This window comes from Drosophila tropicalis, unplaced genomic scaffold, assembly GCF_018151085.1.
Source record: "Drosophila tropicalis isolate 14030-0801.00 unplaced genomic scaffold, ASM1815108v1 contig_39, whole genome shotgun sequence".
NCBI lineage: Eukaryota > Metazoa > Arthropoda > Insecta > Diptera > Drosophilidae > Drosophila > Drosophila tropicalis.
In genome coordinates this window covers 46,335-118,423 of record NW_027172851.1, presented here as the reverse complement: position 1 = coordinate 118,423, position 72,089 = coordinate 46,335, and the positions used below count along the sequence as shown (strand labels likewise).

General features: G+C 37.4%; 1 long non-coding RNA gene across 1 annotated transcript; it reads left to right on the top strand.

Annotated features, from left to right (window-relative positions):
* The first annotated feature begins 25,455 nt into the window (after window positions 1-25,455).
* Window positions 25,456-49,615, top strand: LOC137572551 (uncharacterized). Its single transcript, XR_011031702.1, has 3 exons — window positions 25,456-25,644; window positions 26,866-27,350; window positions 49,579-49,615. It is a non-coding gene; the product is annotated as an uncharacterized lncRNA (long non-coding RNA).
* Window positions 49,616-72,089: the final 22,474 nt, after the last annotated feature.

The following is a 72,089-nucleotide window of genomic DNA, read 5'->3' as shown; positions in this document are numbered from 1 at the left end:
AATCTGCTTCAGAACGATTTTTAAAGTCACTTGTACACTCTTACCCTTTTGTGAAAGGCTTTGCCGCCTTAATTTAAGGTGTAAAGGAAATTTGACTCAGCGAGATTGGAGCTGCTTTTGCTTAATGTAACTTGGCGCCATAGATATGTGTGTATCTTTATTCGGCAGGATACGTCTTAAAAGCTGTTCAAATGCGGGTTCAGATAAGGATATTCATAACTTAAAACATGCATAAGTTTTTTACTTAAATATTGTTATTAATGTTATAGAAAGGAATAAAATTTCGGTGACCATAATAAAGAGCTTGCAAAACAACATATTATTTTCTATCAGGGGTGTCACAATAACAACCTAAAACAAACCCAAAAGCAAACGTAGGTGTCACAGAAATGTCGTTTTGTCAGTTTTCAAATCGCTCCCAGCTTTTCTTGAAACATTTGGATAATATTGCGGTTGTTGCGACATTGATTTAAAATAAAACATTGCTGAAATAAACTTGTATTAATTTTGCATAGATCTGCTTTGAAGCGCTTAAATTGCTTGTTTTTATATATTATTTATAACTTTCTGAAAACGCCATTGAATAAATTAACCTGCCAACCTGCTGGAAATGGAAAAAAGCACAACGAACTAAGTTGGCATCTCTGTTTCAATTGTAGCGCGCCAAAGACCAATGGAAAAACAGCTGTGGAAATGTTTGTAAATTATATTTAAGTTTTTTATTCATGCTTAATTTCTATCCGGACATAGCCAAGGGATATGTTAAAGGGGATAGAATCCTTGTGGCGAAGGCTTGGGACGCCCTTTGCGCCGGCCTTAATGGCATGGGCTCACAAATAAAAAGCGTTGAAGAGTGGCACCGAGTAAAAGTTACAAAAACGTATATTTTCTTTCTGGTACTATAACAAATTATGACAACTTTTTAATTGTGTTTGGAAAGACTAGAAGGCTGCCAACAGAGTAAAGTTGGCCAAAAATTAGCGGGATTATAGCTAAAAGTAGTTGTTTCCGGCTTAAAAAACTGTCAAGATTTTAGATAGTGTTGCCAGATGCCAAATTAACTCGATACAATATTTCTTATTTGCTGCCAGAGCAGCCGAATTGTCCTCGATCTTATAATTCAGAGTAAAATTTGGCTGCCAGAGCAGTCAAACAACGCGCCAAATAAAACAACAAACTGGCAACACTAAAATCTAGCTTTAGCCGGGTTTTCCACTTTCCAACACTGAAATATCGAGTAAGTCGATTCATCATCGACCTATCGATTTTTTTATCGCTGCTATTTCCAGCTCTACTTTCATGAAAAGTAAAATACTTTACATGTCATTATTCATTTGGTTCCAACAGAAGTCGCAACAACAAGTCAACTTTTTTTCTCATAAATTATTTTATCATACAAATTATTTAGTAGAAATAAAGAACCATATGAAAAAAAAGAACATTCAAAAGTTAAAAATAAATGTAATTGACAAATTTCGTGCTGGTCAAACATAATATGTACACTAAGTTATGTTTAATTTTTTGGTTTTCAAATCACTAACAATCTATTTTTGTTTTATTAATATAATATATATATAATATTAATCAACTATATTCAATGTATTTACCTTTATTTTACCATTACTTTTCCCACCCGGTTAGGCATACTATTAATCAAAGCTTGACAACTATTCGATTTTTTCCATACTTCAGACCTTTTTAATTCTGTCTTTGTTTTTGTGGACTAGTTTTGACCTGTTTTTCCAATAGAGTCTTATCATAGACGGCTGAAGCAGTTCTCTAAGCTTCCAGCTTTACATTTACCAGAGCAGTTATCAATATGTTTATCTATTTTCATCAATATTCCATTAGTAACATTATAAATATTCTCTTTATAAATGGATGCAACCGAAATAAAACCGTGATCCCGTATACTCTCTAGAGAAGTCTGCTGCGATTTGTCGCTTGTCTCGGATATCCAAGCGATATTGACCTTTGAAATAAATCTTCCATGTCTCCTACCTAGTAAAATATTAACAAATTGCGGATGGGCCCTTCTGCTCAATTTGTCGTTGTTGCCTTTTAAGTTGTGGCTCTCAATCATTTGAAGACGGTATATGGATATTAAATTTGAAAAATGTGCCCTTTAAGGCCAGGTATTTGTTGAGACATTCTAAAGACTCAGAGAAGTCTACTAAATATCTGAAAAATTCTTCACAAATAGGTATTGGGTTATTAATGTTAGGTATTGAAGTCGTTATACTATTTTTTGTAATTTTAAATTTGTCCCTTTCCTCCAAATTCAGAAAAGCTACACTTGTTACACTTCGCCAATTTCTCCGCATGTCGCAAAAAGATGTCCTTAATAGATAACTCCGTCCATTCCTTGCGAATGAAATGGCTGCACAAATGTTGTTTTTTTTCTAATTTTCCTAATTTTTTTTTTTTAATTTTAAAAGTTTCCTCATGAATAGCGTGGTCCTCCTTGGTACAAATTTCAAACGCAATATTCTTGAAAACTTTTCTGGCCCATTCGTCGAAGAGTTTTGCCGGATTCTGTACATTCTCGTTTTGTTGGCTAGGATCTATATGCGTGCCTTTTAACTGTGCCACCAATTTCATCGCCCTTGCCATGAGAAGTAGACGTAGCACCCAGTCTTAAAAAAAAAAACTTTTAATGTGTCGTTTGTTTTCTACTAGTTTTGATTTCAACTCCCTGTTAAGCCATGTTGCATTTGTTTCACTTCGTAGTTGTTAAATTGGCTAAAATTTATCCGAGTTCCACATGCAATGGTAGTATGAAGACTTTGTCTGGACCAACCAGTGCTTTTCGTGTTTCCCAAGACAAAGTATTCTCTTTGTGGTCAATCAATGTTTAAGAAAACAAGACAATTTTTAAGGAACAACTCATTTTCCCTTTGTAAGCCTCACTTCTAAAAAATTTGTTTGAGTTTTTTAAATGAAAAGCAAGCATCTTAGATTGGCTTACAGACAAGTTACTCTGACTGATTAGTATTAGAACTTTCTCTTCGTGTTCTACATCATTGCTGCTACTGGAATCCGAACCCCGATGACTCAAAGTTCTATTCTTTTGGTTTTGAATTCTTATGTTGAATTGCTTTCTTTTGGGGCATCTTTCATCTGTAAGTTTAAGTGCTTTGGGATACCTATTAAGACATCTTTCATCTGTAAGATCCCAAGCTGTAGAAGGATAACTTGTTTAATTTTTTGTGACTGCTTGAATTTTTGTTACTTCTGTAACAATTAGTCATATGATGACTCGGAGTTCTATTCCATTGGTCTAAAATTCGAATGTTGAAATGCTTTCGGATGGCTTTTGGGGCATCTTTCATGTGTTGGATGAATCCAACGAGAAGGTTGAAGCTGACATTACTTCCCGCACTGCGGTGTCTTGGAAACATTGTCTCAGGCATAGATAATCAGACTTATGTAGTGATACTTAATGGTGCCACATGCAAGTTTGTTCGCTTGCTACAGCTCAATAATTCCAACATTGTTTAAAAGCTTACTAAGCTCACTTAAAAGAAATCCACCAAAACTTTGTTGGGACATCTAATACTAATACTTTCTAAACCCAATGCAATTGTTGGAGAGACTATCATAATATCGTCCAAATAGACAATTACATAAATCAAAATTGACCGTCTGGCGTTACAAATGCGGTATATTCTATCGAATCTGTATGAATGGGATCTCTCTCCCTAAATTAACTTAATTTTTCACACATTCGTCTTGCACGACATGAGACAATGTTTCCAATACATTACTATTTATGCAATAGTATCAATAGGGCGAGTACACAAATTATGCTTAATTAAATACAACGTTTAGTGTTCAACTTATAACGACTTGATTCTTCAACTTATTTCTACCGACGACTTTCGACTTCTCTCGCTGACAACTTTTCGACGACGACGCACAATTGGGCCTCTGCCGGGATAGCGTTGCAAAAATACGTTTTTTCATGATCGCGTTTGGCAAAAATTATATATGCAATCGATAGGAAATACTTCAGAGATTATGAATCCGAAAAATTTTTTAAATCGGTTGAGATTTATGGGTGCTAGAGGCGCCCAAAGTTGAGACATTTTTAGTGAAAAGGAAAAAATGATAATTTTTAAAAAAAAATCGCAACTTTAAAACTGAATATTGGGCGATTTCAACAATCGATGGATGGAGTATCAATACCGGACTACATACCCTAGGTAGGTGAAATATTTACCTATCAGATGTATATAGTCCCAATATGCGGAGACCTGCGACAGCGATGCGTAAGCCATAAAACTAAGGCAACCTCGCCTAAAAAATGCGCTGCTGGTTTAAGGAAGAAGAAGAGCGCATGCGTATTGGCCTGTAGCTTCTTTGTATTTAAATGATAACATTGCGTAATGCTGTTTTGCAAATACTACCTGTTTACATATATGCCTTTCTACAATGATAAATTGTTAATTACCTGCTTTGGAAAAAATGACAAGACAGGTAAATGTTATTTAAGTTGATGAAAAGTTTGTCCTATTTGTGGGTTGGTCGTTTTTATTTCCGTTTACCTAATTGGATGTAAATATTAAGTTGTTTACCTAATTAATACAAAAAGGGTAATACCGAAACACGAATGATGGAAATACTTCAAGGAGATTTTTTGAAAATGATGAAGTGACATCTTTTATAACAGGTGTTAGTCAAGAGATCATTAAGGCTGTTATCTTGAATGTTATAAATTGCAAGGAAATGGTAAATGGTGAAAAATTTGCCGAATATACTTCAAAGACTGCTCATCTTTTGACTGAATTGTATCCGCAAAAAAAACTTACCCCAACGGTACATAGGATTTTGGCTCACGGAAATGATTTAATAGAATATCAGTGTTTACCACTTGGAGAGCTATCCGAAGAAGCACAGGAATGTAAAAACAAGGACTACAAAAGGTTCAGATACACTAATACATTAAAAACTTCTCGTGTTAGACAAAATGAAGACCTTTTTAACATGCTAGCAGCCTCTTCGGACCCACTTATTGCATCACTGAGACACGTGCGATCACGAAAGGATTTGGAAAATAGCAACTATAGTCCCGAAATGTTGAGTTTATTAGATACTGATGTAAATATTGAAAATTATTTTGAAGAAAATCAGAAATCAATAGCAAATTTTCAAAATTAACCTAAAAAAAAATTACAAAAAAATTTTTTTTTTCTTTTTGTAATTATGTTAAAAAATCAAATTAAAACATTAAAAAATGTTACATAGTCGTCTAAAACAATGAAAAATTCCATTTGTGATTGAAAAAAATCGGGTTTCGATCCATTTTTAAAGGAAAAACATACTTGGAAATATTTTCTGACTTTGACCTTGAATATTACAGCACCACGAACACCCAGCACTTTTGACAAACATTCATTTTGAAGCTTAAGGTATTCTTTATCATATGCTTTTTAAATTTTTGAAATCGATTTATTGGTTTAAACGCTATGATTTTTGCAATGCTAAATGCCAGAAGGCCCCACTGTGCGACGCGACGTCTCGACTCACTCACCTGGTTGTTCCCCAATACTTCATATTGTCTGAGCTAGTAGCTGTGAGCATTGGCCCTTCGATATCTGCTGCTGCTTTCTGAACATCGTATCTTCCACATCGTTTAGCTGCTATGACCTCGTGCGGTCCAAGATATTCACTCGCAAGCTTCCGACCCGCAACTAACTGTACGCATATATAACATATATATGTTATTAATCTTGTGTTTTGAATCATATTGTTTGGTGTATACTTCCTGGGCGTTAGAAATTTCCCGTTTGGCAGAAGTTCTTATTGACGGTCTCTCTTCAGTAAATTTATCGCATACTTTCTCCTGTAACAATTTAAGAATCAGATTCTCTTGTTCATTTGGACACCCAATTTCTTGCTGTAGCAGTTACTAATACATATAGCAATAAGCAATACATGTATAATAAGAAATAGATAATAAGATACAATAAAATACTCATGATCCACATGATACATATGTATATATACATACATAACCCTTCAGTACCGGTCGCCGCAAATTGCTCAGAAAATCCTTAGAAATTTGCGGCGACATTTAACATTGTGTGTCCTAGCGCCTCGGACATTCGGATTTACAATCGACATTGCGGCGACATTGTCTATTGAATATCCCCGCATTTTCCCAAAAATAAATAAAAACTTGACTTGATTTGGTTTTTTAACACGCATTAGTTTTTATTTAATTTGTTTATTTTTATTCTTAAATATATTACATTAAATTTAAATATTTATGTATATTTACATTTTTCTTAAGTTTTTTATTGCTTTCCTTCCTGTGGCTTGTGCCAACCAATGCTCATCCGGAATCGGATTTTGGATGGATTCTAAAAAGAACAAAATTGATTAGGGAATGAAAACTTCATAATATTTTAATAACACTTACCTTTATTACTGTATACACTGAATTTGAAAAAATTATAATTATAATTATAAGCAAGCAAGAACAAAAGAGAATCAATAAGGAACATTCTGAGTTTGACATTGAAAAAGCAAGCATCGTGTGACCACATTGTTTCTCTTCCAGTATTTCAATTTCAAGGTCGCGCTTTGTCGTGACATTTCGGCGGCCGCGCGTTTTTTCTCAGTGTTTTTGCCGGAGTACGCTTCGTTTTTGTCATTACCGCTATTGTTTAACAACAACAACAACAACTCTTTTTAATTTCACAACTCTTCTCGGGAATTTTACAATAGCAACTTACAACTTTAAATGATTTTTAGCAACTTTTCAAAACCATTTTACAACTTAACCACTGATTGTTTTTATGTTAACCGATACAACGACACTTACTTTCGTCGTTTGCCGCATTTTGGCGATCTTGATCAAACTTGGCACAGTCATTAACAGATATACTAAACTAACAAATGTTTAATTTGAAAGCAATCGCGGTAAAAGTAACGAAGTTATTTACAAAAGTCACTGTTTTCGACCGATCGTTCCTATGGGAGCTATATGATATAGTCATCCGATCTTGATCAAATTTGGCACAGTCGTTTATAAGCGTAATAAACTCTCTAAATAACGAAGTTATTGAGAAAAGTCACTGTTCGTGACTTTGGGGTTTGCATGGGAGCTATATGATAGTGGTCCGGCTGAATCCGAGATATACAAGCTTACATGCAAAATTTCAGCTCTGTAGCTCTTAGGGTCTAGGAGTTTACGTTGATCCAGACTGACGGACATGGCTATTTGAACTCGTCTCGTCGTGCTGATCTAGCGTTGCACACTTCTGACCAAAATTAATATACCCTTTTTGGAAGGGTATAAAAATATCGACAGACTAACACATCGATTAATAATTTACTTAGCTTTGCCTTTGTTTATATTAACCCTTAGAAGTGAGCATCTTTCGAGTCATCTCGGAGTAAATCAAACTCCTTACCATCGTAGACACAGTCTTTCTCTCCCCTTCCGACCCAAATCTGAAGTTAGTCAAGTTAGTTTCAGGTTGAATTTTTTTTTTAGCGATTTTTTTACATTGCTCAAGTGTGATTAATAATTTTGAATGGATTCCAAATGTGTGGGGTAGTTAAATGAAAATTACACAATTACATACATAATTTACATTACATAATTTCAAAATAAAAGAAAAGTAATAATGATGATGATGGCTTCCGGTAAATTCTTAATAGAAACGTTTGATCTTCTTCGTCAATTATATTTTGGGGTAAGTAGCCTCACGAACCATGACTGGAATACGCGAGTTCTGATCGTCCTTGGAGTTGCTCGACTTGCCCTTCGCATCAAAGAAATCAAAATCAGTCTTCATTTAGTATAGGTCGGCTTGATTGTGGGATCCGACAGAGTCTCCCATTCGGTGTCGTCCAGCTGCTCCTCCGACTGTGGAGCATCGTTGTGGACGCACATTGAAAAGTGCTTCTCCTTCAATGAGACTGAAGTCTGGGCAGAAATCGTGCTTTGATTTCCGGCCGATACGGCATCCTGGTTCTGGTCAAGTCCCACTACGGACATACGGTTCATCTGGAACCAGAAGCTCCTTTTATTGATTTGCTTCCCTGTCTGCAACAAATAACAAATTTGTGTCATCCCTCTCTGTCTCTCTCTTTGCACTAACCCACTGCTTATATATCTCAAAGACGATCCAGGCAAATACGAATCCGAGTACGAATATGTATCCGAATACGTACCGAGTCGTCTCGCCATCAAAGTGTGCTACTCTTAACCAGCATTTCTCCAGGATATCCTAAGCTTTTTTAATAAAGGACTCCAACCGCGGTTTTGGTTCTGGCTCCACAGCGCTTCGAAAAATTGACAAAAGGTTAAACATTTTAGAAAATATATATTTTAGTTTGTCTTTTGCTGATTTTTCCCTGCTTGACTATGAATTAATTTTTTTCTGGCATGCCTTGCGTACACTTTTTGGTCATAAACCAGCCTACTTGGATGATGTTTGGTTTTTTTTTTCGGTTTTAAAATTGTTTTTCCCTCTAGTCATCCGCCTACTTGAAATCCGAAGGAACAAAATTATACAGAGTTGGTCTTATGATCCATGAGGTGGTCCATGCAGGGAAGGGCAACTCCTGGCCCAATCCTGTCTATTAAGGGTTGAATCCGTATGTACTTATTGGACAAGATCAAAAATATCGACAGACAAACACATCGTTTAATAATTTACTTAGCTTTGCTTTTGTTTATATTATGTATACATATATTTTCATACCCATGCAAAAAGTGAATATTAATTTTGGTCAGAAGTGTGCAACGCATATAAGAAAGCATTTCCGACCATACAAAGTATATATATTCTTGATCAGAGTCACCGTTTTTCGCCGTAATCCTATGGGTGCTATAAGATATAGTCACCCAATCTTGATCAAATTTGGCACAGTCGTTTATAAGCGTAATAACTGTCTAAAATTAAGTTTCACGATAATAACATAGAAAATAACGAACCTATTGAGAAAAGTCACTGTTCGTGACTTTGGGGTTTGTATGGGAGCTATATGATATAGTAGTACGATCCGGCTGAATCCGAGGTATACAACCCCTGCACTATATACAAGCCTACGTGCAAAATTTCAGCTCTGTAGCTCTTACGGTCTAGGAGGAGTTTGCGTTGATCCAGATGGACGGACGGACGGACATGGCTACTTGAACTCGTCTCGTCGTGCTGATCAAGAATATATATACTTTATATTGTCGGAAATGCTTCCTTCTATGCGTTGCACACTTCTGACCAAAATTAATATACTCTTTTTGCAAGGGTATAAAAACGGCTTAATTGTGATTTTTTTTTTAAATCTGTTGCTGAAAATGGCATTTTGGAATATAAAATATTCATAAAATTAACTTATTAAAGCATAAGATGGGTCACATCGTCTCTACTAATGCCAAGGTTCTCAAATATTTCAAAAAGTCTAGAATAAAGCTCTCGTTAGGATATTCTTGTAAAAGTTTTTGCCCAAATCTATGGAATACTAATTCAACTAATCCAATTTTCATCCTCTGAAAAAGAGAATGTAATCAAAGACTGTAAAACTATCATGCAAAATTTTCATCAACGCAGTAATTCCAGCAGAAATAACACACCTTTAACTATGCACGAATTTACAGATTTCTTAGTCCAACAAGTTGGAGTTACAGACCAAGTGCGGCAGAATATAACTTCATTTGCAAATAGAAACATTTCATATTTAATAAATTTTGACATTTTGTTTACAATGCAACTTTGGAACCAAAGGAGTTGAGAACTTCGAATTATCCTAAGACTGATTGTTACAGAAGTAACGAAAATTCAAGCAGTCACAAAAACTGTTCCGAACTACAATGCAAAAATTGAACAAGTTATCCTCCTACAGCTTGGAATCTTACAGATTAAAGATAACCCAAAAGAAAGCAATTCAACATAAGAATTCGAAACCAAAAGAATAGAACTTTGAGTCATCGGGGTTCGGATTCCACTAGCAGCAATGATGTAGAACACGAAGAGAAAGTTCTAATACTAATCAGTCAGAGTGAACTTAATGATTTTTGCCGGGCAAAATTGTCTGTAAGCCAATCTAAGATGCTTGCTTTTCATTAAAAAAATTCAAACAATTTTTTTAGAAGTGAGGCTTACAAAGGGAAAATTAGTTGTTCCTTAAAAATTGTCTTGTTTTCTTAAACATTGATTGACCACAAAGAGAATACTTTGTCTTGGGAAACACGAAAAGCACTGGTTGGTCCAGACAAAGTCTTCATACTACCATTGCATGTGGAACTCGGATAAATTTTAGCCAATTTAACAACTACGAAGTGAAACAAATGCAACATGGCTTAACAGGGAGTTGAAATCAAAACTAGTAGAAAACAAACGACACATTAAAAGTTTTTTTTTTAAGACTGGGTGCTACGTCTACTTCTCATGGCAAGGGCGATGAAATTGGTGGCACAGTTAAAAGGCACGCATATAGATCCTAGCCAACAAAACGAGAATGTACAGAATCCGGCAAAACTCTTCGACGAATGGGCCAGAAAAGTTTTCAAGAATATTGCGTTTGAAATTTGTACCAAGGAGGACCACGCTATTCATGAGGAAACTTTTAAAATTAAAAAAAAAAATTAGGAAAATTAGAAAAAAAACAACATTTGTGCAGCCATTTCATTCGCAAGGAATGGACGGAGTTATCTATTAAGGACATCTTTTTGCGACATGCGGAGAAATTGGCGAAGTGTAACAAGTGTAGCTTTTCTGAATTTGGAGGAAAGGGACAAATTTAAAATTACAAAAAATAGTATAACGACTTCAATACCTAACATTAATAACCCAATAGCTATCATAGATACATACGTTTGTGAAGAATTTTTTAGATAATTAGTAGACTTCGATGAGTCTTTAGAATGTCTCAACAAATACCTGGCCTTAAAGGGCACATTTTTCAAATTTAATATCCATATACCGTCTTCAAATGATTGAGAGCCACAACTTAAAAGGCAACAACGACAAATTGAGCAGAAGGGCCCATCCGCAATTTGTTAATATTTTACTAGGTAGGAGACATGGAAGATTTATTTCAAAGGTCAATATCGCTTGGATATCCGAGACAAGCGACAAATCGCAGCAGACTTCTCTAGAGAGTATACGGGATCACGGTTTTATTTCGGTTGCATCCATTTATAAAGAGAATATTTATAATGTTACTAATGGAATATTGATGAAAATAGATAAACATATTGATAACTGCTCTGGTAAATGTAAAGCTGGAAGCTTAGAGAACTGCTTCAGCCGTCTATGATAAGACTCTATTGGAAAAACAGGTCAAAACTAGTCCACAAAAACAAAGACAGAATTAAAAAGGTCTGAAGTATGGAAAAAATCGAATAGTTGTCAAGCTTTGATTAATAGTATGCCTAACCGGGTGGGAAAAGTAATGGTAAAATAAAGGTAAATACATTGAATATAGTTGATTAATATTATATATATATTATATTAATAAAACAAAAATAGATTGTTAGTGATTTGAAAACCAAAAAATTAAACATAACTTAGTGTACATATTATGTTTGACCAGCACGAAATTTGTCAATTACATTTATTTTTAACTTTTGAATGTTCTTTTTTTTTCATATGGTTCTTTATTTCTACTAAATAATTTGTATGATAAAATAATTTATGAGAAAAAAAGTTGACTTGTTGTTGCGACTTCTGTTGGAACCAAATGAATAATGACATGTAAAGTATTTTAGTTTCCATGGAAGTAGAGCTGGAAATAGCAGCGATAAAAAAAAATCGATAGGTCGATGATGAATCGACTTACTCGATATTTCAGTGTTGGAAAGTGGAAAACTCGGCTAAAGCTAGATTTCAGTGTTGGCAAAGGCTATTTTTAGAGGTTTTTGGTGTTGCCAGTCCGTCGGCTGCTCTGGCAGTCGAACATTGTATTCTTAACTGTATTTATTCCATAAAATCAAAAAATATTATAAACTGAACAATATTTTCGTCTGTTGAGAATAGAGCGAACAAAAGTTTCAAAAAGTCGCGTATATGAGTATCAGAAATTTAACATCTGGAAACACCATCCCAAAATTTGTCAGTTTTTTTTAGCTGGAAACAGCTACTATCAGCGGTAAATGTTTACTATTACTACTCGGGCCCAAAACGCGCTTAAACTACATAATTTTGGTATCAAACGAAAGAGAAAAATTCCACGAGCACGACCTCAGGTGCGCCTTGGCGATTTATTTCGTAGTTTTTGAGTAATTAACAAAAGAAAATTAATATTTTTGGCGGGACTATAGCTAAAAGTAGCTGTTTCCGGCTAAAAAAAGCTGTTCAATTTTGAGATGGTGTTGCCAAATGCCGAATTTTGGATACTCGAATACGCGGGCTTTTTGAATCTTTTGTTCGCACTATTCTCAACAAACGAAAATATTGTTGAGTTTACAATATTTCTTGATTTTATAGAACAAATTGTTCGTGGGGGGGCGGAAGGATCCAAATGAAATACAAGGAGTTGGCGGGTGCCAATTTCTTCAGTTTGTGGTGAGCGAGTGGTGAATTAAAACGCACGAGAAACTTCGGTTAACTAAATGTAGGTTTTATTATTTATATAATATTCACAGGTAAACCGGCACACACGGAAATGGTTCGGGTTGAAAGTGATTAACAAATCGTAAAAAAATGCAAGAGAACGGGTGTTCGGGTGAAAGGCTCGATTCTTAGTCATGGCGGTGCCCATTGGAAAAAATCAAGTCACTCCTCCTGGTGTGACCGTAGACGCCGAGGATCAAAAAACCCTCCTCACTCCTCACCGCTCACTGCTCTTCGCCGCTCACTGCTGTTCACCCGGTGGCGTGAACATACCGCCCCCCCTTGCAACATGTTGCAATTGTCACCCTGGACATATAAAGGATGGGGGACGGCAACGTCCTGGAGCGCCTAGATCCCACAGGAGCCGGAGACGACCCATCCGAACACGGTGCTCTGGGCTGCGGGAGTACCGCTATGACCGGGCACACAGCCTGGTTGGATGACCTCAGGATAGAGGTCTGCCCCGAGCACCACGGATACCGACGCCGGCCGATAGAAGTAGGGGTCGGCCAGGATCAGGGTTGCGAACTTCTCTCGGACCGGCGCCGCCACTTCCCGGATGGGAGTGCGGATGAGCAAGTCCTCTTCGACCCGGAATATAACGTTCCGTCGGAACGTCTTGTCGGACCTCGACTCGAGGACGGCCGTACAGGCTTGGTCGACCCCGACCGTGGTCACAGCTAACCCCAGGGACCGGGCAAAGGAGAGATTGATGCGGCTCTCAGCCGCACACGCATCAAGAAGGACGCGGGTCTCGAAGGATTTCGAGCCATTGCCCAACCGTAGGACTGCGGTGGGCAGGACAGTCGTCGTCCTGGCGTGGAGCAGGGAGGATAACGAAATCTCGGGTGCGCCTTCTGGGGAAGCGGAGCGGTCGGACGATGATCGGGAACGGGGTTGTAGCGGGGGTGCAGCACGACTGGAGGGGGGTGATCGGCTGCGACGCCGGGCGGAGGCACGTCGTCTCGGCGGTTGGTCGGCCATGTGGAGCAGGGTATGGTGCCTTTGCCCGCATCGTCGGCAACCATGGCGAGTCCGACACGCGTCGGATGAATGCTCGTGGGCCAAGCAATTGGGACAATATTTATTGATGAGCACCGCCCGAAGCCGCTTTTCCCCTCGGAGGTTTAGGAAGCGCTGACACTGCCGGAGTGCATGAACCCCCCGACAGACCCGGCATCGGTACACGTTCGTGCCCTGTGGAGCTCGTTTGCTGCGGTGGTGCGGCAGACGCGTGGGGGCCATGTCGCTATGAAAGGGCGAGCTGAATGAACTGTAACGAAAGAAATTACGTATGGGGGAGTGGATTAGTCTATGCACGGGAACGAGAAACATGCACGGAGACGAGGACATTCGGAGGAAACATAGAGGGATTAGGAGTCACGATAAGGTTTTAGACTCAGGACTCCTGCTGTCTTGCAACAGAATGAGCTTCGCTACGGGTCTTCGGATAGACCCACGCGCGGTGGTGACATCAGCCACTCGGACGAGGCCGTCAGCCCCGGGCAGAGTGCGCTCAATTCGCCCTAAGCGCCACTCGTTGGAGGGGAGATGATCTTCGGACACGATCACGAGGTCGCCGGTCTGGATGCTGCGAGTCGGTGATTTCCACTTGTTCCGTTTGTGAAGCTCCTTGAGGTACTCACTCTTCCAGCGGCGGCAGAAAGCCTGCTGGATTGCCTTTAGTCGCTGCCATCGGTTGATCAGCGACATAGGCTCGACCAGAATTTCCGGTTCCGCAATGGCTAAGAGTGGTCCTCCAATCAGGAAATGTCCCGGGCTTAGGGCCAGTAGATCCTCTGGGTCCTCACTCATGGGAGAGATTGGCCTGGAGTTTAGGCACGCTTCGATCCTACACAGGAGAGTGGAAAGTTCCTCGAAGGTGTATTTGACAGTGGACGAGGACTTGTAAAACAGGGTCTTAAAACTTTTGACCCCTGCTTCCCACAGTCCTCCCATGTGGGGCGCGCTTGGCGGAATGAACTGCCAGGATAGGATGTGCTGGGGGAATGCCTTCATTATTTCAAGCTTGGTGGCGTTCAGGAAATCTTTTTCGAGCGCCTTTGAGGCCCCTACGAAGGTTTTGCCGTTGTCGGAGTAAATGCGCTGTGGACATTGTCTCCGTGCGACAAACCGAGAGAAGGCTGCCAGAAATCTTTCAGTGGTGAGGTCGGAGGTAGCCTCGAGATGGATTGCCTTCGTGCTGAAACACACAAAGACGCAGACATAACCCTTAGTTATGAGACACGCACGCCCGGTGTAATTTTTGATCTCGAACGGCCCTGCGAAATCAATGCCCGTGTGGGTGAAGGGCCTGGAATACGTGATGCGTTCTCGAGGGAGATCACCCATCATCTGGGTCTGTAGTCGTCGACGATGAACGATGCAGACCTTGCACCCCTTGATGTGGGACTTTACCATGTTCTTTATCCGTGGGATCCAGAATTTGGTGCGCAAATACCGCACCATCAGTTGATTGCCGCCATGCAACGTGATGCGGTGGGCGAATGCGACAAGCAGGCGAGTGAAATGAGTACTATATGGGAGGAGAATAGGGTGACGTTCATCATATCGGAGGGACTCAGCGGCCCGGAGTCGTCCGCAGGAGCGGAGTAACCCATGCTGGTCGAGAAATGGGTTCAGATTGAGTAGAGTGCTGGATGATGGCAGGGGTCGCCCTTCGCCCAGGGCCCGTATCTCCGCGAGGTATTCCCGCCGCTGAGAGGTCCGAATCAAGGCGCGCTCGGCGGAAAGAAGTTCGTCATTGGTGAGGCGAACCGTGGAAGGCGTCGAAATCCTCTTGGTGGCGAAGCGTAGGATGTACGCGATGACTCGTAGAGCCCTACCATAATTCGAGAACCGTTCGCTGACGTCCTCGAGTAGCGTGGTCGCGGTGGTGTGGCACTGGACCCGTTGCTCCAGCTGGGTGTCTGGGAGTTCGTTATGGGGAGTTGGCCAATACTCGGGGGCTCTCTGGAGCCAGTCCGGCCCATGCCACCAGAGGCTGCTGGCCGATAGCTCGGCCGCGGAGACTCCACGGCTCGCCAGATCCGCGGGGTTGTCCTCGGAGCGCACATGTGACCAGCTTTGGCCACTAGTGCTTTCGGAGATCCTGGATACGCGATTGGCCACGAAGGTGGACCAACTGCACGGAGGTTTATTGAGCCAAGCCAACACGATGGTAGAGTCGGTCCAAAACTGGGAGGTTGCAGGTCGGATTGGAAGTTCAGGAACGATCGACGCCCAGAGATCGGCTAGCAGAACCGCTCCGCACAACTCTAGCCGAGGCAGCGAGACTGTTTTGACTGGAGCTACACGGGTCTTAGCCGTTAATAAATGGACGTCTACTTGATTGCCGTACCGAACCCGCACATATAGGGCCGCTCCATACGCTTTCTGTGACGCGTCACAGAAGCCATGAAGCTCCCACGAGAGCTTATCGCTGGTGTTTAGCCAACGGGGAATGCGGAGTCGACTGAGGCCTGGGTAATCCTGCAGGAATTCATGCCATTGCTGCAGCAGGAGAGGCGGCAGAGCATCATCCCAGCCCAGTTCGGTAAGCCAGATTTGCTGCATGAATATCTTCGCTCGGATGACAAATGGGGCTAGCCACCCAGCGGGGTCGAAGAGCTTAGCGATATGAGACAGAACCTGCCTCTTGGAGATCGACTCCTTCAAGGGGGGTCCGCTGTGGTGAAGAAGAAGACGTCCTCAGCAGCTTGCCATCGAATACCCAAGGTTTTTGCGGTGCTCGCGTCTTCCAGCTCGAGAAAGTCCTCTCGCAGCAGGTGCTCTCTCGGAATGGCTTGAAGTACTTCCTTCTTATTGGAAGTCCACTTCCGAAGCGGGAATCCCGCAGATTGGAGGACCGCTTGAAGCTCTCGTATGGCGAGACGAGCGTCGGCTTCAGTGTGAGCGCCGGCAAGGACATCATCAACATACATGTAGTTCCGAAGGATTTCGCTCGCCTGAGGATACATCGTTTGCACGTCTTGTGCCAGTTGTAAAAGGACTCGGATCGCCAAGAATGGCGCGCAGTTAACCCCAAACGTGACAGTTTGTAACTCGTAATCCTGAATATTGCCGCAGCGGTCTCGGTAGAGGATCCGCTGAAAGGGGGTATGCCTGGGATCGACTCGGATTTGTCGATACATCTGCGTTATGTCGGCATTGAAAACGAATTGAAAGAACCGCCATTTCAGTACCTGAAGCGTGAGGTCGGCCTGAAGAGTAGGACCGGTGTGCAAGACATCGTTGAGGCTGACGCCTTGTGTGGAGGGGCTCGACGCGTTAAATACCACGCGTACCTTAGTGGTGGTGCTATCGGGCTTAAACACCGCATGATGGGGGAGATAGAAGTTTTTCCCATCTTGAGGCGGCGTCACCCGAATCATATGACCCAATTCCTCATATTCTTGAATAATGGCATCGTACTGCGTTTTTAGAACCGGATCCTTGAGAAGGCGTGCCTCATTCCGCAGGAATTGAGCCAGCGCGATCGGTCTTGAGTGGCCCAAGTCAACGCTATTCGGACCTTTGAACGGTAGGGACACAACATATCGGCCGTCCTTTCCCCTTTGGGTGGTCTCCTGGAAGTTCCGCTCGCAGAATGCGTCATCCTCCTTTTCCGGCTTTGCGGGAAGGTCTTCCACCTCCCAAAACTTGGTGAGGAGTACATCAAGCTTTGCTTCGGGACTAACTCGCGTCTGTGCCGCGAAAACGGATCTAGACACCGGGGGGTCAGGAGTGATAGCCCCACACAGAACCCATCCAAAGATGGTTTCTAGCCCGACAAAATCACCAATATCCTTTTTGATCCGTTCTCCGAGGATGTGGGGAAACAGGTCTACACCGATGATCATGTCAATAGGCGCGGGCTTGTTGTAGTACGGGTCAGCCAGGGGGCGATCGAGGCACTGCGTCGGAACCGTATTAAGGAATGGAGCTGTTGGAATGGCCCCTGACAATTTGGATACGACCAGGGCGGAGACCTCAATCTTGTTCAATCTGTCACACGGGGGAGACAGCATTAGCAGACACACCTTGTCGGCGCAGCCTCCATCACTCTGGCCCATGCCAGTAACCGCGGCGTCTACTGGGTAGAAGGGGGGCTGGACCATGCTGAAGACGCGTTCGGAGAGAAAAGTTGAATCGGCTCCCGAGTCGATCAACGCCCGAATATGATGATCCACACCACGATGGTGCAGAGTGACAATCGCAGTGCCTAAAAGGCCTCTGCCTGGGGTAGATGCAAAATAACTTTGAGCATTTGTGAGCTGGTCGCTCGCGGACGGGCGCTCTGTGACGCTGGATGGTGGGACTTGCGCAGCGGATGGCGAGGGCACGGACACATCACTAGGATGCAACAGCGTATGATGACGTTCCTTGCAGGTATGGCAATTATGCGCACTGGAGCAGCCCTTCACTTGATGACCGCGGGCAAAACAGTTCAGACAAAGTCCCTGCTGTCTAATGGTTTCCAGCCGCCTCTGAACAGGCATATCAAGGAAACTAGGGCAGAGCCGTATTGGGTGATTTTCCCGATGGCACAGCTTGCAAGACGCCGATTTGAGCTGAGCTTTCGCTGGAAACGCTTGGACTTTCATCGTTGCAGAGGATTTGCGGGGGCCAATGGGGATGGCTTGGACACTTGGGGCCGACTTATGTTCGTCGGTGGCATCCAGGACCCGATACCGATCGGTAAGAAATTGGTTCAAATCGGACCACGTTGAGACGACAGTCTTATTGGGCACTGATTGCTCCCACAGGAGGATTGTGGCCTTCGGCAATTTACTAGTGCAGATGGCGATAAGTAGGACATCCCAATTCTCAGTACTAACACCCGAACGCTCAAGTGCGGTAAGACACCCTTGAAACGCGGTCTGCAGCTCTCGCAAGGATTTGCCCGACTCTTGTGCCACCGCGGGAATCTGAAGGAGTTGTCTGGCTTGAGTCATGACCAGCAGACGGCTGTTTTCGTACCGTGCGGTGAGGTTCTCCCACGCGGCCTGGAAACCCTCATTCGTCAGGGGGGACTTAGCCACGATGGTTCTCGCTTCCCCTCGCGTCTTGGCGTTCAAGTGATAGAGCTTCTCCACTTGTGACAAATACGGATTGGCGATATAAATGGCGGCGAACAAATCGCGGAATGTGGGCCATGCTAGGCTGTCGCCATCAAATGTCTCTACCTCACACGGAGGAACTCTATGCCCCGGTGGCCCCGACGGAGCGGTTGGCTGACGCCTAAGAGTCGTCATCTGTACCGAGAGCTGTTCGATGCGTTCTCCGAACAACGTCCCGCATCGCACATATGCCGCGTAAGCGGATTCGTGCTTCGCCTTGATGTGGCTTATGTTTGCCAAGCTTTCCTCGTCGGCTTGGATTGTCAAGGCCTTGTGACAACGGGAGTATTCCATCTCGACAGTTGACCAAAGGGATTTGAGCTGCTCTAAGTGCATTTTAATGGAAAACAAGGGCACTTCAGAAGTTAGAGCTTCACTCTCGCGAGCTTCAAACAGAGTCAATGCGTCGCACGCTATAACGAAATCGGAAAGGGACATTCTGGAGTGTTCTCTACGCTGTTGTGATACGGATCGGGTGACGGGAGCGTCAGAACAGTGCGTCACAACAACGTGCGGAATCTGGGTCTGAGTTGAAAGCTTGGAACGACCTTGGTGTTCCCTCGAGTCTTTAACCGAGAATCTGCGACCCTCAGGTAAGCTGGACGAAGACGGACGGGACCTTGGGGATTCGCTGCGGCTGCGAACTGACGAGAACTTGCGCGAAATATCCGTACGCTTCACGGTCACCGGAGTTGTCGGAGGCCGAACCTTCTCCGGAGTTGCAGAGGGAGACGAAAGACTGTTGGACTTCGGCGCAGTCTTGGACGGCTCCGTGGACATACTCAGGGGACGAGCTTACCGACGAACACCGCGTTTGTGCGCGTCCCTTTTTTTTGTTTTGGAAGTGAGAAGTGGACTGTATGGGGACGCAAGAACTTCCTCACTGTGCACCGCAGGATTGCGGGAGAATTTTCTCGCGTGTGGCTCGGAAACGAAGCCTCTTTAATGGGGATAGATGCGGAATAATATACGAACGCACGAATGCGGATTGAAAATTACCGATGGGAGTACGTATAAAACAAAACACGGATGAAATATATAAACAAAGATGTATAGGATAAAAGGAAAATACGTTTTTATATAAATCTGGATCTGGATATATATGTGTGCGCAGAATAATGGCCGGAAAAAATTGTATATATAATTTATAAATATGGACGGAGATATAAATATGGGCCCGATAGTGCTGGAAAAAATATATATATATGTATTTATTTAGAAATATGGGCGGATATATATATGAGCGCAAAAGGCTGGCCGGAAAAAATATATATATAGTTTTTAAAGCTGAACGGATATATAAATATGGGCCCGATAGTGCTGGAAAAAATTTATATGTGTTTATTTATAAATATGGGCGGATATATATTGAGCGCAAAATACTGGCCGGAAAAAATATATATATAGTTTTTAAATATGAACGGATATATAAATATGGGCCCGATAGTGCTGGAAAAAATTTATATGTGTTTATTTATAAATATGGGCGGATATATATATGAGCGCAAAATACTGGCCGAAAAAATTATATATATAATTTATAAATATGGACGGATATATAAATATGGGCCCGATAGTGCTGGAAAAAATATATATGTATTTATTTATAAATATGGGCGGATATATATATGAGCGCAAAATACTGGCCGAAAAAATTATATATATAATTTATAAATATGGACGGATATATATATGTGAGCGCAAAAAGTTGGCCGGAAAAATTATATAAATGATTTATAAATATGGACGGATATATAAATGTGGGCACGATAATGCTGGAAAAATATATATGTATTGTTTTATAAATATGGGCGGATATATAATTAGGCGAAAAAAGAGAATCGGAAATAATGTGATTTAAATTTGGCGCGCTTGAGCCGCCTATCGATATCACGACTCGACTCACGTGTCACCACTACTCCGAAAACAGCTGTCGGCCGCTGTTTATATATTTGGTTTTTGATTTTGTTGTTTAATTATGTATGTGAATAATTTTTTTTTTGTGGTTGTGCGGAAAAACCAAGAACAAGTGTTGTGCGGAAAAACAAGCGAGTGTTGTGCGCAAATAAAACAACCGATCAATGCATATGGACAGATGCTTTGATCTATGTGTGTACGTACATGCATAAGTACACAGGTGAGTATAGATATGTATGCACACGCGTTGTTCACAACAACAAAAAAAACGTAAGTAATTGTAATTTAATTGGATGTGGGGTTGTGTTAAATCAATGCGCGACACCGAAATGTATTATGCGTTGTGGATATGTACATATGTATGTGCAATGTATGACTATGTAAGCATATACATATGTATGTATGTACGTATGTAAGCAAGTGCACCGGTATCCAAAGACGCGCGTGAGGAAATTAATTTCGCACCTAATTCGAACGCGCAAGAAATCGCGGTGCATACGTGAAGTGCTATTTAAAAAAAAAAATATTTTTTTTGCCTTTTGTGTCGTGGTAAATGTGCGAAGGGATTGTATGTATATGGATATGTATGTACATATGCGCGTACATCAACAGGTGACGATGTATGTATGTACGTAGATACGCGCGTGTGGAAATAAGTTCGGCATTAAAGATTATTATTCCAACACATAAGAAAACGCGGTGAACACTTTGATTTTTATTTTTCCCTATTTTTTATAACACTTTAATAATTTTTTTTTTTTTTTTTTAAACTTTTACGCGGATTTGGCAAACAGCTGTGGAAATTACATGTACATGTGAATGCATATGTAAAAAAGGTGGATTTGGACAAGTGCGAGGAAAAAAAAACATAAATGAAAATGGATAATCGTGGAATGTAAAATGAGAACGTTGGACAATCACGCTAAGGATTAGGAACTACCATGAAACCTTGGAACAGGTCAGGTATGTACATACAATATGTAAAAGTGTGTAGGTCGCTATGGAGAAGCGGGAAAACCTCACACTTTTAGTAGTATGTAAATGAAATGAATAATGAAATTTTGTACTTATCAGGAATTCCGCCGATGCAAGCTGGAGGAGCGGAAGGATATCCGGCTCGAAGGACCAATGTTCGTGGGGGGCGGAAGGATCCAAATGAAATACAAGGAGTTGGCGGGTGCCAATTTCTTCAGTTTGTGGTGAGCGAGTGGTGAATTAAAACGCACGAGAAACTTCGGTTAACTAAATGTAGGTTTTATTATTTATATAATATTCACAGGTAAACCGGCACACACGGAAATGGTTCGGGTTGAAAGTGATTAACAAATCGTAAAAAAATGCAAGAGAACGGGTGTTCGGGTGAAAGGCTCGATTCTTAGTCATGGCGGTGCCCATTGGAAAAAATCAAGTCACTCCTCCTGGTGTGACCGTAGACGCCGAGGATCAAAAAACCCTCCTCACTCCTCACCGCTCACTGCTCTTCGCCGCTCACTGCTGTTCACCCGGTGGCGTGAACACAAATATAGTTTAGAATACAATATTCGGCTGCCAGAGCAGCCGAATATTCCTCGACTTTTGAGTTTAGATTAAAATATTTGGCTACCAGGGCAGTCAAACAGCGCGCCAAATAAAAAATAGCGTTTGACAACACTGAAATCTAGCTTTACCCGATTTTTCCACTTTTCAACACTGAAATCTCGAGTAGTAATAGTAAACATTTACCCTATCAGCTATAGTCCCGCTAAAAACATACATTTTCTTTTGTTAATTACACAAAAACTACGAAATAAAAAAATATCGAAATAAACCACCTAAGGTTGCGCCCGTGGAATTTTTCTCTTTCATTTGAAACAAAATGTATGTAGTTTAAGAGCGTTTGGGCCCGAGTAGCTTAAGTATATATTTACCAGAATTATTTACATACAAACATCTGACTCTACAAGGGTATTATAAAAGTGTTACCATGTCGAAAATTTTCGACCAAATCTATAAACCTAGGAAAACTTTTATAGTTTTAATTTTTAATATTTTTCATTTTAAGCCCTACAGCAGTTACAAGATATTGATGATCTTATGCTGTGAGTCCTCGTTAAAATAATTTCCTTCAACTTAAATTTTTTTTTTTTTGTGGTGAATATGGGAAAGTCTTATGTAGAGAAAGAGATTGAAGATAGTGTTGGGCATCATGACATCTTGGGCTTTTCTTTTTCCGGCAAATTCTAAATTCTTAAAGTTTTTTGCGATTGCTTGAAAGCAATTCGATTTAAAAATAATCAAGGTTTATTTCAACAATAATTCATTCCATTGATAATTCGATAAAAGTGCAATATTATCCACACTGGTCCAGGTGGCTAAAATTTTGGCAAAAGCACCAGTAATTGGAATTCGTAGAAAAATGTAAAATTTATTCTAATCGCATACTTTTAGCCTTTTCTTTAATTGTTCAACAAGTCATTTTATATTACCATTATAATTCCGATGGACTAAATGGATGATCCAAAATTGATTTATTTTAACTTAAACTTTATACTATGGTCTAAAGTCTTAAATTTCGGTAGAAATTGAAAAAATTCCATCCAAAACTCGAGCATTTTGGCATGTTTTTATTCTATTTTTCTAGAATAAAGTGGATTTTCACAAAATTGTGCAAAAAAAAGTGAAACCTTCGCATAATATACTTATTGACAAATAAGACTAAGAAAGTCCCTAGATTTAAAGTCTGCCTTAACCAATAGCTAATGTTAAAGGCCTGGGTAAATTTCAAGGGACATGAAAAAAAAATTTTTAATTTGATTTCTAGATGCCCCTGACAATAGTCTATTAGAAAAATATATTGTTTTTTGGCGAAGTCTTTTAAACATCTGGACCGGTGTGCGTTGGATAATCTCGGCGAGATTTAAGAATAATTTTAACAAAAAAAACCGCCAAAAGTATACGATGCAGATTGAAAGTTTAAATTTGGCGGCACCGAGCATCAAATAAAATCGTAAGTAGAACTTGACCTTCACTCTTATTTCTTATTTATGGGTAGGTTTTCTGTAAGCGTCGCTTTAAAATGAGTAAACCTCGAACGCGTTTTGAAGCGAAATTCTCATTGGCCGAGTGAGTTGAGCTTAATTTTTACGGCGAATGTGCAAAAAATTACGGCGAAGAGGCAAATTTGGAAGGCTCGGGCGAATTCGTGCGGCGAAGTGTTGTTTTTCTTTTTGTAATCGAAGCGAATATACTCTCTTTACAGCAAATAGTCTCTCTAAAGAGAGTAAATAGTGCGAACATGTTGCAGTTGGCATCATCGGTTGGAGTTGGCATTAGAGCTGGAGAAACATCAATATTTGCGACCATCGGTATTTTCAACAACACATCGACATCGATGAAATATCGATGTTTGCGCGGTACTTTTAAAATTATTCATGTATTTCGCAAAATTTTCAAAATCATTCATTAATATCAATGTTTTTAAATTCTTCGTTCATATGCAACGCTGGAATAAAGCGAAATAGCATAAATAGTTAAAGCAATATTCAATAAAAACAAAGCGACTAAGCTAAATTGTGTTTATATATTTATTATATACTTTGATTTAGTATAAAATAACCATTTATTTTTATAACTAATTGAAATTAATGGTAATACATTCTTTGAAAGCTTTTCTCAGGACGACGCAGGCACGCATAGAAATTTTTTGGCCAATTTTTTTAAGACTTTTGTGTCCGATGAACAAGCCTAAAGAAATTTTGTAAATAAGATAATAATAACTGTCAAACTGTCGAAATTTACTTTCGTTCCTTACAATATTCTAGCCGATTGCATTCCTCTGATGCAATTGCATTCTCCAAGTGCTGTCGCAAAACAATTATGGCTCTTCTTTTAGATGTCGAGACCTTGGATTGCATTTTTTCCTTCATATAAGATTTCAATAGACATTTAAGGCTGACAAAAAGCCACCTTCTTTTAATCAAGGATCGATAATGGTGGCAATTCTAGTTATCGGACGTGTCTCATTTTGAAAAAGGCGCGTAGGCAGGCGTTCCTTAACGTTCCTTCCTTAAAACAAAAAATTAAAACTTACTTGCTTTTCCCTCGAACACTTATAAGAGAAAGAAAAAACATCGATAGTGCTGGCCAAGCATCCATGTTTTATAAAAATACTACACCATCGATGTTTTTTCCAGCTCTAGTTGCCATCAATTGTTCGATGTTTGAAGTTTTTGCTGCATTTTTTACTCTTTTGTTGAATTCTGCTGCTCTTTTGTTCGAGTTCGACTCCTTTGTTTGACTCTTTTGATCAAGTTCGACTCCTTTGCTCGATGTGGTTCGATGTGATTTTGTCTTTCATTTAGAGCTGGGAATCCATCGATAGTCTCCCCCCTCGATGGTTTTTTAAGCGATGGAAAAAAAATCGATAGTATCGATAGTTTGGTCTTTTTTCATCGATGGATAAAACCATCTATATTATCGATGGTTCCATCGGAAATTTAAAATGGTTATTCGAATTATTATTCAAATAAAATACAAAATTGTTATTTATGTTTTTAAATTTATTTAATTAACATTTGAAACAAAAAAGAAAAAACTTCAAACAAAAACTTCATATTCAAACAAAAACAAAATTCATTAAGATCTTCAGTCTCAACTGGATAACTTAAAACTATATAAGTCTTTTACAGATACTTATTGTGCTAAAAAGCAAAAACACTTAATGGTACGTACGCACAAATCAAGTTCGATAGATCGCCATCGAAAAATTTCCATCGATCTATCGCACTTTTTAATTTCCATCGATACTATCGATGGAGCCATCGATGGATTTCCCAGCTCTATTAAAATTATTGTTGTTTTTGATTTCAAATTGTGCGGTTGTGCGGCGGCGTTTTTCGACGCGTCGCGCGTGTTTTTGTGTAAATAAATAAATAAATAAATGAAATGAAATGAAGTGAAGTGAAATGAATGCAATTGAAAAGGCAAAATAATATGCAGTGATCGGTAGAAATAAATTGTTATATTCGGTGGAGGAAAAAGGCAGACGAGCGCCTTAAGTAAGTGAACAAAGCATAAACAAAAAAAAAAAGAAAAAAGTTAACAGCAAAGCGGGTTTGTCGGTGGTGAAGAAGAGAAAATGTGTAAAGTTTTCAAAAGTGATACTTTTTAGTATAAACGTATAAAGTAACTAACTAAAACCGCAAAAATGTTATTTAGTTATGTGTGTTTATGTTTATTTGTTTGTCTGCATTCAACAATATGAAATTTAAATGCATTTTATTGCGTCTGCGCTTTGTTCTTATGCTTGCTCTTTCTCTCTCTCTCTGTCTCTCGGTTTCTCTCAATCACTCTCTCATTGGGTGCGCTTGCGGTAAACTCCGTGCGAGCAAGTGAGATAGGAAACACTTGCTTATTAGCTGCACTTACAGAGCGACAGAGAGAGAGAGAGAGGCAATTGACATGTTTTATTTTCTTTTATTTTTGTTTATGTTGTTTTTTTTTATTTTATAAATAATTAAGATTAAAAACGTGTATCGTTAAAAATATGTACAAATTATGTATGTTTTTTTCCACGTAAACGAAGCAGCATAAAAATCAAAACGCACACACACATACATACATACATACAAGCAACAGCTGCTGTTGCTGCTGCCTACAGTGACTCAAAACAGAAACACGAGAACAATGATGCGGCGAAGAATAGGAGGATTAGGGATAAAGATGCCAACATAAGGGAACTCAAGCTGAAGATGTTGGGAATGAAGGAATTCGAAAATTGAAATAAGTGACAATTTACAGTGAACATTTACTAAAAGGGAAATTTGCGAAGTGAAGAACAAAAAAAAAAAAAAAAATATTGCGATTTAAACTAACGCAGAAAAATCAAAAATGTCCAATATCAACTGAGTCAGTGAAGTTGTAAATCAAAACAAAATACATATTGAAAAGTGAAGCAAGACAAAATAATATAAATTTTAATTGAATAATTCAAAATCTATTAAACCCATAAATAACTTGCAATATTTTTGTAATGTAAAATAGTGTTTTAATGTGTAGTCTGACTTGCATTTGGTTGAATGTTTTGATTAAGAATTGCATTTAAAATACTGCTTAAATCTTAATTGACAGTTCCGGCGTTTCGAATCTAGCTAAAAACAATTTCCAAATCAAATTTATACACCCCTAAATGCGGTCCTGTTGGTCCTGATGGAATCAAAGAACTACATCATTTAGAAAAAAATAATTACTAAGAATTTTCCCCTTTCCTTTCATTTCAGCATAAATAACAAGAACTCAAAAAAAAAAAAAAATCATAATTTTAATATTCGTTTAAAATTCAGAAAAGAAAAAAAATTGTATTAATTTTTGTTTATTTTTATTTTTACAAAAAAGTGTTGTTTTTTTCAAAATATAAAGAGAAAAAGAGCCAAAATATAAATTACAAAAAAAAAAGGTGCTGTGTGTGTGTGTGTACATGTTGTGTATTGGTGCGTGTTTCACTGTGTGTGCTAATTGTTTAATTGCCATGGCACAGGCAACAAATTTTTAATCAAGATAGTTGCAAAAAGTCGAATTCGAAACTTATTGCCAAATCAATATCGAAACGAAGAAATCGAAATTGAAGATTACATAGCTTAAAGGCTAAAGAAGGGATTCCCCATCTGATTTATTCGACACGTTGGATACCATTCCCATATAATGTCATCAAAATGTGGATTAAATATGGTTTTCATGTCGATCATTTTCATCATCATCGTAAATGGTAAGTTCTGAGAAAAGTTTACATTTACATTTAGATGTATGCATGTGTTATATAAATTATAGAATTTTTAAGTTTACTTTATGAAATCGATCTGGTTTGTTAAATTTGAACCTAGTTGATCGAAGTTAACTAAAAAATCGATCGATTTCAAATCGCGACATACAGCTGTGTTTACGAAAATAGCAGTGCAGTACTTGCTAACAAAGATTCAAACATTTTTCTGACTTTGGTTTTGTTAAATAGTATATACATAGGCGAAAAAAGCAAGTAAAAAGTGTACTTTTCAACCAGTATTAAGCTTAATTTATTAGATAATTATGTTCTACTACTGTTGGTTTACTACCAACTAACGCTAAAATGTTCATGGTGGTAGGAAGAGGAACGCATAGCTATGCTGAGAAGACGTAGTGGATCCAAAACCTTGAAAAACAAGGTAAAACTTAAAAAAAAATCAAAATTTTAGTTATATGTTCTGCAAAGATGGTGTCTGCTGCCCTAGACTAAAACCAACCAACGTACCAACCGGAGTCCACTTCATCTAAGTTTGTATTGTGACCAACCAATCACTCATCGAACTTTAGTCGCTACTTATTAATTATAACACATTCGTCGTGAATTTGAAAATATTTTGTGTGTATGACACATCTGTTAAGCATCTAAATTTTATATTTGAGGACAAAATTTAATGTGAATGTTACTTTTGGTTTTTCGAGTTTCTCCAATAAATTTATGATTTATAATTTTCTTTTTTTACTAAATATTGACTAAATGTTTCGATTTTGGGGTTGCATTTCATGCTTTAAATTAATTCAATCTTCCCTTCGTTTGTCGAATAACATTGAAATAAATGCTCAATCATGCAGAAATTAAGTTAACAACAAAAATAATTACATACACAATGAATGAAGGAGACAGAAAACAAGTACTCTAGAACAGACAATGGCGAGAGAGAGAGAGAGAGGGGAGGGAGAGAGGGACGCACAAGGCCTAGCATTCGATGTGGTGGTATGTAGGGGTTGTGGGGGGAATTTAGTACTCTTATAATTTTAGTACCCACTTTGATAATTATTTCACATTGTTCGTCTTCTGTTTCTGTTTCGTTCTTTCTTTGGTTATTGTCCTTGTTGTGCATTTAATCGCCTGTGCTTTGGATGGAGATGGAGGACGATGAGAATCAAAGAGGGTTGAGAAGATTGATGGGAAGATTCCCTTTTCGATATGGCGATTTAATTTCACTCAAGTGTGAAATATATGAAATTGCATTAGGGCAACGTTTTTATTATTTCTTGAGACAATAAAATTACGAACTCTTCAAGAATCTAAACACAATAAAGTACAAAGAAGGGACACATATGATAATATTAAAAATCCTAAACACATACTATGTACATACATATGTATGTATATATGTATGTACTTGTATCTTTATTCTATAATAACCAGTGAGCTGTCTCGCTTCCTCTTTTAAACACACAAACTTTGCCAATTTGGCACTCCTAACTTCGTTAATTTGGTAGGCCGACAAAAATTACTAAGGCATTTTAGTATAACCAATTTGATTAAGATTCTTCATATTACGAACTCAAAACGGAAAGTAACAAAAATTTAGTGTGCTCAAATACTGAATGAGGATACAAATCAAATTATAGTTCTAGTTGGAAACGAATTCTTTTGTCTTTTTTTCATATATTTAGATGATTTTAGTCCAACATTACAACAAAAAGTTGAAAAATTAACTTTAATATACAAATTCGTATGCTCCATAGACTTTTTGTTAGATAAAATTAAACGATTTTTCTCTTTGGTTGTCCTCCTCATTTGCAAGTTCTTGTGAAATTCAACGTAGTTGAGGGTCAACTTGCTTGACTTAGTTTCGGATTAAATTTAAATGCGCCAAAGAAACTTTTATTTTTATATTTTTATTTTCGGTTGACAGGAAGTAAACAAAGATTTTACAATGATTCATTTCTGAGTTAAGGAGAATCACTAAAATTGACTTGAAAAGTGTTATACAACACCATTAACCATTTCACTTTTGAACTCTCTTCGAGAACTCTCTTGCAAATATGAATATTTCTTAAATTGTATTGTATTGCATTTAATATAAAATAAAGAAAATATTCAATATGTTTGGATACAGAACTCCATTTGGATGTAAAGACGTTTTATCTTCCATTCAACACAACCTTAGAATGGATAGATTTTTCTATGGTCTTTAATTATTTATTCGTAAGCATTGTGATTTTACAATTATTCAAACGAAACGCAATTTGACCTATAAAAAACGACAATTACTCACGTAGACCCCTCCCAGTCCACTTCCACTGCCGCTTTCAACAAAGATGGCCCATTGTAGAAATATTCATCGAACTGCCCATCTTGATGATTCATTCCAGTTTACCCAGAAAGATTTTTCTCCCCCTCAAACTCGACAAATAAAAGACGAGCTGAGCTGCGAAATGGAACCAGAAAATGAAGCGAGACCTGATAAATAAATATCTGTATCTGCGTCTTGAGTATCTTTATTTGTATCTGCAACTGTTGCTCTATCGAGTACTTTCAATTCCTTCCCTTCTCTCTCTCTCTCTCTTCGTTTCCGCTTCGATACAAGAGAGAAAAAAGTCGCCCATGTTGCTTATTGTTCTTAATTTTGACCAAAGAATATGCCGAGACATTGACCTTTTTATTTAATTTGAAAATAAAATTTATTTTTTATATGAAAACAAAAAATCAACACCAAAGCAAACACAGAAAAAAACAAACAAACATACATAAAAACTAAAAACTCTTTTAGACCATGCGAATTTTTTCTTTTTCTTCTTTGGGCCAAGTGGATAAACTGGTTTTTGTTTTTCTCTCCTTCTCTTTAGCTGCTTATTCTTCTGCCGCCTCTCTCACATTTTATTTCTTATGCTCTTTGGCTAATTAGCTGCGAGTTAATTTTTTTTTTTTTTTTTGCCTTTTGTGTTATGTTATGTTGGCTTTTGTTTGTGTTTTGTAATGTTCGACTACAAATTAGTCAGAGTGGATTTTAATTGGCAACGAGAAAAAAGGTAAGGAAAAACAAGAGTCTAGAAATTACAACTTTAAGGGAAACCCAAAGAACAGATCCAAGTTTAGACCCGCCAAAGTTTGAATACTCTTCTAAAATTCGACTGGAAGTTTGATCAAATTTATGCAAATTCATTAAATAAGGTCGAATGTAAGAGGATAAAAATATAATAAAACAACTACAGTAGAATCTAGCTAGCTATCTAGCTAACCAAGTCATTACTTGGTTGGTCCTCATTGAAACTTGTATGACATGGTCAGGTCTTTGGACCTGACAACAATACCTTGACTTCTACAGCCTGTCAAGGCGCAGGATGTGTGACAAGACCCTTTATCTTGTGACCCGTGTTCGATAACTTGGCGTTTAAAGCCACGAAAGCTGCTGGAAGTTTTTTCCTTCTGTTGCTTCTTTCAGTTAGAGCATCTTACGAGTTCCTTGACCGTATTCCAGATTCTACTATATATATGTAATTTTAATGACACAAATGTTTATTTAGTTTAATTTGATTTTCTTTTTATGTTTTTGCGGTAGTTGTTTACTTTTTAAACAGACACAAGCACTTCATAAGTCTTATAAATAAACAATAAATTATTTATGAAGTATTCCTATTAATTGACAATACCAAATAAGAATTAAAGTATCAATTTCCAAACCACATGTCTTAAATTCGGAGAATTATTTCATAATTTAATCTTCTTTTGAAATTGATAGTTGATGAATCCGATATTGCCAAAAGTGAGTGAAAAAGAGTTGTTCATTAAAGTGAGCAGCTGATCATGTTCTCCTCCAATTACTCTTTTTTGCTCACTTTTTCTGTTAGGTTTCCTAAATAAAAATCATAAATTTTAATGAATAATATTAAAAAACTAAATGTAATTTTTAAAACAGATAGGAAATGAACAAAATGAGTGAGTGGACTCATTTAAAAAAAAAGAGTAAGTGAACATGCTCAGCAAATTGAGAGATTTGCACACATATAAATCCATGTTCTTGGCGGGATTATAGCTAAAAGTAGCTGGTTCCGTATAAAACAACAGACTGGCAACACTATAAATCACATAAAAATAGCCTTTGCCAACACTGAAATCTAGGTTTAGGCAATTTTTCCAGTTTTCAACAATAAAATCTCGAGTAGCTTAAGTACCTAAATATTTACAAAAGTAACTTTCCGACAACATTTTGACGAAATCTACTGAATCTTTTAACAGTTTTGAAATTTCTTAATGGTAGTCCCAAAATAAACAAAGTGTACTTTTAGTGTACAAAGATAAATAGCTGTCAGACCATTGTAACTGGGGTGAAGGGCCAATCTGAACACAAGGGTTTAAATTTTTTGAAATGATATACATTTATATTTATTAAAACGTTTTTTGATTGCCTCTTTATTGTCAGTTTCCTCAATTACTTTTCATTTTTTTTTTTTGTTTCTTCCATTTCTTTGTATGTCACTTATTCTTTTTTGCCTCTCTTTGTGTTAAGTTTTGTTTCTTATATGATATAATCAAAGTAAGCCACCTTGTGGCCGTGGCATGATTCTTAACGACCAAAAACAATATAAAAAAAAACAAAAGAGGAAGAAAGAAAGAAGATATCACATTTCACATTTGGTTTTCGGTATTTTCTTCCTCTTCTGTCAATGTTAACCGAAAATTGCAATGGGAGTTCCACCTGCCAGGCTTAACGATGTGCACACGTGTTCGTCCACCTTCAACCCTAATGCGAAGCTCGAGCCCCAACCTCCAGCATATATATCCTTCTATCCTAGAAGCAATTTACAACAAGTCACGCCCTTTTATTAAAGCTACTCATCAATTTTAAGTGCCATGCGCTTGACATATTCACGGCAAACAAGCAAAGGCTTAAAGGATTTATTCTGTAACTGTGGTAAGAGTTTCGTTCCTGCTGCTACTTCAACTTCTTCATCGTTATGTATTTAGCCATAAAGCTATAGAATGTATATATACATATGTATGTATATATATGTATTTGTACACATGTGTAGGGGTCGCCTTCTTGTTTTTTTTTTTTTTTTTTTGGCCCTCTAGACAAACAATAAATGTCAGTGGCATGCATTTTGTCGAGTGTTGACTGTAAATGTAGTGACAGATCGAGAGAAAGAGATACAAATAAACGCGAAATGTACCTTTTAGGAACCGAAAAGCAAATGAAAATAGAAACGGAAAGGCAAGGACATTGCCGCTGACGTGGACATGAACACGGACATAAAAGTCAATCATATGCGAAAATATCAAATGAGTGGCAACGTCACATGCCAAGATGACAGTTTTCTTGCAGACAAATGCACACACTGAAATAGAATGCAAAATTGGAAATTGTCAAAGCGCCAGTTCCTCGAAAATTCTGCAGTAACAAATGGAAAAACTATAACAAATACCGAATTGCTTCAACGTCTTTGAAGTTTTTGCAAATATGGAACTGAAAGAACTGAACATGTTTTTATTAATATTGAAAAAGCAATGCCAAATGGAAAAATTTTGATTAGCTGGAAACAAATTCGGAACTAATTCCATGTCGAAAAACTAAATCACTTTTGATCTTGTTATTTATTTTTGTTTAAAATAAAACTTAATGCTAACAATGGTAACGTTTTCAACTGGAGTCTATCGACAAGTCACTGTCACCTAGCTGCTGAACAGTTGGACCCCGATTATCCGGCCTCCCATTAACCAGACACCCCTATTATCCGGAATGAAATGTTAGTTCCATTTTCACTGTTAGCCGTGATTACCTTTATTATCCGTGAATTCAAACAATCTTATGATGGAAAATTTAAAGGCTAAACAGTTGGAACAAACTACAATACAAATATATTTCTAGCTTTTGTAACTTTCAAGTATAAAATACGTGGAAATTTTGATCGATTCGATTTACCGACTCTCCCAGATAATCGGGGTCCAGCTGTATTAATTTTATACTTTAATATATGTATATCCTTCATTATTCCACAACTTATGTAAATGGTGTTTATTGATACGTAAAACAATTACCACTTTTGGAAGATATTTCCCCAACTGAAAGTTATTCAAAATTAATTGGAGAACATCAAAGCTCAATCCAGTGCCAAATTCGAATTCCGACTGATCAACAATAGCAACCCATAAGCTCATATTCCTTATCGTTTAAAATAAAATAATGTTTTGAAATATAGGATGAAGACAAAAAAATGAATTAAATATTTAAGAAACGCAATCGAATTCCAGTTTCTACCTTAAATAAATTTCAATAATTAATATAAATAATAATATTTAATATTCTGAGAAACAGTTTGGCATAATCTCAAAAATATAATAGTCAACGGGTATACAATAAGCGGAATAACATTAAATTAGCTGTGTTGAGATTATTTGTTGTAGTATGTATTGTATTTAAAAAATGTTCAATATATTTTTGCGATTTTCATTTGTATTTCCCAGAAGTCAGATAGTTTATTTTACATTGCGTGTCACGGTGTCATCTCAAAAGTTTATTGCATGGTTTTGCTTATTTGCTTTCTGCTGTTTACGTTTCTTGCACTTGGGGCACGTACGACAAATAAAGTAAATGAAGAAAATTGTATAAATGATTCGGGCAAGAAGAAAAGAGCCCCAGCCCTTTGTTTCCAGACCTCTCACTCACTATCTCCCTGCGTCCCCTTCTGTCTGTCTATGTTCCTTCCGTTCCAACTGCCTCTGTTGTCCGCTACCAAAGTGACATGGATGCGTGTGTGATCTATGGCAAACTCTAATATATTTTCAAAATAAACTAAATAACAAATATTTCTAGTAACGTCTTTTCGAGCAAATGCTTATCAATGAATGAAATTAACAAAAAACGGAAATGCATACCAAAAACCATGAGCAAAGCTGATGAAAACAAAGAAATTCTTTAATAAAATTCGAACCGTAACAAGAGAAATGTGTTATCTCTGTAAAGTTTCGAACATTGAACATTTTGGGGCTGCATATCTTAAATACCGAAATACCGTCATGGGCATATGACTAGTCGCCTAATCTTATACTTTTAAATGCAATTAAAATAAGGAGTACTTCTTGTTATTTAAAAAAAAAAAACGGAATATTGTTATTCGATTTTTAGATTTATCAGAATTAATAAGATATGGACAGTTCCGAAGGGAAAAAATGAAATATACTTTTCACAAATATGTCTAGTTTTAATCTTTTCAGAGATAAGAGATTTAGATATAATATTTATTGAAACACTCTTCTTTTCCAAAATATTTCCTTTCCGTCCAGTTTGTGAAAAAGGATTCTTCTAAGTCACTTACGCGACATATTTTCCACTGTAGTTTTGTTTGCAGTTACATGTGAAATTTAGTGATTACATTATCATTTAATCTAAGAATGCCAGCCAAATTTGTAAAGAGATTTTCAAAAGATATAATTAACTAATTTAAACAAAGAAAAAGACTAGAGACTCTCTTAATACGTAGAAAAATAATACCTTGGTCCATTTTTTTTTTTTTTTTTTTGCAATTTTTCTGTGTATTTTAGTATGAGTCAATCTTTTTATAGTCTGATCGGATTACTCATAAAGAATATATTGTCGACTGTGTGTGTGTGTGTGGGGAGGGTCTTTTGTAATTCAATCTGGAGAAAACGGAGAGTAACTAGAAATTGTGCCTAAATTAGATTTTATGTGTGAATTATGCCGCCTCATTATGCGAAATGGCCTAAATAACAATCATATGGGGACTGAGAAGAAAAAAGAGGGAAACAAATTTAATTAAATTATTAAAGTAGCGCGGTAAGCCACACACTCGCACACACACACACACACACACACACACACACACACACACACATACAGATAGAGAGATGCAGAAAATGAGCATTAGTGAGCAATAAAGGGAGTGAGGGGCAGGAATAAGGAGACACAAACAAACAAACAAACAGAACAACAAAAACAAAAATAACAGACACAAAAGGCATAAAACTTTTTTCGCTTTTTTGCTTCTCTTTCACCCCGTCTAAGAGTCAACTTGCGAAGCATAAACAAACAGAAAAGCCAAGCAGAAATGCCAAGGCAAGATACAAAGATACATTATGCACAGACGCACAGATACAGATACAGATACACAAACCCAAAATGGGTGGAATAAGAAAAGAAAAAAGACAAGACAAGGCAAGAAGTAAAAGGGCCAAGGAACGGTGCGAGCCACGAGCTAAAGCACATTTTCGTGTTGGCATTCATTTAGTATCTTTCCCGTCTGAAATTATGTGCATATTTTCGCTTCAAGATACATCTACGAAAGTGAAGGAAACCGAAAATACAAACCAACAAAAAAAGGTAAAACATTAATAAATGTATTTCACTCTGGCGCCAAATAGTTTCACGTGCAGTCAGCATAAACTTTGCCTCCTTTCAAATAAAATAGAAAGCGAAAGAACTTTTCAATGTGTAATAATCTCGAAAATGTATCTTTTCCCAAGAATTGTTTATATATCACACTGGTTTATAATGGAATGGGATTAAATTGGCAAATGAATTATAGGGATGATCCTGGGGGGAGGTTGGAGGGTCGCAATTCAACCCCTAAATAAACGAATTCGTTTCAAGTGATCGAAAAAGTTGCAGATAAAGAGACCTACTTAAATTTTACTTGAAAGACTTTCTTGTTACAAATGTGGGCTCTATTAGGTGACCATTTCCTAATGGTCCAGTTCTCACTTGGCATCAAAGGACTCCCTCTAATTTCAAATACAAAATTAACTTCAAGTCTAATACCATGACAGTTGATAATTTTCTTTGGAGATCAAATGTATCCTTCATTTACACCTGGGAATCGTTAAGACCTCCTCTAAAAATCCTTCTAGAATTAATTTTTGATGACGAATTTGTCGATTTTGTTAACTTGCACATTATTTTGGGCCAGGATTTGATAACTTTAACATAAACTATTTGATTGATATTTGAATTAGGAGTGGTGGGCGTACTTGAACTTTTACATTTCTGGCTTCTACAGATATTTTTGCACGCAATTTTATGTATGTTTCTTTGCAGTTACAGGATGTTGAGAGAAGCTAAAGATGTTTCCCCACCGACATCCCGATCTCTATGCAGAGATTTTTTCACCATTTTCCATCCCCGAAAGCCAGTCTCAGCCACTTCATTGTTCTTTTGCCTTTCGCCTTTATGCGTTTTTCCACTTTGTCTGTCTCGCAATTTTCTTATTGTTGTTTTGGGGTTATACGAATGGTGAATGCTTGTGGAAATGAATGGCGGACGGGTAGATGGGTGAAGTGGAAATTTTCCTTTTATTTTTATTGTGTCTGCTCTGCTCTGGCTCTACACTGGCTCGACATTTTGTGTTGCGCGCTTTTTGGGGCCAAACTTCTCCGCTTCCTTCTACGAACGAATGTATGTATGTGTGTATATGTATACATTTCGGTCTATGCCATTGTGTGGCTTTGTGCGTGTGCGTGTAGCAAAGTTTATTTTCATTAGTTTTAATGCTGCTCATTATGCTCATCGTCGGCTTGAAGGAGGCTGTCTAGCAATGTGCGTAACTACATACATACCTATCCGTAACAGAATCTCTGTTTGTGTCTCTCTCTGCTTGCCTAAAGGCTGGCACACACATACCACACTGATTGCTGCTAATAATTGTTATCGAGACGATAGCAACAGCCACCGAAAGGGGTAAACAGTCATTCCAAGTACCGTCTAATAGGTGTGAAAGATGATACTTTTGGGAAAATTTACCGTAGATTTAGTTACTATAGGAATGACTGATGAGAATTTCCATTTTGGAAATTATAGACGCAAACACAGCTGAAGCAGAAGCCTTAGAATTGGCAATCTGTTGAAAAAATGAATTCATTGAGAAATGCGAATAACATCAAATCAACGAAATTTTAAACAATGGACTCTAAACTGTTATAGTAAGGTTAACAAGTTGTTTGTGGTGATATTTTGTGTGTGTATTTGGAAGACAACCTGAAAAGTAAAAATTGCCAGGATAGTTTAGTTTTTCGTTGTGTTTCAACGTTGCCCATTAAGAATGCATACCGAGTCTCTGACGTATTTGCAGTAGATAACAAAACTTTATCGTACTTAATACTGAAGCAATATTTACAAAACACCTTTGCTGGCTACCTGCTGGAGGTCTGGGGGGCATAAGGCCCATAACCAGTTTAATTGCCATACTAACAATATAAAAATAATGTTTTTTTTACGATGTGGCCATTGGGAGTTTTATTGTCGGAAGTGTTTTTTAACTACAAACAGTTTTAGTTGAGTTAAATAGCTCCCAATATAAACTAAATCTGTATTGGATAAGGCTTAAAGCATTCAAAATTTCTGTTTTGCTTATTAAGCTACGGTCTCTTCCTGTTAAGTCCAGTCTATGCAGTCCAGAGTCTCATTTCGCCCTCTGTCTCATTTCCATAAATATCTCAATATCCATTTATAACCGTTTTTCGCGGACTCTTTTAATACGCTTAATGGCCTTCGATATTTATTTTACTGTCATATTTCTGTTTATTTACGGCTACTCGGAAAAATGCTATAGATTGGAATACATAAACCAAACATTTTTTGTTTTTCTGTGAGAGGTTTCCTACTTTTTTTTAACCGTTTTCAAAATGCAATGCATGCAGCAAACAAATAGCCGAATATCAACAAATACGGCAAATGAAAATAAAAATTTATTAAAAGACATAAACAAATAAGTCTGTCAATTTATATGAAAAACTAGGAGGGGCGCTGCTCTATCTCAACCTCTCTTGAAAATATATATTTTTAAATTGAAACGAAATTCAAATACAACAAATAAAAACCCATCCAATTGATGAGGCACGAAGATAGATGGAGCAGGAGTAGAAATCAATGTGGGAAAAATCGCCCAGAGGATGGCTTTATACAAAAATCAACAAATTGAAATGCATACCAAAGCGAATGAAAGAGGGTTGATTGAAATGTTTCGACTCAAAAAAACGTCAATAAGACAAATTCCTTACTCTAGTACTGGGTCATCCCACAAGATGGAGAAAGGGTTTACTATTTGACTTGAACTACTATTGATGGTCGTTAAGATGTATTACCCCCAAGCAATGGTTAACTCTTCAATCAACCCTCTTTAAATGGATTTCTTCACACTGAGGCGTTTTTCGCTGCTAATTGCCACAGTGTTGAGCTCTGTCATTGACTTGGATTTTCCAACGAAAAAACAACAAAGATTATGAAAAAGAATATGAAAACCGGAAATTCAAAACCACACAGCCGAACGCAAACAACAACAACAATACTGAGGAGAAGAAGGTCGTTCTATGGAGGGTAGCGAAATGTTGAAAATGTTGAGGCCATGTCCTCGCCCTCATCATCGTCATGCTTCTTCTTCTCGTCCTCGTCCTCTGGTTTTTCCCATCCGACCGACAAAAATTTTCTCCAACCTTGTAGCATGTGTGACCGCTGTGTGCAAAGCGTTTTAGTCACACACAAGAGCATAGAGACACATGAGACTCGACTCGCATTTCAACATACATACATACATACATACATATAAACAGAGAATACACCACAGTGCATACATATCGGTCTAATACTCGACACCAGAGAAATTTATAACTTGGTCAAAGTGCCAAGCGTAAGCAAATTTCATCAAAATGAAATTGTAGCTGCGGCGCTTTCGATGTCTCGCCTCTCTGTCTCTGTCTGTGTTTAATTTGCTGGAACACAGCTGATTTAATCAGTTAGAAATTCTATGAAATTTCGTTTATAAATAAAATTTCATAATAAATTTCACTCTCTTTAACCCTTTTCCCTTTTTTTTCCTTCTCCTTCTTCTTACTTCTTCTTTATGGGTGGTTTGGTTCGTGGTCGTTAATCAATTTTATGCAAATCAAATGAACATTCTTAAGGAAAGGAAAAAGGATAGAGGAACCTTGATTATTAGGTTAATGAGAGGTCTCTCCGATGCTAATAGCAAAAGCCTACTAAATTCAGGAGTGTTTGAAGATAACTCTCGAGACGTAATTTTCCAGGCATCAAAATAAAGGAGAAAGGAAGAGGGTAAACTTGATTTTAGGAGAAGCTGACGTCTGATTTATTTAAATTGGTTTAATTACTAAAATTTGCAAAACTTTACTGAGGAGTTTTCTAATGACTCGAAATTATATTGAACTTTCGGAACAAAAAGCAAAGGCTATAGATAATTGTAAATATTAACAACAATAAAATATTGGATCTGCCTGAATTACGAACTTTTATGTTTCTAAACATTTCACTATGAACAATCTAATACCTCGCGTGTTAGACACTTGCAGGTCACTGTAAAGCCAAAACTCCGAAGTTTTGGTCCGGCGAAATCATTATCAAGAATTAAACTTTTTTCTGACAAGCACGAGGCGAAAAGTCGTTGCCGAACCTACACGAGCGTTTACAGTGTATATTAGACGGCAGCGCTGCGGCAGAGCTAGACCACGGTACGGGACATGGCCGTGCCGACCACTGTATTAAAATGACTTTAGAAAATGAAATGAGACTTTAGAAAGTATATCATATTCAATTTCTCTTCAAAATTAATTTATGTTTATCTTTTTTGGCGATTTAGGAACTTTGTTGGTTAAAAGCTGTTCTAATCAGAAATCATCTATGGGAAATATAAATAAATTCCACAAAATTTGGTGCGAAATTATTCAATACTCTATTCTAATTCGAAAAAATCATAACTTTAGGAAAGGCTGAATTTGAGGAATGTTCTTTGGAATATTATCAGTATAGCCTAATTGACTTATTGTTAGAAAACTCATCTACCGAGGACTGCTTTTTGGAATAACTTTTTAACATTTCTTAGTGCTCTAATAACTGATAACTGTCAAAAGTTATATTTCCAGTTAAAGCTTAACATTAAATTCATTTGGCTACATATAAATTTTTTACAATAACTTTTTTCGTTATTTGTAAAACGAAAATGCAGCCACACCAATTTCTTTTTGTTCCATTCATTTGTTCAATGACTCAATTATTTAAAAGCTTCCAAAATTACACAGCATATAGAAAAGTTCTCTGACGTATTGTAAAAATATTTTCAATCCTATTGATAACAACTGATGGAAAAAAAAGAACTGAAGAAGTGAACCAGTGAACAATTGAACAAGTGAGTGATGGGGTGAACTGGTTCATAATCTTTTTTGTTCAAATATAATAATTACAGCTTCTTAACCATTTGATGAACCTCTGAAATCTCTTTATTTCCACTATAAAGTATTTAGTCACATTATTTCTATTTAATTGACCCTTTGGGATAATTTTCTTAAAAATTTATTGTTTATCTTTAAACAATTCCATGTCTATACGAACATACATAGCTTTGGGGTTGCAAACATCATGTGTATCTCCTTTTCTCCCTTGGCCTGAAGACCACATTTAGATTGTGTGAGATTGTATGAGATGTAGATGTAGATGTGTGTGTATTTGTGTTATTATACGTATTTGTATGTATTGTTGGCCTAAGGGCGTTTTTTCCCTCATGGTTTCGATTGTTGTGCAATTTGCTGTGATGTGATTTTTCAAGTACAGATCTCGAAATGTTGCCCTGACCAAAGCAATTTGCATGTGAAACGAGGCTGACGATGACGATGACGATGACGATGGTGATGGTGATATGAACTCTACGCACTTTCGCAGGAAATGTCAGTTAGTCGGTCGGTGAGAGAGAGTAAATGTATGTGTGAGAGAACCGAGACCACTCTCCTTCTTCTCCATGGTACATAAATCACATTTAAATGAACTGAAGCGTGCCATTTGCCTTTGGCCCCCCTGACTTTATGGCTCTCTGACTAACTTCCAGTCCGACAGTCAAACAGACAGACAGACAGCCGGCCAGCCAGTCGGCAATTGTTTGGTAATCGTTTTGGCCAAATATATTTCATATAATAACACGAGCAGCAAAACGTACGATGGGGAAAAAGTGAAATGGGTTCCTACCGACTGCAATTGCCATTGTTCGTGTGGAAATTTTAATTTCTTTACTTTTTCTCTTTGCTGTCGAGACAATTTAATTCAATTTCTACGTTTTTCTTTTGCACTTCTGCGGACCACTGACTTAACGCATTGTCCGCACTCACAGGGGGTAAAAGCGATATACGGTGGCCGATTCCAATTTGTTTCAAGATTTATGCTTTTTGGCCAAATTACATTTAATTTAAACTAAATGAAAGGGAGTGAATATATATTATGGTTATTATTAAATATTTTGAAATTCGATAACCATCAATGCGAGTCTGATAATTAGGCAGAGCAGCAGTGTGGAAGGGGTAGAGTGCGGTCACACTGAGAAGAGTGACAGGCAGTTTTTCTCTATATTGCCATGCACTAAGATCGAGAATTTCCATTTGCGTTATTCAAATTCCACTTTTTTTTCCAACCCGAAGTATTGGGTTCCAAATGTGTGATCTAGGTGAATCTAGGTATATTTAAAACGGAGAACCCCGAAATCTCACACCCATAGGACTCACTCCATCCCACATAAACGATCAGAAGATATAGGCAACAGCCAACTGCTGATGCTGCCCAAGTTTCCCGCTAACTTCGGCTCCAAAGTTTTTTTTGTTATTTTTCCCTCAACGCTAACAAAAGATCTTAACTGAAAGGTCTAAAGTTCTCGGAAGAGCTGCCTGCATTTCATTCTAAGTTTATATGACAGCTATATCTTATATATGTATATCCGATTTTGATAATGTGGTCTAGGAGTCGTTTGTGCTGATCCAGACGGACGGACAGACCTAGCTATATGAACTCGCCATTCTGATCAAAAATATACATATATATATACTTAATCAAAGACTATAACATTCCTAAAGTTTCAAAAATACCGGGATATTGTTACGCATCAGCGTTTTATGGGTTTTTTATTTAAAATTGTTGGATCCATCTCTAGTCTATTAATGTCAACGATTCACGAATAGTCCTAGAACTAGTTCCTATCAAAGTGTGTAAAAATCTGTTATTTTGGTTTAATGCTCTTAAATTTCTTTCTTTCATATCGTTTCCGGTGTGTTGTTGATATGTAAATGAAAATTTACTTACTAAAATACAAAGTTATTGATATTGTATTTAGTTTGAAAGTTTATTTAATATTTAATATATTTTTCACCTATTTTTCCATTAACAATAACGACTGCTGTCCTGTTTGTTTAAGGCTTTTATTAGAACTGGGAATTTCATCGTTCGAATGGAAACTAGATATATGACATTGTATTCTGACATATCAATAAAATGGTTATACCGACTTTTATTCAAATATAGTTATGATTCTGATACCTTACCTTGTTTTTATTTCAAACTGAAGATTCTAAAATTGTGTGAAGTAATTGGAATCAACGAATTAAGCACGATAAGCTAATGCATTTCGGAAACTAATTAACAAAACCCACCAAAATGAGATCTTGAGATCATTTATCTCTATCTGGATCGTTCCTTATATACATTGTGAAAACTCAACAGCTCAAAGTAGCCCAACCTTTCCATACTTTGGTGACACTTTGATCACACTTTGCTTAAGTAAATGAACTAGACTTTTCCTACTTCTCCATGTTTTCCATTGAAAAAAATATTCATGTTGTTACTCCAAGTAAGTGGAAGTTGTTGATTTCGTCAAATAAATAAATTATCATATATTATCAATCAATTTTTATGTTGTTCAATCATAAATAATTTTGGTCAAACATTTCGACTGTCTCGCTTTTGTTTTCACTGCGTTGGGGAGTTTTCCTTTTCGTTTTCGGGTTTCTTTTATCGCTGTTGTTGTAGTTCATGACCCAAAATGTTAGTCAAGCTTGAAAATTATGATGTACAATAATACAATATTTTGTGATGTGTGTGTGTTTGTTGTTGATGTTGTTGTTGGGGCTATGATTTTCATTTTCCTTTTGTTTCACTCTGCTTGAGTGCGTATCTATGATTGGCGAATAAAAAACAAACGAAAACCCCTAACCAAACATCAAAAAAAAGCAAAAAAAAAAAAAAAGGGGGAGGAAAAAAGTAAAAACATTTATTTTGTCAGTATATTTTGTGTCTCATCTCGTCTCCGTTTCACTTGTCTCGTTCTCTGTCATTTTTGCATTATGTGGTAATTATGTGTGTCTGTCTGGGGGGGATTTTTTTTTGTATTTTTTTGTATGGACATCATGAAAATTTAATTGAATTATGTGAGTTTTTGGTTTTGGTTGTTTTCGGGTTGTCTGCTCTCTTGAAACTGTTACACTGGAACGAGTCATGCTTATGCGGCTTTTTACGTTTTTTTTTTTTGTGTGTGGATCCAAGTGCCTGAAATTAATACATTGGCCTTTTAAGGGTTAATTCATGGGGTAGGTTGCTGTCGACCACAATCCGGGGGTTGCAATTGATTTATAATCCGTTTAGTCGTCGTCGCTTTGCGGTTTCAAATTTCTGTGAAATTGGCGAAAGACCAAATATCAATCGATTTAAATACGTACGGATAATAAATATAAGCCTTTATAAAATCAATCCGGATTATGGAAAACTAAACAATCATTAGCACCATCCACAACAGAAAATATCATAAATTTTCAATTTAAACTTTGTGGGCATTCTGAAATTATAGACGCTTTGAATCATTAAGAGCATTATAGTTCTAGCTTTGAGGTTGCAAGATAATTTTGTTGTTTCTGTGGTAACTCTTGAATAATTACTCATGCAGAGGGTCCTTAAAGGTCTTTTGGGAACAGCAAGGACATCTGCAACTATGACAAAGACAAAAGCAGGTCTTCGATCGCTAATCCTTAGTGTTATAACTTGCTCCGATACCAAAATCTTGGTTAATGATTCTTTCTCACAGTTGGGATGAGCATTTATCTTCTTCGGTCATGCACATTTTAGCTCATACGATCCGGGGAATGGTTACATACATTGGCTATTTACAAGTCCTAGGCCCAATGTCAAAAAAAAACTCGTGGCATAAATTTGTGTGATATTGAGTTAAATGGGAACTAGTTTTGGCCTAAACGATTAATTTTGATGAACAAGTTCACTAATTGACTTTTTAATGAGTGAACGAGTTCATTTACTCATTACCCACTCACTGACTCACTTGTGTATTAACGATTAATGAAAGTTTGCTTTTCAACGAAAGCTAAGTTTAGATTCAGTTATTATAAAATGAAGGAACAAATCAACTAGATGTTGGCAGTTGGATTTAAAACTATTTTTTTATTCCAGTGTGAGAAAAATCAAAGAAGTGAGTGAACGAGTAAGTCGTAACTATTCAATAGGGAACATGTTTACTAACTCACTGAAAGGAGGTCGATTAATTTTGTTCAGTCGCTAACCCATATAAGTCAACGTTGCGTATAAGTAATTTTAAAGATGCATTGGACCATTTTTGAATACGTTCAAGTTAAAGTTGAACTTTAAAATTATAAGCAATTGTTTATACACGTGTTCTTTGTAAGGTTAGCAAATTAAATATTAGTTTATAAAGGTTTTTCTTTTTAATAATTGTGACTTACATAACAAAAAACAACTTTGACTTTACCATTTAACATCTCGTGGACTTTCATACTCGTTTTTTACAATTCCTCATCAACTACAGCAAATTTTTGAATATAAAATATTTTGTTTGTAATATTTTTTTTACTGATATTGAATTAACTATTCACTATTAAAGTTTTCTTTTTTGTACGCATACAATGAAATTCAATGAACTCCGTCATCCTCTCATTCAAATAAACATTTGTATATGTAACAGAGTTTCAGCATTTTAATAGTCTCATGTTTTTACATTTTCAACTTTTCTTTGATCTTTGTACACACCTCTCACATGGGCCTCACCTCGCCTAAGCTTTAACAACTGCCAACAGTCATAAAATCTGTAGCCAAGGAAAAAAAACTAATTCTGTTCAGATTTTAATTCATTAGATGTTTTTTTTTTTTATTTTGTTCAATGGCTCCCTGGCAACGTCAGCATAAGCCACAGTAGGAGATGGAGGCAGAAGGAGCAAAAGCATCCAAGGCGACACTTCTTTTGTCTCTTCCTGTCAGAGTGGAATTTTTAGCTGCAGGCACATTAACCCCGCCAACCGACAAACTGCATACAAAAGCTGCAGTAAAATGTCAAAGCGGTATGCAAAAAGTTGCCATGGTATTAGTCTCTGTAAAAGGACTGTAAGTGAGTGTGTGTTCTTGTGTGTGTGTGTGTGTGTCTGTCTCTCTGGTTGTGTGTGAGAGCAGTAAATTACTAGTAAATCCTGCGTGTGCACTCGAGCCGCCATTAATTTTAACTGCTGCCTTCAAGTGAATGTCGCTAAGTAATTGAATAAAGTTTTCTTTTTTTTTCCCCCTTACCCATGCCATTTTAATTTTTCAAGAGAAAAATATGTGCAAAAAGTAATAGCTAGTCATAGATATATTCAAAGGAATTGTATGTATTCTCTCACAACATATAAAAGAAGGATCTCAATGCAACTTTGAGCATATTGTGCAAGGAAAATTCTGACTGTCTTGAAAGAAATTATTTTATTTGTTAATGACGTTAATTGCTTGAAACGGAGTATCCCTAATTAGTTTTTGCCTCTCAGTTAATGGCGTAAATTATAGTTCCGTAGAAGTATTTTACTCCATCGAAACCAATTGGCGCCCTCTGATGGATACCAACTGGACTTTTCACGTGAAATGGCAAAAGGTTGAACCTTTCAATTATAATTAACGAGGGAAATAAACGTTGATGTTGATGTGGTGCAAAAGGAATACAATGTGGAACATAACTTCAATAATTATAATTGCTTAAAATTCATAATTATTACATTTGGTGGCCAGTAAGCGACAGGAGGCGCCAGTGGGTTGGCCAAGCCATAAAAATGGCTGCTCATGGTAACAATCTACAATAATGTAAAACGTGTATGTAATGCAAAAAAAGACAAAAAAAAATTATAAAACAAAAAGTTGTCAACAAGCAGTGAACGAGCGAATGAACGTACATTTTCCCCTTAGCTGGACGATGTCGTTTTTGTGGTCATCTCCTCTTGGGGCGTCTGCCCCTCCTCTTCTTTTTCATTTCCCTTCATCACTCACCACCCACACCCGCTAGGGCAAAGCCGCAACAATGGGAATAGCCACACACACACACACACACACACAATGCGCAAATGGTGTGGAAAATAAAATTGTATTAAGTAATAAATGTTTAAAAAGCATTGTGCATTGTGCAATAATGTAAGCCCCAACAGGAGGGCGTCAGCCATGCCCATAGAAATGTGTCTGACTCGAATAAATTTCGCTTAGCTAAAATGCATTCATTGTGTGTTTAGAAACTGGTAGAAAGGCTTTTATGAGCATTTTCTAAATATGTATTCACTTGCAACTTTCCAATTGCTTAATAATTAATAGACAAACACGACTCTTAAATGGCATTTAAAAAAAAACATTATTCATTTTAATTGATTTTGCCATAATCAACAAGTAGAAATGTCAATCACCTTGAACTTTGGCTGATGTCCTTGATTCTAATACCAGAAGGCATCTTAAATAAATTTTTCAATTGTTTATTAGGCGCTTATAAAATTACCAATAGAGTAATTAGTCACTAAGCCTTAGTCTTCGTTTATTTTAAATTCAGATGACTAAAGTACTTATTTTTGACTTCAGGCATTGAACGGAAACTGTGGAAAGAGTGTTTAAAATTTGCCAATACGAAAATAAAGCCAACTTCATAAGTTCTTTTTGTTGTTCGTTTACATTGAACATCAAATACAGACAAAATCCAGCAATGGCTCATTAAAATTCCTATGCACATTTAAATATTTTGTTGATAGTTTTATCCTTGGCATCCCCCCACCCCTAACCCATCCTCTGCGTTTTCATGCCGAAATAAATGTATTTTGTTTAAATGTTGTGTAACCTGGCTTAGTTTTTGTTGTTATGTTGTTTTACATTTTCAGATGCTTGCACACGTCTAATTAACGGTACAAATTTGAATTTGCGCACACAACGCCCACACCACGCCCACACACACACACACACATACAGTTTTACAAATATCATAATAGAATTTTACTCGAATTGCAAAAAGCCAAAACATTTGAAACTTTTTTTTGGAATTAAACTATTGTTACGCCCCGAAATCGGTTGATGCCCATTTTTCGCACAATTTCTGCATTGGCAAAATAAACATTAAATAATATAATTATTGGTTATTATTTCTCCAACTGACTAGGGGCGTGTCTCTTTTCCACTCCGCCCCATCCCCTCTCACTGTCCCCCACTATGGGGAAGTTGCGGACTGTAAATTGACTACAAATGTTTATCAGGTGAACCAGCAATAGGGGGTTGGCGGGAGGAATTTGTTATTGTACATTTATTGTTGCATGTTTTCAGTTTTGTACAGAATTTTCAATTGCAAACTACAAAAATGATTGTTTGCTCTATGAAAAGATCTATGAAAAGATTTCGTTTTATACTAAACTGTTAATAAAAGGCGTTCAATCAAAATATATGTATTTGTGGTTAATGGAGTGAAGTTGTTAGTTGCCATAAATGACATTTAGTTTGATATCAGTTAAAAAGGCACTGCAATTGGTTATAGATTCCTCCCATTAGATGGCTCTGACTGTTTGATATAGTCGAGTCTCTATGATATCATTGCATTTCTTACAATCTTAACCTTTCCGGTACGAAGAAATGCTGAACACACTTGAAAATCCTTAAAACGTTATTTCATTTAGGAATATATAGTCTAAGTCTAAGTCTAGGAATATATAGCTAATATGCCTTATTAGCTCTTAGTTTGATTAAGAAATATTGTTCTCTAGACGTGTTTTCTTATCATGTTTTTGAAATCGAAATAGCGAAGATTGTAATATTTATCATCAATTTCTATATAGATGCTGATCTTTGCCAATATACTTTCCCATACTGTTGAAAATTCCACTACGTTTGCTCATAATAATTGTTTTTAAAATAATAATTTTAACGTTAATGATCTGTGAACGTAATCTAGGTTGCCTTTGACTTTATATAACATAAAAATGAATCATAGTGAAACACAGAAACCTTGAGATTGATTCTTATTAGTTAATCGATTCGTTTAGCTTAGCAAAAAATAGATTTAACTAGTTAAGGCTGTCTTCAAGATAATCTAGAGGTGGCTTCAAATTGGTTTAAACTCAGTTTTATATAGTCCCAATAAACTGACGATATGTATATCGCCATATGTGCTAACTGAAGCGAGCAAGTTTATTCAGCTTGGATATTTTATGAAGATAGATGTTATCTCTAATTTTTATGCAAATATTAAATGGAACTTTATATTCTCATTCTCTTGCCTCTGGTTTTGTTTTTGAACAACTTTAAAATTACATTTTGAGGCGAATGGTTAAACTTTTATTTAATTTCATGGTTGCCAGACCAAAAATTGCATTCTTAGTTTTGATTTGCCTTCGTTTTGTATGCAATTCTAAATTTTATTTCCCTTTCAAGTGCATAATACTCACTCCCTTTATTTTTGGTATACATTTCCCTCCCTTTCCCCTTTTTCTTTATTTAGAAGTAGAAGACTTTTCATAATATTTGCCCAACGCAGCGAGTTACCTAGGTAAAAAAAAGCAAAAATAAATAAAATGAAAATAGGAGAGAGAAAGAGAGAGAGAGAGAGGGAGAGAGAGAGAGAGAAAAAAAGATAGAAATGTTTTTCGACATTTGCAGCTCTTGAGAATGACAGAGTGAAACACCGTTGAGACGGACGGGCCATAGCTTTGTGTATGGCCATAGAAAAAAGGAAGGAAAAAGCAAAAAGGGCTACGAATCTCGCTTGTGCATTTTGTGGACCCAAACCCAAAAAAATATATAAAAATGCCAGTTCACCCACAAGTTTTCTTTCACCAGAGGAAAGCAACATTTCCTACCCCTCATCGTCTGCACTTTGCCCACTGAAGTGGTTTTTAATTTGAATACTTTGCGTGTACTACGGATGCCGTCCTGTCGTCCTTTTCTTTCCCCCCTCTCTGAAATCAAAATAAAAAAAAAAACCCTCTTCAGTCTCAAGCAATGAAGTTGGGGCCTTTGCCCTTTACTTTACTTTTTTCTTTTCGCTTTTCTGTTTTTTGATTTGCATATTTAAGAAAATTATGAAATTATTGTAAAACTTTTGATATTAAGACAACTTTTAAATAATATTTTCTTGTTGTTTTTATTTACTTGCAGGTTACGCAAAAGATATTTCTGGAGTTAAAAGAGGTAAGTCAAAGCAAAGCCAAAAAAAAGGGAGAAAGGCTTTTTAAACTTGAAGAAGTTTCGATTACTCCTTCGTATTTGGAAATATAAAAGAATTTTCCGTCGAACTTTATCTGAAATTAATTCTAATTCGGGGATTGTCCAGACCCGGGCTTAATCTTGGAATTGTCGGTGATCGTCTGACTTTTAACATTTTATTGAATGTGTTAATTTTACAAATGTTATTAAAGATTGAAATGAAGTTTTGCAATTTTTCTTCACTCTCTATGTGAACATTTTATTCTGGCTCTTTGTGGTCAGCAAACCAATCAACAGATGGCCCACTTGCCTTATATGGTTAAAGTGTAATCCTCTCAGTGTCATAAACAAAAGAAAACCATTGCTAAACGCCCATCCCTCTACAGTGCTAGCCAACTAAACTGAATTTTTTGTCGCTTCTGGCCCATTCACACGCTGGCACTTCTCGGAGCTTGGCATACACGATGACGGCCCTCTACAGAGCAATTTATAATACGAAAGAACAAAAAAACGAAATGAAAAGCGGGGAAAAATTGTCGCGTTTCTTTCGGCTTTTTCTGGGCTCGACGGTTGAAGTGGCGCGTTGACTAGCCAGAGCAGGTTGCGCCTTGTTGACGGAAATAACCGCAAAAGTTTTACTTTATGCAAATGTTACTGCTGCATACGGCAAGGCGTATTGGGCGTGGCAAGCAACATGGTGTGTCATATGCATCATTCGGTGTGTCTGTATGAGTGTATGTTGTTTTTCTCTTATGAATCGAATTCGATTTTATGCTTGTCGCGGCCTCCATCAACACGCCCGTCCAGCCAACTAACCACCCACCCATACAGCCAGCCAGCCAGCTAGCCTTGTCCGCACAATGGCATAAAATCAATGAACAAAAGCCAAGCCAAGCAACAAAATGGCCGCCATTTGCAAACACCCCCGTCACCCCTCCCTTTTGGCCTTTTGGCTCACCCCTCGCTGCAGTCGCCGGTTGTCATTATTTATTGAAAATATAGTTTGATGAGTTTTTACTTGGCTCGTACGCGGCTTCCTCCTCTTCCATTCATCCGCCCCGCCACGCCTTTTCCTTCGCTTTTGGCCATTACTGCTGTTGTTTCTCTTTTTGCGGTCAATGAATTGGGAGGAAGAGGGTAAAAGTTTCATCTTTTTTATTTCTCTCTCTTGTTTTTGTGTGTGTCTGGTTTTAAAATTGGTTAAATCAGTAAAGTTTGCCCAGACGCTTGTTTTTTTTATATTTTTTTTGGATCCTCCTCTAAGGCTTTAAATTTGAAACTGTGCGGGTGTTGCTGTTGTTGGCCCAAAATAAAGAAAAAGCCATGAAAGGCGGCCAACTAAAACCCAGCAAGTTATCGCAAATTGGCTGCATTTCATCCGTAAGTTGGCTTATTGTGTGGGCTCTTGTGGCCAGAGGTGGTTGATGTATGAGTGTTTAGAATTAGGTTTAGAGTTGCTCCTGGTTTGGGGAAGAAGTTAATTTTAATAGATAGTTGGTAGATTCTTTAAAAGGGAGAAGAACCTTCACATTCTGCCACTGAAACTTTTCATTATTCACTTGGGTTATAAAGGCAAATTGAAATGAATGCCACTGGTGTGAATATGAAAATAAATAGACTCTAAACTAATTTTTAAAGGCTAAATAATCATGTGAATGAAATGAAAATGTGTGCCATAATTCTGATACTGCAACATATGAAAAATATATCTAATAAGTGAGTACTTTAATTTAGGGTTCTTTATTATTAAATTTGAAACACAAATAAAGACTAAAAAGGTTGTACGAAGACAAAAATGAAAGCACAACACATCTGCGGTTAAAACAAGAAATGTTGAAAATAAATTGGGAACTGGAATTATAGACAATATCGGTTATTACGTAGGAATATAGCAGGTCTTTTTAGTATCTATATAGTACATACCTATGTATTCTAGCAGTAGAGGGTAACGATAGTACTTTCTGTATAAATCCTACCAATTTCGGATCTGTTTATTTCCTGATTTTCTCTGTCTTAAATTTGATTTATTCTATAAACTTTGAACTTTCTTTGAATTGTATTACAGCGGTTTTTTCTTGGATTAATATTTCTTTTGACATTGCTTTTATGAAACTAAAGTTGTATTGTTATTTGTCAGCCAAAATTTCTCCATTTCAAGACTCAATGGATTACTGTGAAATTAGTTTGATAAAAAAAAGAGTTATTCTAAGTATTTGTCTGACGAATTTCTCCTGCAAAATGTAATTGTAAATGGTGAATAGTCTTTTCAAGTTCAACAGAAAGGAAGATAACATTCTTAAAGAGAACCCAACATATATCAATAAATTTGGGGCATGATGAAATGAATAATAATTATATTTATGTGTTATTTTAATTGTGCCGCAGTGACTTGAAATATGAAGAAATGCGCTTATTCATAGCAGAAATGGCTATTAATAATTGTTATTGGAATGGAGAATGATAATAACAATTACTTATTGAATGTCAGCTTAAGAGAATATAAATATAATATTTAAGCAGCTGTAAAGAAAATTCGTAATAAATTCTAAAATGTTGCACTTGAGTGTACTTAAAAAATAATTAGTTAATTACATCACCTTGCCGCTTCTCATCCTACAAAAACCGAATGAAGTACATTGGCAGTGATCTCATGGCACATCAAGCAGCCAACTGTAAAACCGTCTCTATTCGCGCCAACTCATAGTTGCAACCCTTTTAGCCAAAAGTTGGCTATATATTGTTGGATTTTTTTTCTCTGGATACCCTTACCGCACACCCTCCGAATGCATAAAAAACTGCATAACCCAAAGTCTGGCCCGGGGAAAAAGAAAAACGCCAACTTGAACATTATGTCGATTGCGTGGGCGTAGCTGGGAAATGCTATTAACTTGTCGGTCATATGGCAAATGTTTTTTGTTTTTTTTTGCTGTTCATACACCAACTGGCAGTAGCACATGGAGTCGTCTGTCTCCCTTTTCGCCCCTCTCGTCCTCTTATATGTCGGAGTAGCTTGGAGTCTCGTTCGCCGCCACATAATCGTATCAGCTGAAGATTTGTAATATGAAGCGGAAGAAATGGCCGTTGGTTCGCTTCTTTTTTTTGTTTTTGCCTTTTTTGCCTCTCTAGTTTTCTGCTTTTTGCCTGATAAATGTAAAGTCATTGTTGGCATACTCGATTGCCATGACGATTTATTGAAACTTGGACAAGATGTTCGAGCTGCTAAAGAGGAAAACGGAAGCCTCACTCGGAAAGTCGGAGTCAGTAGAGCAAAATTGTTTTGGCTATGCCCTGTCAATTGGATACCTCGCTAATAAGACATATCGATGTCAGAGCAGAAAATAAAACTAGAAATATGTAAAGCATTCTAATCGAATTTTAATTTCTTGCATTTATGGGAAAAATTAGATAGTTGTCTCTAGTTCTCTCATTAACACTTCTAGCTACTCTAGAATTCCAGGGCCAGCCAACTGATTTGACACAGTATTTTCGGGAAACCTTCAAGATTCCAAGGATAACTACTGGTTACTGGTTCTACAGAAGTGAGAAAACCTAGAAAAACGCAAGATATTTGACAGACAATGTTAATAATTCAAATACTTTCAAGCCTGAAAATCTAAATCAAAATGGTCTTTGGAAGTGCTAGGAACAATATATCGATCGACTTTCTTTCACTGCTCTAGAACAAGAATGCTTCGGTTGCATGAGCTCTTTATTCTGGTCTCTGGCAGTCTAATCCAACTCTTTTAGTGGTTTGTCCAGCAATTTCCCTAAAGTCCTGTTAAAGTTTCAACTTCCGTTTGGTCGGAACTGCCTAAGCATTAGGCATCACCACCATCCTCATCATCATCAACATCATCATCATCGTCTTCATCTTTCGTACTCGCTTATTTCATTATAATGCAACAGCCGAAATCCTCCGCTCAGCCCCAAACCCGATTCGATTCTCGTTCTAGCTAAAAGCGCTGCAAACATTGCGCTTGCTAAACTTTCCTGTTGCTGTGTTTTGTACTTTACATTTCGTTTTCGTTTTGTTTCGTTTCTTTGGCTGCTGCTTCTTTTTTCAAACAGATTTGCCCGTATCAGAGACAGAGCAACAGCAGCAGCAGCCATAGAGACGAACTGAAGTTGGAGTCCTTTGCTTGCTCTCCCTGTAACTCATCCCAATCCTGCCATTTAGCCACGTTCTGTTTGTTTTTGTGCTTTACTGCAGTTTGTGTGTTTGCCAGAGAAAACCTGCTGCTCTTTCTATACCCTCCTCCTCCAAATTTCCCTTTGCTATCGTTTTTTCCTTTGCCAATTGCTTTGTTTCTGCGTTATATTTTTTGCCTTTTCCCCCTTTGTGTATGTGTGTGTATGTGTGTGACTTTGCAGCAATTTTTATCTTCAATACACGCTCATTTACGCTGTCTGATAGCTTTAGGGTATATTCATATCCGTTGTCATTTGTTTTTTTGTTGTTCGCCTTTTTCACTAGCTATAAGGACTTTGCATTTGATGGTGGTGAGGTGGGACCGTGCTGCATTATGCATTTTGTTTGCTGATGAAGTAAACACTGAACAGCAAAACGTGAAAATATTTTACGGAAATAGTGCCATGAAGAAAAGCTGCGTTACTCTGCCCTTTCCAATACCCTAACTCAATTTCCTTGCCGCTTTCGCAAAGGTGTTTTAAAACGATCTTTGTGTAATACTATTTATGCTCGATCAGGATAACGAACCCTTAGCGGCTGTTTTCTGAGCTCTGTTGGCAAATTATTAAAGAGTTTTTTAAAAGTTGGGCAACAAATTCACAAAAGTTTGGTCAAGTCTTAACCATTTGGACCATATTTTGAAAAGTTTTAACAGTTTGTGTAGTTTCTTTCAATTTTACAATTCTTGAAAGTTGTCCTTTGGAATAGGATCCTGCTTTTGTAATTGAATTTTGATGTTTAGTGTAATGTTTCCTTTTAATATGCTTGTAAAGAGGCTTGTGTCTGGATTTTTGGCATTACGGTTGTCGTCGCCATTGTCGGGAAATGTTTTGGGTATTCTCTCTTTCGTTTTCCTTTTTTTGCGAATGTTGTTTAGCTCTTTTTGGCAAAAGACGAGGGATTATCCTCTATCTTGTCCCAATACTTTTGCCAAACATTTCTCGCTCATAAACAAGAAGAAGAAGAAGCTTGCCATTGTTGTTGCTGTCGCCCTGTCGTCCTTGTGGTGGGAATTTAATCAACTTTATTTTATTGCCGATTCTAACATGCTCGCTAGGTCCTCCGCTATCTACAAAATCAGTCTATATAACCCCTTTTGTTGGCCAGAGGATTTTCATTTCATTTTGTATTGAATGTCATTTTTGGCATTGAGAGAGAAAGCATTGATTACCAAATACATAACATGCTGCTTCTGCTGCTGCTCCTGCTCCTACTCGAATCCTTGTTCGTTCATCGTATCCTGGTGTGTGTTGTATAGGCTTGTTAAAAGGCTCTTAAATTGGTTTTTATTACATGGGCCGATGTACATATAGTATGTATGTATGTATGTATGCATGTATATATGTATGCATGTTTTGTTGCTTGGCTTTTTATGAGCCTGTTTCTGTCTGGCATGGCCTGGCCCTGTGTTATTTCGTTTTTATAGCAGTTCATTGTTATCACCCCACAGGAAAGACAACAAGGAGCATAGAGCGGTAAGGATAACAAGAGAAAATGTGAAGAGCTTTTCTAATGTTTACTAATTGCTCAACATTCGGTTGCTGTCGAACATTTTTGCATTAGCCATGGGTCAAGTGGGTTTCCCCCTTCCTCAAATCGATTGTCACAATTGTTTTTCCAAATTAATTGGAATCGGCCAAAGGCTTTGACTACTTTGACTAATAATGCTGCATATGAATACTTAACATGATATCTTAATAGTTCATTAGTTCAGACTATGTATTTAAAAAATTAATTGACAAGTCCTTAACTAACTAATTGCTTACTAAACTAACTACTAAAATGGCTTTATACAATCAAACACTTGTTTAATAGATCTATGAATCGATAAGTTCTTTAATTTATTCAGCCAAGCGAGTGTGCAAAGATTGAAAGATATTTTAATAGGAGAAGTGAAAGACAAACAGAACTTATCACTTAATCAGGATATAAAAAGATAATCCCTATTACAGTCCAAGTAGAACGCTATTCTTTGTAGTCATTTTAATGATCTTGCGAAAGTCTTTTTTGTTCTCTACATTTTTTGTCAGCTGTTATTTATGCTCCCGCGACTATCCAGTTTTGTTATATTTTCATGATCTCATCTGTCCAAGCAATCTTTGAATAAACATACTTATGTCTGTATGAGAGACTCTGCGTGCTGTTCGCTAATCAAACTGACGCCTTCTCTTTAGCCCACGCACGCAGAGCAAAGCAAAGGTCTTAATGCCGGGTAATTACATATGTTGGAGGAATGCTGTGTTGGGGATCGGGGGGACAGACAGACAGCTCTCTTATCAGACAAGTTTGCTAATATAAACATAACGCGCCTTCCACCAGCAACAAACAGAAGCAGCCACGCCCCGAAGCGCTCACGCAGCGCCGAGTCTAATGAAACACGCAAGCAAAACTAATGTATACAACTTAATTATCAAAAGCAAAAATCCCAGACGAAAAATATTGGACCAAGCTCAATATAAATAATGGCCACCAGACAAGAGATGCAGGTTCTCTCCTCCAGGGTATGAGATGTTAGGAGACAAAAGGCGGATTTCTCTGGATATATATATGTAGCTGAAAAGTTTCGCCTTCTGAATTGTTCTCCAACGTTTTCTGTATGTGTGTGTGTGACGTCTGGGTTTTGTTACTCTTGATGATGACACATGCCTTGCAGTGTTCCAGGGTTGTCATCCTCCTTTTCTCTTTGGCCCACCCTCTGATGTTTTGGTCAAATTATCCCTGTTGCGTTTTTAGTTGTTGCGTGTTTTGGTACATATAATTTTAAATATACAATGCACATTTATTGTAATACAAACTCGTGTTTAGTATTTAGTCTTTCATGCACTTTTTGTTTGCATTTTGTACTCTAATGTACTTTGTTGTGTTCCGTTTTTTGTAAATTTTGTTTGTTGTCTTTTCGGTGGATGGGTTAGTATCAGTAGTTACCACACTAAAAACACCGAATGGCAACCCATATGTAAAAACAAAAAAAATATTTTAAATAAGCCCGACGACTCCTTAGTAGATTATTATATTATTAAAAAGGTATAAAATAGTAAGGAGTATCTGAAAATAAGACAATAATAATGACAATTCCAAGGGATTAACAACTAAGAATAAGAGAGAGTTTAGATGTACATACATGAGAATCTTTTAGTGTTTTCTCTAAGTTTATTCGAGACCTGAACATAAATACTAAATATCTTTTGGTTTAGTTAAGATTTAATATTTCAGAAACTAGAGATGAGATAAATGAAACGATTCTTTTTCTATTATGTCTATGCAGTTATTAGATTAGAGAGAATCCCTTAAGAAATTTGTGTGTGTGTGTACATGGAGGTCAATGCTTGAAATGTACTTCAGCCATTGTGAAACTTGGCAACTCTTCCAATAGGAAGACAGAGAGAAAGACAAAGAAAAATGTTTTACCCCAACTCAATTCTCAATTGACTACCAATCCTTGTTCCTCAGTGTTCTCCCTTTTACTTTTCTCAGAATGCACTGTGACTCGACATCTTCGACACTCGCTTCATCTTTATTTCATGTTTCAGTCTTAATTTCGTCATTTTTTCATTCTTTTTCCCCGCTCAGTTGTTCCCGTTCTTTTCTTTTTTTCCAATTTCAGTTGTTGTCACAACTGGCAAACGGTTCTTCGTCGCTACTCGCCTGACAAAAAACAAAAACAAAAAAGAAAGTTGACAAAAAAGAATTGTGCACAAAATCCTTGACTCCTACACTTTGGGTATTTGTGAGTCGTTTTCCTGTTGCCCTCTCCGCCCAACTGGGATGCGCTTCAATACTTTTTCGTTTGCCCTGTTTTGCCCAGTTTTTCCAATTTTTTTTACTGCCTGAATAAACAATACGCGACCGTCTTGAATAATAGATTTTTAGCTTTTGATTGTATTGACGGCGGGTGACAGACTAAAAATCGTTGGACCGCGGGCGTAAAGTTGGCGGCATAAAAATTAAATTGTACAAAACACAAATTGAAATTGCCGAGGCATTAACGTGACTCTTTGTGGGCGGACCAGAGGGCAATGGGCGGGCATAGAAGTAGAAGTTCATTTTGACTTTATTTTATTCATTTCCCCTTTGTTTTATTGGCTGTAGGTTGGCTAAATTGAAATGGATTTTTGCCACGAGAGTGGGAGAAGTCGAGGGCACGAGTAAAGTAAGGGCTTGAAATATATACATATATATATTTATTTTAAAACACACAAATTGACTCTAGATAAAAAAGAATTGATTAAAAATAGACAAGAAATAAAAAAATTCATGAATAGAACAGTCAAAGGGAGCGTTTATATGTATACATACATATATTTTTTAATTTAACCAACAATAATCAATAAAATATCAAATAAATAAATACTCTAATAAAAAAAAACTTAAAAAAAAGAAAAGTTAACGAAAAAGCCAATTACGGACACAGTAAATATTAGAATAAAAATTTAATGACGCTGAAAATATCAAAAAAAAGACTGAATATAAGAAAAGGTCTAAAATAATAAAAGTCATTCAAAGTAAAGATTATATAAATTTTTTACATCCATAAATAATATACAACGTAAACCGGTAAAAATGTAGAAAGGAATATACATATATGTATTGTCAGATTTTTAATGTCACTTCTCTGATGTGAGTCTCAAAAACTTTGAAAACATTGGCAGGAATGGCAGAATCTAACGATTGTCAACATCGACGTTTTGTCCCTTCGCCTTGACAACTACCGAACGACATTGCCTGCGACTGATATCAATCATTTCATATACTTATTTCCTTTGTGTATAAATAATGGCCGACTTTGAACCCGCAGAAGTACATAGCTACTCTGCAGCGCCACCTGGTGGCGAGCACATACTTACATATGTATAACAATTTTGATAACAATCGGTAAAGTAGTTTATCCGTTTTTGTATATGTATAGGTTTAAAAGAAGAAAGCCTAAGTGATATTTGAGAACAACAATTAAATGTTTTTTATATATGTATATGTGTTAACAAATTATGCGTTGATATGGCAACACAATTTGTGTTTTTTTTTGTTGTTGTTTTGTTTAGCTCTGTGTATCAATTTCCTGAGACTTTGTTGCCCTTAATGTAAAGGTTACATTTAATATTGTGTATCCATTCGTGGAAACATCTGGCACCTCTTGATTTCTGCTTATCCTTTGTTCTCTTGGTGAGTCTCTGTGTCTACCTGGTGGGCTGCTGTCCATGTCCTGCTTATCCGTATTGACTGACTATTTGTCTCCTTCAATTTGTAATCATTTAAATTGATTTTTCTTGTCAATTTCTTTAACGACGTCATTTGAAGAGTATGTCTCCCAGTCTCTCGAACTCAACTCAACTCGAATGTTTTTAATTGACATTTTCCCAGACAAACATTTCTTTTCAACTTGACCAGGAAAGATATTGCCAGATTGACTTTGCAGTACTTCGCTTTGGTCATTGAACCTTTGACTTGTCCAGATGGTTGTGTGTATAGATTTATGAGCCCACTTCCTCCTCAGTCACCTCCCTCTTGACGTCAACATACTGCCATCGCCCACCTGTACAAAAAATAACGAACGAGAAAAAAAAACGAACGAAGCAACTTCCTGAAGTTTGTTCAGATTGAAAGCAATTACCTAAATAAAAATCCTTAATTAATATTGCATGTCGCACACACACGCACACAGTCATACACACACACACACAGAGAGAGACGCAAGAAGATGGTCGGGTTGAGGTTCCCTCAAGCACAATATAATTGAGATTGATGCAATTGCATATAAAATTCATATAAATTACTTGAAACTAACTTCAACGAACAAACGAACGAACCAGTTTGCCTTTGCCCAAATGACTCATAAACACTCCACTCACAACGAACGGAGGGCCAAGCGGACCAGCGGAGTGAGTGGAAGACGATCCAAGTAGGAGGCCAAAAGCGAGTGTCAAATAGAAATAGGGTGAACCATGTTATGTCAGAAGAAAAGAAAAAGAAAACACAGATGCAAGTCTCAAAGTCATATCACCTCACTTCATCTCCGACTTAGACATTTGAACTTGAAAAATGATTTCGTAAAGTACTCGTACAACTTTTTCCACACACACAAATTATGTGCTTTTGTTTTTGGGAAAGTTCTATGTATCTTCAGTAAGTAAATCAACTTTTGTGCATGTCACTATGCAGATATTTCAACTATTTGTGTATTAAACTAGACTGCGAGAAGCAGTTAACAAAGAGCTTAGAGTTTTGGCCCGACTTTCATCTCGGTGTGCTCAAGTTTCAAATGCATCAACGATTCAGAAGTTTGTTTCACAGCTATTCACTAGCTACATACTAAATATTTTTTTTCCCACCTGGAAAATAATGCAAAAATCAGTAATGAAAATCTACAACGAATTAAATTCGAAGTAGACATTTGGCAAGTTCATGAAGTTTAATTTTACATTCAAGGCTTAGGTTCATACCTTCACTATACATTCTAAATTTCCATATAAATATCGTTATTTGGTATTGCACAATTAAATAAATGCAATATGTGGTACTTGATTTAAAATATTTAACTACATATTTAACTGTCAAATCCTGACTCGTTTTCGCTTCAACCAATTATTACAATCGTGTTACTAATAGTAAATTAATTTATCCGAGCGTTTTTCTTTTGAATCTTTAACCAATGTATATAAAATTAAGAACGATTGAAGAATTTATTTCCGCTCTAATCAATTCGAAAACAAAATTGAAAATATTAAGTTCGGAAACAGATTGACATCACTCAAAATTTGTGTTGAAAATAAACACTGCTTTTATTTTGATATTCTTTTAAAAACAATTCGAAAACGAAAAAAAGTGAATGAATTTAGTTTGTTAAGGGCGAAGCTCTTACACCAATTCTTCATAGCGCCTAAGGGTAGGGTATGCACAAAAAGATGGTCTTCGGTATTGTAGGTTTCGCCAACTTTTTATACCCTTGCAGAGGGTATTATAAAATTGGTCAGATGTTTGTAACGCACAGAAGGAGACGTTTCCGACCCCATAAAGTATATATATTCTTGATCAGGATGAGAAGCTAAGTCGATATAGCCATGTCCGTCTGTCCGTCTGTCCGTCGGTGCGTACGCGTTTTACTCAGCCATCTTAAGAGCTATCGGGATGAAATTTTTTTTGGGAGCTTTTTTTTACCCGGGTGAGATAAAGTATGAAAATCTTTGGGATCGGACTACTATATCATATAGCTCTGGAACAAAAATTTTTGCAAAAATTGGAGTATCCCCATGAAATTCACCAATATAATAGAATTTGATATAAAATCTCAGATCCCAAAATTTGACCCTGATCGGATAAATAGAACACAAGTTACAGTCTATATAAATCGGTTCAATCGCTGCCGGCAGCTCTGCTTGCTGCCTACTACGTCATCATCAAATCAACAGAGCACATGCATACACACACAGACGCAACGCTACATAAACTGTATGTGTATGCGTGCGTTGCTTTGCTTAGGGAATGAGGGAAGAAGAAGAACAAATTGTACATAGTATGAAGAGTAAAATTGTTTTGTTTGTATATTAATGAATTGAGTTGCAGAAAACAAATTTTGAACATGTGAAATTATTATTGTCAAGGACTGCAAGGGTATATAAACTTCGGCATAGCCGAATTTAACTTCTTTGATATTTTCGCTTCAATTAGTTGCAATTCCCAACTAGTTTTAGAGTTGAAGACATGGTATGGCTATTGCAATTCTGGAGTTCTTTAGCAAAGTCTGCTGATGATAGATTTTGGAAGATTGATATTGATCAGCCTAAATTGCAAGGTTTGATTTATTTATTAGAATCAAAGGCCTTGTTTGCTAGCACGAGGTGGAAAGTTTTGATATTTTGAAAGTATTCGGTGGAGTATAAGTTTGAACGAGGATTAATAGACGTTTGATTAGTCTGGCCATTCGCATTTGGTTTCACATATCCCAATGATAATTATTAGTCTTAAATAGTTTTAATGACTTAAAAAAAATGTAATGAAAGGGTCGTTCTAGTTTTCCCAGATTATTCTAGTAATCGAAAAACTATTTTCGCATTCATATATTTCTATTTGGTGACAACTAACAAAGAGTTTTAATATTTTGTTTTTTAGAATAACAGAAATTGGCTAATTTTTCTGTTTTGAAATGTTGCCTGCGCTTTTTGTTAAACAAATAATTTCAAAGACAAATTTAATTTTTTTAAATTTTCCATCTGTCCTCCCTTTTAAGAGGAGTATTTAATGTTCGTTTTATCGATTATGTGCCGTTATTAAGGTTCACCTAAAAACACTCACTGCATCAGAAATTCTCCTGCATGTGTATGTGTAAGTATGTCGATTTATATGTATATAGATAGCTGTATATGCATGTATGTATACATCGTCATCGGTGCCAGCTGCATTTGATTAGCGCTTTTCATACACACATGGGGTGTGCATGCCCAACTCTCAGATCCCAGCACCCCGTTGTCACCGAGTGTGTCGATCCACATGGTGAACTTACATGTACGAAGCCAAGTCTGGGATTGGTTTGTGCACTGACTTTTGCATATAGAGGGAAACGAAATGGCATTTGAAACATGTGTCAAGTTCCAAGTTGCACTTGTTTATGTTTGTCGGACAGAATATCTGTTTTCCCCCTTCCATAAAACAAACACTCGAGCCCCCAAAAAGCTATATCACCACTCTAGCACTATTTGCCTGCTTCCTTCTCCCTTGGCTTTGGCTTATTTATAGGCATGTGTCCATTTGGTTTCCTTAACACCAGCACCAGGGCATGAGCACGAGCCCGAGCAACAGCGGCCAAAACGCCTAGTGGAACGTGTTTGGTGATAAACACGGCCATGAATCATTTCTCGTCACCAAGCTACGGAACCCTCCATTCCTCCTCGGTCGCTAACCTTCTCCTGGGTTCTCCCTCCCTCTCTCTCTCTCTCTGTACTTCTCCGTTTTTCTCTTTGTTTCGCTTGATTTGCATACGAATATATCTTGTTGCGCTTTTTTATGATTTGTTTGTGATTTTCACGCCTCGTTTCTTCTTCTGCCCCATAAGAGGGTTACCTCAAAGATTTTGAAAATGGCTAAACAAAATTTGCAATTAATAAATAAATTTGAAATTTCTAAAGAAAGTTTAAGGTTCAGGACATCTTCTTTCTTTCATAGCAGAGTTTAAGCTTAGCTCAGATTTCCAAGTTGAGCATAGAATAGAATGAGTTTATGATGATAAGCTTTCGAAATACACTGTTTGGAGAAACCTTTTGAACAACTCTCGTTTATAATAAAAAACTACATGTCTGTATTATCTATCACCATCTCGTTCTCCCTTTCGCTACTATGCGTGATATGACCATTGAGCTTTTGTGTTTCGGATTCCGCTTTGGGGAATTCTCCACCGAATGTATTCTCTGAGGATGGCATGGGGACCACAATGGCTTGTTTAGGCTGCTGCTGCTGTTGGTGCTGATAAAAACACGCATAAAATTCATAAATTCCATAAGCTCGGATTTAGTTTTGCTGCCACATTTTAAGCTGTTGAAATATATCACAATTTCTTGCTACATTTGTTGAATGCCTAATGAACAAGAGAAGTGCTTTTGGGGGATGGTTGAGATTATTTGCAGGCGACAATCAAATGCTGTGCTAGTCGACTTTATCTGGTAAAGTGATAAATATAAAGAATACTGAGAATTCTAAAATAAACTAATGCTGATAACTTCAAATTCAACACAAAAACTGAGTGTAATCTACGACCATAAATAGAAAATTAGGTTTTTCAGAGGTTTCGCAGACAGATAGCAAATATGTCAATTCTTGTTGTTTAAAACGTTGTATGTTGTAACTTAGCATAAACTTTCTTCTGTCAACTTCAATATTCTCTTTTGTTGGCAGTGCAGTGTAAATTGTAGCTAATTTTCGCTTATTACCTGCACATTTTGCCAATTGTCATTCACGTTTATTATGCAAATCAGTTAACTGTCAACCCCCGCTTTGAATGTCATAATGTGGTGCCGTGCTCCCTTGGCAGCACCACCCAACTATAATCTAAACCCCGTAATAAGCCCTATTATACGGCATAGATGGGCCACCACAACACTAATACCCATTGCTCCAATTATTTTAAACATATTACAAGCAGATTTAGCACAGATTACAATGGAGAAATCCTTTTTTGGCGGCATTGGATGGTGGTAGGTCGGTGGAATGATTGTGTTTGGGTTCTAGGTTGCTTTCGAGGTAGTGCCACGAACTTGGCGCACTTGATGGCGCTAATTTATGCAGCAGTCGCCGCATCAGCACTCCCAATCTCGTGGCAGCGGCGGTGGCAGTGGCAGCAGTAACAAAGCCACAGTGCCACATAATCCTGGATGGTGTGTAGCTAATTTGTTTATAATTTTCATAATTCAACGTGTGCGAGAGGCGTAACTCATTTCCTTCCTTCTTCCTCCTCTTCCATCCGACTCTTGTCTCAGTTTGGCACCAGCTGCACAACTATTTTGGACGTGTGTACGAGTGTGTCTGAGTATATTTATAACACTTGGCATAACACGACCCAACACTTGGCAGCAATAGTTTTTTCCTCATTTTTTGCGCCAGTTTTCTTTCTTCAGCCAGCGACCCATGTGGCTGGAGTTGGCAAATGTAAGTATTTTTCAAGCGTGCCACACAAAATATACCAAAAACAAGAAAAAGTAAGCACAAACAGCAAAAAACCAAAGACCAACTCATTGAGATCATAAATTTGAGATCGAATGTAATTTTCAATTCAATAATTGGTCTTTTACTGTATTTATTTCATATTCATTGTTTCCAATTACTTTCTATTTTCCTTGTCTCTTAGTTTTGATTATGTCGAAAACAAAAGTGGGCAATTGCCAATGGGAGAATTTTTAAAACTAGAGAAAAGTAGAGACTGTTGAAGTAGGCATAGAGCTAGAGAAGAACTACGAATCGTTGTACTACCAATCTTGGGAGAGATTCCAATTTGATTTGAATGAGATTTGAACATAAAATTAGTCAGATGTTTGTAACGCACAAAAGGAGGCCAACTTTAGTCAGCAACAAATGGTTCCTTTCGTGTATTGCAAGCTATCGGGATAAAACTTCGTACCCAATGAATGTATTGCTATAAGGATAAACAGTGGAGAGGTTGGAGTACCCTCAGGAAATCTAATAATGAGATGGCTTTTTATGTAGAACATCATATCCCTAAATTTCAATAAGATAAATAAAACACATGTTGTCTTCATTACAAATCCTAAACTTGTAAAGAGTTTGGAGCACAATATTATGGCCAAAGACTGCATTTGCCATAGCCGTAATATTTTGTGATTATATTGTGTATTTTAATCTTAACGGTTTTTTAATTTTTGGATTTACTTTCTTATTCAAACTTTAAACTTTATTTGTTTTACTAAATTTGTAATTTCGCTTTTTATCGTTCATGTCTTTGTTTTGCTCATTTCTTTTATTATTGTTTCAGTTTCGAAGTTCTGTTCCTTTCACTTCAATTCTTTCGACTCTGCTTTCGTTTAAATCTTTTAGCAACTCAGGGATTATTCTTCCATTCATTATTTTGTGGAAAAGTGAAGTTTTCCATCATCTGTACTGTTTAACGTTTGCTTCGTTTCAATGAACGCAATCCTTTTGTCTTGGAAAATTCGCATTCTTGGTCATTGTGTAACGTTTATGCCTTCCCTCTCAGAGGACTTCCCCTAAGCAACGTGACCGTTAAACCAAATGTTGCATCAACCCGGTAATTAAAGGTACGCGCCACAAATGTCAGTTAACTAGAGAACCAGAACCATTACCCGTACCAAAACAAGAGCGAGAAGGAGTAGGCGAGGACAATAGCAGTCTAAAGCCAAGCAGTCAAGTCCGCGTTGAACGAAACGACTCACTGGGCGACCAACCGAGCGACTGACCAAACAACTGTCTCTCTGTGCGAGTGACCGACCGACCAACTGACTAACTGACGGGCATTGTGTGTGTATGTATGTATGTATGTGTGTGCGTGCTAGTTAACGCCGTTGTTTTTGGTATTGGCCATGGTCCTGTGGGCCCCGTTCTCCTGTCCTTCTGTTGATTGCCATATTGCCGCGCTGCGTGGCCATAACTGAACGCACAAAATGACCACGTCTTGTGCCGCACATTTCATTTACTTGCACGTGCATTGTGCGTGTGCATTACTGCGTCATGTCCTTACCCCCACCATCCCGCCATTCCACCACTCACTAAGCCACCGGTCCCATCGCGTATTCACATTCTCCTTGCAGTGCCATGACCAGCTGCTGCTCACACAACTTCCGCTATGCATTTTTCATGGTGCATGGTGCATGTGCATTGCCTGCCGCTGCAACCTGCTCAACATGTTAATGCGCCACAGCGGCAACTGCATAAATCCCCCGAAGCTGCTGCATGCATCCCTTCGTTACGTGGTGCTTCCCCAAATGGTGTTGTGTCCACCATTTACCCCAAAAACCCATTCGGTGGCGAATTCATTTTGCATTCTTAGTTATCTCCCTCTCTCTGTCTCTGTCCCTCTTGGAATGTAGAATTTTCTTTTCTGTTTTTTTTTCATTTCATTTTATTACCATTTTTTGTTTTCCTCGTCGCTTTTAGCTATCTCTTTGAGTGTGTATGTGTGTGTGTATGTGCTTTGCAGATTTATTTGACTTAAGCTATTGTTCATTTCATTTGCAGGCCAGGAATGAAAATTTATAGATATACTTAAATCTCGCCGTACGGCTCGGAAGGAATTTCATCTATCGTAGTAATGTTTGAAAATTCCAAGCTTATAATTTTTCAAATCGAAACTTTTTATTTCATTTACATATGAGAAAAGATTATTCTATAAAAGTCCGATGCAAAGCATCAATTATTCGATTAGATGAAATAAACTTTAAACGGACTACAGGATGTTTGATGTTGATATCACGATTGGATTTAATCCATCTTCTCTTAACTGAATCTTCTCTTACTTCACTTTCAAGATTGAAAAAACTCTTCTTATTCTAATAGTTAATCTAAATCAAGGGCCCTAGTAATCGTTATCAGGACTTTTGACTGCGCCCTCTGTAGGGCATCGACATTGCTGGTACTTGCATTTCCCCATAATAAGGATGGGCTTTAATACAGAGTTGTATAGAAGGAGTCTGTACTGCAGACATTGAGGGGAGCGAGCATTATTGAGCCAATGTAAGCTGCTTGCTTTTAGTTTTACCTGTGATTTGTGATTGTGATTCTTTTGATAAATGACGTCATCGGATTTCGAAACTGTTACGTTCTTCTGTTTATCGCGGATACGTCAGTTTGCTAGCCGTTACTCTACCGCCTTTAAATGTTTCTCTAGTTATGCAGAGGGCAATTGGATCGGTTGGGAAGTGCCTTGTCATTGGCAAAAGTGGACGTTGTAAGCACCAAACACGCTGGTAAGTGGACAGAACTCAAAACACACTATTTTGGGGTACACCAGCTTCTATGTCGAAGTCAGCTGAGTTGGAGCCATGATTCGAGTTCCAAGTTTGTTTGTGTACTTCGACCCATGACTTCGTCGCATCATAAAGCATCATGTGAAGAAAACTTTAGGGAAATGATGTTAACTTACTGGGGTCTTGATTTGGTGCCTACTCGAGCAAATTTTTTATGTATAACTTAAATGGCAATAACTTTCTATTTTGCATTTTAACATTGTTTTGGATCGTTTTTCGCTGTTAATGGCGTTTTATCAAACGCAATTAATCGTAATTGCTCGTTTAGCCCACGCTGAAATGGAAAAGTGAGGAGAAGACAAAGGCAAAAGTGAGTGCTACACATTAACGCCCCGGCCGCATTTTTTCCGCTTTCCTTTCTTTGAATTCCCCTCGCTTAGGCTCCCCGAGCATTGTTTTGCTGCTACCCACTCAAAATTCTTCAAGTGGCCCAAAGAACAAGAAAACCGAGCCTCAGACTCTTCAGCACATTAACATTTTGTTCGTGACAAATGTCTACGACTCCAAACAAAATAAAACAAAATTACACTTAAATGGCAAAGAAGAGCAGCATACATTCATTCAGCGGTGCTATGAGGAAGGGCAGCAGGGGAGACACTTACATGAAAAGTAAAAATTGTTGCATCCCCCAATGCTTTATGAGGTCAATTACCTGTCATTTACATGACTGACAGTCATGTCCTCCGTTGGAGGCGGGCTGAAGGCGTGTGGGTGGGGGTTTGTTGAAAGAGTTTTTAGAGGCTTTTCTCCTCTTGACTGTTTGGTGTCAGTTTCCGTACGAAACGTTTTCACTTGTTCCTCTCTCCTCGTCGTTGAGGGGGCGAAAAAGGAAAAGAAAAAAATCTGAACTTTAAACGAAGGTCGTCGGGCGGTCGGTCGGTCGTTTCTAGTTATCGTCGTCTACTTTTCATTTTTCTTGCTCTTGTTTTACTTTTTTACTTTTGCCTTGCCTTTTTGCATTTGGCCAGGCAATGAACTCGATTAATTAGGGGCATTGACATATGTTTTATTTGCTCTCTTCCTATCCGTCTTCTCTTTGTCCCTCCCTTGAATTGAAATACATTGGGTTCAAATGTCAATTTGCAAATTGATGACAGTTTTTTTTTTTGTTTTCAACTTTTGACTATTTGAAATGGAGCTTAAATCGAAGAATGTTGGCGAAAAATGTAAAAAACAAGTAACTAAAAATATGAACTAACCTTAATCAATCAGTAAATCAATCACGTTGCAATTATTTTATTTCGCATAACATAATTGAGATAAATTCAGATCAATAACTAATAAAAATAATTAATTTTATTGTTTTGAAGTCTAGATTATTTGAATTAAATTGGATAAAAGATCTAATTAAGATAAATCAGATATTAAATATTGTTTTATAATGGAACATAGCAAAACATTTATTGTTATAGAAATAAATTACTTCATAATGTTTTAAATGGATAAGGGCATAAGGTTAAATTTATGGAGCAATGCAACCACTAGGCAAGACCATATAAGCCGAAAGAATGGGAGATAGTTTGTTTTTGACCTTCTAGGTCTATATAGGAGCCAAGTGGGAAGAGCGAGTGGGTCCATAGCTCTTTGATGGTGGATTGGGTTTTGCTTTCCACTGACTCTCTCTGCACAAATGAATTCTGCAAAGTTGGCCATTGAATGTGACCCGCGCCCTGTAGACTCAACCCTACATTAATCCCTCTAATGGGAAGATGTCCTTTTACAAAAATCAACTGAACATGTTAAAGTGTAAGAAGTGACAACTATAATTAAAGTTTTATATTGGTGTTCAAATAAATTATCATTTGTGAATTCTGTGTTTTCCGAAGGCAGTAAATATTATACAACATTGCTGATAATACACATGTATATTTCAAATCGGCAAGTCTTTTGTCAAATTTAAGTTTAAACATTGAAAGGAAAAAGTTTTTGTCCTTGTCATTGTCAATCTGTGCTGTGGCTGTAATTTGATTTAAATTGCACAATTTCTATTCCACACAAAACGCCCAACTCTCTGGGACGTTACTGAGATATCACACAGACTCAGTGGCAAGCCAGCTCGTTCACTCAGTCTGTTAGTATGTAGTACAAACACATTGGCCATAAAACTGATAAGAAATGCACACGCAGCAGTAGCAGCAAACGACCACTGAGGGAGAAGGCAACAAAGAAAGTCAGAGAAACAGAGATAGACAGAGAGAGAGAGAGAGAGAGAGAGTGGGGAAAATGGAGATAATGCAAGCCACAAACGAGTGGAATTTGAGTAGCAACTGTACAAACATTGTTGAATACTGCTACTGTTGAGCATCGTAGAACTGAAACTGATAAATAAATGAAGCAAGTAAGTCGACTCGTCGACTTGGGTATACCATACACCTGGTGAAACAAATATTTCAAATTTCGAAGACCAAATGTATGTCTATTAAATTGTTTTTACATGTCTTATACTATGTGCTATCTCGCTCACTCTACAAACACACGAGCACTCTAGCGCCGCTACTAGCCAACGTCCAATTCTGGCCTTGTGGACCGCGTAGTAAAATACGTTCATACGCATATTTTACATGTTTCTAGTCCGATTTCAATAAAATTTGGTAGTTTTGTAGAAATAGATAAGATTAATTAGTCTGCCGAATTTGAATGCGATAGTCAAAAAACTACAGGAGAAAATCGGTTTTTTCTTAATTATGGAGGCGGAAGTGGGCGTGGCAAAATATGAAAATATATATACTCTGCGCGAATACTAAGCCAGTATACATACTAAATTTGGTGACTTTAGCTTTGTTAGTTTTTGATAAAATCAGTTTTGTTTAATTTACGGGGGCGGAAGTGGGCGTGGCAAAATGTTTAAATAGCCAATATCTGCGCGTCTATTAAGCTAGTCTACATACTAAATTTGATGTCGGTAGCTATCATAGTTTTTAAGGAAATCACTTTTATGTAAATTCCGGGGGCGGAAGGGGGCGTGGCAAAAAGTTTAAACAATTAGTTTCTGCGCGCTAACTAACCGAGCATATAAACCAAATTTGATGTCTCTAGCTATTATACTTTTTAAGAAAAACAGTTTTGTGTGATTCCTGGGGGCGTAAGGGGGCGTGGCAAAAAGTTTGAACAGTTAATTTCTGCGCACTAACTAATCGGGTATACAAACTAAATTTGATGTCTCTAGCTGTCATACTTTTTAAGAAAAACAGTTTTATGTGATTACTGGGGGCGTAAGGGGGCGTGGCCGAAATTCCAATTAATGCTGAACATGTGCATACTACACGAGTATACATACCAAATTTGGTGGCTCTAGCTCTTATAGTCTCCGAGATCTGCGTGTTCATACAGACGGACGGACGGACGGACGGACGGACGGACGGACGGACGGACGGACGGACGGACGGACGGACGGACGGACGGACAGACGGACATGGCTAGATCGACTCGGCTGTTGATCCTGATCAAGAATATATATACTTTATAGGGTCGGAGAAGCTTCCTTCTGCCTGTTACATACATTTTGGCGACTTTAATATACCATTTCACCCTATGGGTGTATGGTATAAAAAGAACCACAATGAACCACAACATTCGATAAGCATCCCAATAGACAAGTACACATGTATGTGTGTGTGTATATGCAACTGGAATCGTTGCGTTCAAAAAAATCATTGACTAGATAATTTACAGCAATATGGAAATTATACATATGTATATGCAAAGTCTAAGTGGCCCAGTCAACTAGGACACTAACGAGGATCCGGGTTTGAATCCCAGGCAAATCTTTGAATGTAGTCAAAGCCCAAAGCCATAGTTAATGGTGCTTCTAAAATATAGTTTGGTTGTTAGTTTACAACTATATATATTAAGAATACTATTCGAAGTTAGGAACAATTTATGGTAGTTAAATTTAACTATAACACACAAAAATAAAGTTCAAAACACTTTATAAGACCCCTTAAAGATTTACGTCTATCTCCAAATTATTGAGGCTGCTAATATTGTATATTAAAAAAATATATACTTTACTGAGTTGGGCTTTAATATGTACTTCCGGCTTCGTTTGAACAGCTTAAATAATTCATATTACGTTAATTGCCACATCCTGTGGAGCGCAGCCACAGACGATGCAACAAAAGCTCAAACCAAAAAAAAAAAGAAGGAAAATAAAAAGAAAAATGAAAATGCCATAATCAAATATATTTTAATGTTTATTTTTCTGTTCTCTTTCTTTTTTGCTTACAGGTGAGTTGATGCTGCTGTTTCTCTTTCTGTATCTGCTTCTGTCACAAGCCTCCGCTCGGCTTACGTTGAAAATATATTTCATAAAAATGCACTCGATGGATGGGTAGAGTGAAGGAAAGGTAAGGCAAGGTATAAAGGAGGAGTTCCCGTTCCTTTTTAGCTCTGGCAAACTTTGCCTTTATTATCAGAGAGACAAGGCAAGGACAACATAACACAAACAGACACACACTCCGAAAGAGACGGAAACACGGGCGAAAGAGAGGAGGGGAGTGGAGTTAGAGAAGAGTAGTGCCTATCCTGGCAGTTGGCATAATGTCATGCCATAATTCTATCTTCCTTCTTGTTCTTCTTCCCACACATAAATAATCGCTTTTGTGTTTTGCGGTGGCTCACTGCCTCGACCTGCCTCTGCCCCCCCTTGTAAAGGTTGCTTTGCATTTTCTGTTTTCTTTTATAATTTAAAATTAAATGATGCATTTGGCATTTAATGATGTAAAATTGTTTGCATCCTCCTTAAGCTCCATGCCTCTTGGGAATCATGTAAATTATGCAAGAATCCTTTAGCTCTC